Source organism: Coptis chinensis, chromosome 2 (genome assembly GCF_015680905.1).
Source record: "Coptis chinensis isolate HL-2020 chromosome 2, ASM1568090v1, whole genome shotgun sequence".
Classification (NCBI taxonomy): domain Eukaryota; kingdom Viridiplantae; phylum Streptophyta; class Magnoliopsida; order Ranunculales; family Ranunculaceae; genus Coptis; species Coptis chinensis.
Genome location: NC_141457.1, coordinates 106,764,958 through 106,832,707, shown reverse-complemented (window position 1 = coordinate 106,832,707; position 67,750 = coordinate 106,764,958). Strand labels below are relative to the sequence as shown.

Below are 67,750 nucleotides of genomic sequence, written 5' to 3'. Positions count from 1 at the left end.
GTCAATTATTCTATGAGGTTAGTTCAATGTAGTTGCATTTGGTTTTTTATTTCCTATTAATTATATTTTGAGATTAGTTGAATGCATTTGCATCCAGTTTATGATTCACCATTAATTATTATTTGAGGTTTATTTGATGCATTTTTGCATACCATTTTTTATTTCCCGTTAAATATTTTTCAAAGATTTGCATCCAATTTCTAATTTCCTGTTAGTTATTCTCTGACGTTAGTTTAATGCAGTTGTATCCAGTTTCTGATTTCTAGTTATTTTTTTTTTGCTAAAAGGTAATTGATTAAAAGAATAATTTGAAAAGATACAAAGGAAAATAATAAGTAGATAAAAGTTGTCTAGTGTGAGTAACATCATATGTGCACCCACCTATTACAGCCCAAAATCAATAAGAGAATCGAAAATAGGTAGTGAAATGGTTCTCCAGATTTCTCATGAAAAGAGGCCTTGTGTCCCACCATTTACTTTCCCCCCCTTGTAGTGCTGCTCCATGTCTCGAACAACTGTCCGCTCCTAAGTTAGTTTCTCGCCATGTTGCAGTTACATTTATCCATTTGGCTTTCTCCTTCAGCTGCCTCCATTTGGTTCTAACTTTCCAATGTACTGTGTCCTCTTGAAAGGCTTTAACCACTGAGGAAGAATCTGATTCAACCCATAAAGTTTAGTTTATGGGTTAAACTAAACTTTATGGGTTGCATAAAGTTTTTGAATTAATTAATTAATTAATTAATTAATTTCCAATTTCTAGTTAATTAATTTTTGAGTTTAGTTTATTGCGTTTGCATAAAGTTTTCGATTTTCCGTTAATTACTCTTTGAGCTCAGTTCAATGTATTTGAATCCAATATTCAATTTTCTTTTCATTATCCAATGTGGTGTGTAATACCATCTTTATACTTATCTATCTGTAGTGTCCTTGCAAACATGACATACAAATAAATTATGCTTTATTTACTATATGGGATCATCAAAGATTATCTAGTTCTTGATTTTCCATTAATTATTCTTTAAATTATACTTTACTCACTATATGAGATCTTCAAAGATTATCTACGAACGGGTCCTGTCATATTAATTATTTTGAAAAATATATGCAACTATATATACATAGCTATTATATATAAATATTATATTGATTGCTCATCTAAATTTTTTAGAATATGAAAACTTCACGTACTCTCTAATAAAAAAAAAAACTCACCATTCTCCTTCAACTTCATTTGTTGTTTAACAATATAAGTTTTGTGAGATTGTCTAATAAGACGAAGTTCATATTGAAGCTACTCGAATAGCAAAGTGTTCCCAATTATACGAAAAAAGACAAGACAAACACTGTTTTAAATGCAAAAATATACTTATCGAGACATTCCCACAACATATAACACTACTATATTTTGAGGTTAGTTTAATGCATTTGCATCCAGTTCCTGATTTTATGTTATTTATTTTTGGAGGTTAGTTCAATGCAGTTGCATCCAGTTTCTGATTTATTGTTAATTATTCTTTGCAGTTAGTTTAATGTATTTGCATCAAATTTCCAATTTCCTACTAATTGTTTTTCGAGCTCAGTTCAATGTATTTGCATCTAGTTTTCGATTTTTCATTAATCATTTTTTGAGATTAGTTTAATACATTTGCATCCAATTTATGACTTCTCGTTTATAATTCGATAAGGTTGCATTTGCATCTAGTTTCTGATTTATCGTTAATTATTGTTTAAGATTAGTTCAATGAATTTGTATCTAGTTTCCGATTTTTTGTTAATTATTTTTTTAGGTTAGTTCAATGCATTTGCATCCAATTTATTTTTTGAAATTAGTTCAGTGTAGTTGCATCCGGTTTCCGATTTCCCCGTTAATTATTTTTAAAGATTAGTTTCACGAATTTGCATTTTGTTTCCAATTTATAGTTAATTTTTTAGGTTAATTCAATACAGTTGCATCCAGTTTTCGATTTCCCGTTAATTTAATCTCTGAATTGAAAGTTAGTTTAATGCATTTGCATCCAGTTTCTGATTTCCCGATAATTATTTTTTGGTGTTAATTCGATGTATTTGCATCCAAGTTTTGATTTTCCGTTAATTATTATTTGAGTTTAGTTTAATGCAGTTGTATCAATATTCCGATTGCCCATTAATTAATTTTTAAGATTAGTTTAATGCTTGCAAGTGCATCCAATTTCCGATTTTCCGATAAATATTATTTGAGGTTAGTTCGATATTTTGCATCTAGTTTTATGTTTCTCATTAATTGTTATTTGACAATAGTTTCATGCAGTATTATATATATTATTAAAATATTTGTCATTATTGGTTTTTTTTTTCTTCCATTTGCTATTATATATTTTGTGATGTTATTTTTTGTATAATTTAATTTTCCACATGTAATTTGTTTTGGTTTGGTTTGATATATAATTTATTTAAGCCCAACATCCACTTTAACTAAATCAATAGTTATAAAATTTATTTAAGCCAACGTCCGTTTTAACTGAATCTCGTTATTCCGCTAAAATTGGAAATTATAAAATTCATAAATTTAATTAGAATATGTCGTAATTATTGTGGCATGTGGTTTTTGAAATCCTTAACTATGACTAAATGTCTAAATCCCACCGTGGATGACACCCCAAATTGATCAAACTTTATTTTTTATGCTCATATATATAGTGCATACAATACAATTTTATTTATTTTGAATGTACACTATTACTCATATATATAATCCTTAACTATTACTTATTTTATGAGTAGTTTACTTTTTTTCCTTTGAGTTAATGACTATTTAGTACCACGAACTTTCACATTTTTTTCTAAATGGTACTCGAATTTTGTTTCTCGCCCTTATTCGTACCACGAAGTTTCAATTTGTTTCACCTCGGTTAATTTTCCATCCAATTCCGTCAAATTTCACTAATGGCGTTAGCACTATTATTCATACATACTATTCACATAAACAGTGAAAACACTATTCACGTGAACAGTATTTTTTAAAAGAATCTTTAAACAATCTTAAAAATTAATTTTTAATGAAAAATATTAAAAACACTATTCATGTGAACATTGTTTTTTACTATTCACGCGAACAATGTTTTATTTTATTTTTGTAATAATGGTGTAATAATCTAATTTTTAAGATTATTACAAAACACACACACACTGTTCACGCGAATAGTAACAACACCGTTAACGTGAATAGTGTTTTTTAAAATTATTTTTCATTAAAGAATTAATTTTTAAGATTGAGTACAAAAAAAACTGTTCACGTGAATAGTGTTTTTTGTTTATCAAAATCTGAATTTTTAAGAAAACAATATTCATGTGAATAGTGAAAACTATTTCAAATAAATATTGTTGTGTGAATAGTGCTAATGTCATTAGTGAAATTGAACGGAATTGGATGAAAAATTAACAAATGTACTAAATTAAAACTTCATGGTACGAATAGGCGAGAAGCAAAGTTCGGGTACCATTTAGGAAAAAAAACGAAAGTTCGTGGTACTAAATAGTTATAAACTCTTTTCCTTTTTTCCCAATCATATGTGTGGATAACAAATGGATAAAGTAAATGTTCAAGCACCTCAATTCATTTTTTCCTTTGTTCTTTCATAGTTTTATTATCATTTTCTAGAAAAAAAATTTGTTATGTTAAACTTCACCTGAGATTAGTGTAAAACTATTCTTTGTGGCGTAAGGGTTGTAAGAAAATTGTTTTTGGTTGAAAATATTGTTTTTTGCATTTTTTTTTGTAATTAGTTATATTTTTAAGGAAAAGTTGGAGACTCTATGAAACTCTAGATATGATTGTTTCTTTATTTATATCATACTTTTTCATAATTAGTAATAGAGTTTAGAAAAAACTGGAGTCTTTGTGAGTGCTCCAAAAAATAGATTGGTAATGGTATAACTATAATAAATATCTAAAGATTTGGAATTCATTTTTTTTTCGTAATTAGTATTAGAGTTTACAAAAAGTTGGAGACTCTGTAAAGCCTTGAAAAATAGAGCCAAGAGGGTACAGCTATAATATATACTAGTTATCAATTATATTAAATTATTCTAAAAAATATTATCAATTATACATAGCTATGAGATATACATGATAATTATATTAATCACTCATTCAAATTTCTTGTACTACTCTCAATAAAAAGAAAACACCAAACTTTGATAAAACCTATTGACTTCTTTTAGCTGTTAGGTTTAACAATTGAAATTTGATTGAAGTTTTATGAGAATGTTCAATGTGGGAAGATGATATTGAAACTACTTGAATAGTAAGACACTCTCAATCATAATAAAAGAATTATGATAAACACTATTTAAAATGCAAAACTATACTTGTTGAGACATTATATTCCCCCTACAAATAATATAATTATGTTTTGAGATTAGTTCAATGCATTTGTATCAAGTTTCCGATTTTCTGTTAATTATTCATTGAGGTTAGTTCAATGTAGTTATTGCATATAGTTTCCAATTTCCCATCAATTATTCTTTGAGGTTAGTTCAATGCAGTTGCATTAAGTTTTCGATTTTCCGTTAATTATTCTTTGAGGTTAATTTAGTGCAGTTGCATCAAGTTTATGATTTCTCGTTAGTTATTCATTAAGGTTAATTTAGTACAGTTGCTTATAGTTTTTTATGTTTCTTTAATTAGTTTTTTAGATTAGTTTATTGCATTTCCATCCAGGTTCAAATTTCTAATTAATTACTCTTTCAGATTAGTTCAATACATCTGTATCCAGTTTCTGATTTCCAGTTAATTATTTTTAGAGATTAGTTCTATGTTCAATGCATTTGCATCTAGTTTCAAATTTCTTGTTATTTATGCTTTGAAGTTAGTTCGACCAATTACATCCGATTTCTGATTTCTAGTTAACTATTCTTTGAGGTCATTTCAATGCATTTGTATCGAGTTTTTTATTTCTAGTTAAATATTCCTCAAGATATTGCATCCAATTTATGATTTACCATTAGTTAATCTCTGATTTTAGTTTTATGCAATTGCATCCAGTTTTTGATTTTATGTTAATTATTCTTTGAGGTTAGCTAAATGTAGTTGCATCCAATTTTTTTTATTTCTTGTTAATTGTTATTTGAGGTTAGTTCAATATCAAGTTTATGATTTCCCGTTAATTATTTTTTGAGGTTAGTTCAATGTAGTTGCATCAAATTTATGCTTTCGTGTTAATTATTTATTGAGATTAGTTCAGTGCAGTTGCATCCATTTTTCAATGTTTCGTTAATTAGTCTTTGAGATTAGTTAATTGTATTTGCATACAGTTTCTGACTTCCCGTTAATAACTCTTTGAGGTTAATTCAATATATATATATAGTTTTTGATTATTTATGTTTTGAGGTTAGTTCAATACAATTACATCCAGTTTATGATTTTTTGTTAACTATTATTTGAGGTTATTTCAATGCATTTGCATCTAGTTTTTGATTTTCCGTCAATTATTCTATGATGTTAGTTCAACACAGTTGCATTCGATTTTTGATTTTTGATTAATTATTTTTTTAGATTAGTTAAATGTATTTGCATCCAGTTTTCGATTTCCCGTTAATTATTATTTGAAGTTTGTTTGATGTATTTGCATACCATTTCCAATTTCTGATTAAATATTTTTTAAGGATTTGCATCCAATTTCTAATTTATCGTTAGTTTAATGTAGTTACATCCAGTTTCTGATTTTTAGTTAATTACTTTTTGAGTCTGGTTTATTGTATTTACATAAAGTTTTCCGATTTTATTTTAATTACTCTTTGAGCGCAGTTCAATGTATTTGAATCCACTTTTTGATTTCCTTTTAATTATCCAATATGGTGTGTAATATCAACTTCAAACAGGACATAAAAATAAATTATGTTTGATTTACTATGTGGGATCATAAAAAATTATCTAGTTCCCGATTTCCAGTTAATTATTCTTTAAATTATACATGACTCACTATGTGGGATCTTCAAAGATTATCTACGAATGTGTGATGTTATATTAATTATTCTGAAAAATATTTGCAACAATATATATGCAGAACTATTATATATGAATATTATATTGATCACTCATCCAAATTTCTTATAACGTGAAAACCCCACTATCCATTAAAAAAAAAGAACTCACCCTTGATAAAACCCTTCAACTTCATTTTGTTATTTAATAATAGAAGTTTGATTAAAGTTTTGTGAGATTGCCTAATAAGGCGAAGTTCATGTTGAAGCTACTTGAATAGCAAGGCGTTTCCAATCATACGAAAAGAGATAAGATAAACACTATTTTAAATACAAAACTATACTTATCGAGACATTCCTACAACATATAATACAACTATGTTTTGAGGTTAGTTTAATGATTCCTTCAATTGGTGATCAAATTAAGGTCAACATAGATGGGGCTTCTAGAGGGAACCCAGGTCCAGCTAGGTTGGGTGGATCCTTTAGAAATGTTCATGGTGATTTTGTCTTACTCTTGAGCAAGGAGTATCGAAATTGCATACAACTTTACAGCCGAGTGCATGGTTATATTGGATAGTGTGGAGCTTGCCCTTTCAAAAGGATGAAGCAATCTTTTGGTGGAATCAGATTTGGCAACAGCTATCACAGCTTTTAACTCATGGGGCATCCCTTGGCAACTCCTATGTAGATGGAAAATTTGCACGACGAAGGTGCAAAGCTTGAATGTGTAGCACAACTGGAGGGAGGCTAACCTAGTCTCAGACCAGGCGGCAAAATTTGGATATTTCTTAGCTGAGAATGAGGCTTTTGTATCAAATGGCAAACCCCCATGGCTATATGAATGGGAGGTTCCATATGGTTGCTATTTTAGAATATCTTGAACCTACATCGTATAGCATGTAGGTTCTACCACTCCTGTACAGTTCTTTTATTTCATTTCTTTCTTTAATTCAATTTATACTTACCGAGCAAAAAAAAAAGGTTAGTTTAATGCATTTGTATCCAGTTTCTAATTTTCAATTCCATTATTTATTTTTTGATGTTAGTTCAATGCATTTGCATCAAATTTCCTATTAATTGTTCTTTGAGGTCAGTTTAATGAATTTGCATACAATTTCCGACTTCTCGTTAATTATTTTTTTAGATTATTTTAATGCATTTGCATCCATTTTTTGATTTCTCGTTTATTATTCGATAAGGTTGCATTTGCATTTAGTTTCTGATTTCCCGTTAATTATTGTTTGAGGTTAGTTCAATGAATTTACATTCAGTTTTCGATTTTCCGTTAATAATTTATTGAGGTTAGTTCAATGCATTTGCATCAATTTTATTTTTTGAGATTAGTTCAATGCAGTTGCATCCGGTTTCCAATTTCCCATTAATTATTATTTAAAATTAGTTCTACGCATTTGCATATTGTTCCCAATTTATAGTTAATTTTTCTTTGATGTTAGTTCAATGCAGTTGCATCCAATTTTTGATTTCCCATTAATTTAATCATTGAGGGTTAGTTCAATGCATTTCCAACCAGTTTTCGATTTCCCGACAATTATTTTTTAATGTTAATTCGATGTATTTGCATCAAAGTTTTGATTTCCCGTTAATTATTCTTTGAGTTTAGTTTAATGCAGTTGTATCCATAGTTCGATTTCCCATTAATTACTTTTTAAGATTAATTTAATGTTTTCATTTGCATCAAATTTCTAATTTTACGTTAAATATTATTTGAGGTTAGTTCGATGCATTTGCATCCAGTTTTCGGTTTTTCATTAATTGTTCTTTGAGCTTAGTTTCATGTAGTATTATATATATTTTAAAATATTTGTTATTATTGGTTTGTCGTTATTTTTTTTTTAATTTTTTTTATTCATGTGAGCTTGCATTAAAATGAATGCAAAATTTTCTATTATATGTTTTGTGATGTTATTTTTTATATAATTTATTTTTCCACTGTAATTTGTTTTGGTTTAGTATGTATATTATAAAATTAGAAATTACATTATAGTGTTGAAAAAAAATTTATAAATTCAAAAATTTAATTAGAATATGTCATAATTACTGTGGTTTTTGAAATTCTTAACAATGACTAAATGTCTAAATCCCAAAGTGGATGATGCATTAAATCTATCCAACTTTATTTGTTTAGGCCCATATAGACATATAGTGCATACAATACAATTTTATTTGTTGTCCGCTTAGTTTTGAGTGTACACTATTATTTATTTTATGATTAGTTGACTTTTATTTTTCCTTTTTGTCCCAGTCACATGTGTGGATAACAAGTGTAGAAAGTAAATGTTCAGGCAACTCAATTTATTTTTTCCTTCGTTATTTCATTGTCTTTTTAAAAAAAAAAAAACTTTGTTACGTTAAACTTTACTTAAGATTAGTGTGTAAACTATTCTTCATTATATTTTTTAGCAATTTAGTTTTTTCTCATATTTTTTTCATAATTAGATATAGTGTTTAAAAAAATTGGAGAATCTTAAAATCTAGATGGGATTATTTATGTAATATCATATTTTTTACTAATTAGTAATAGAGTTTAGAAAAATCAATTGTTGATTTTTTTATTAGTTTCCTATTTTTTTTAGTTTTAATCAAATATTTTTCAAATATTGGCTATAGTGTTTGTGAATGCTTTCGAAAAATAGAGAAGATACAACTATCCTATATATCTAAAAAATCTTTATATCCTTATATCATATTTTTTTGCTAATTAGTAATTAAGAGTTTAGAAAAAATTTGAGTTTAGTCAAGCTCCAATTGTCTGATTTTTAAATATTAGTTTCCTATTTTTTTTAGTAATTAGTCGAAAGAAGCCCAAATATTTTACACTATAAATAATATTTGAACTAAACGAGCCGAGCTTCATCAAGCTCATTTGTTAAAAATAATAGAGCAAGAGTACAACTATCCTATATATCTAAAAATCTCGAGGATATCCTATATATCCCAAGCCGAAGTTCAGAAGCCCTTTGCTAAAATTCCACCCTTAAGAGTAATAGGCAATAGCAGCACACATCGGAATATACGCACTTTCAATAGTTTCACCTTCCCACAATTCCATCTGTACTATGAGTAAATAAAGCTTTCCTTTTCTTTCCCACTCACTACTTCCATTTCTAGTCATTCTACAGCTAACCAAAAAAACTTGTTATCATTTTTCTCTTCTTAAACCTTAAACCTCAAACCTCTAACAATAGAAGCCACTAGCTAGTGGTCCATCAAATGGGAAATACCATAGCTCCATTATTATCTCTTCAATCCCAAACCACTTCCTCTTCCTCTTTTTCTTTTCTTTTTGCAAACAGAAACTTTACGCTTTCACCTAAGGGTCAACTTGAACTAGTCTCATTTCGAACCATGTCGTACACTAGTTTAAGAGATTTGATCCATTTATCCACTCCAGAAAATCAGAATTCTTATGAGATTCCAATTAAAAATAAGTTGGTTAAACATGCTGCTTGGGCTTACTTGCAACCATTGTCAGCGACACTTGAACGTCGTGACCGGGTTTGTTTTGGTTTGTTGGACATAAGAATTTCTGGTCAGTGTCTGAGAAATAAGTTTGAGGGGTGCTTTGAGTTTATTGATCAGAATGTGTTGCCAACTATTAAACGGGTGTTTGCTGCAACGTTTGAAGCGTTTTTGGGTCAGCGGATTAAACGGGTGTTTGCTGCAAGTTGATGGTATCAAGAAGCGTGGATTGTTAAACCTTTTAGAGCATTCCCAATACAGGTAAAAAACGAGGGGTGAAAGTGATGTGAAAATTTTCACTTCTTTTTGGTTTAAAACCAGTGTCCAATGAAGAGGTGAAAAAAATGGTGATTATTTTCTCTCGTTTCCAGGATTAAATTTTCAATCGAGATAGTGACTGACTTGTGAACTTCGGTAAAATTCCATCTCGTGTATTTTTTTTATTTTAAAATGGGTCTCGTGTATTTTTTTTTATTTTAAAATGGGTTTGTTTCGTCTCACGTGATTTTTCGAATTTTTTTCAGTTTTTTTTATAATTTCAGACGGGATGTTTCATTCCATCTGGAGTGTTTTTTTGATTTTTATGTCCAGACAGAATCTAATATCTCATCCGAAATTAATATTCACCATTTGCATTGGACAGTTTCACTTTGCTTTTGACCAAAGATGGAGAAATATTGTCTTGGAGGTGATAAAGGTGGAGGTGATAAAAGGAGGAAATACTGCCTTGTATTGGGAATGCTCTTATAGGTACATTTTCTTTTATGTATAGATTGTTTGTGCACTTTTAATTTTGGGGTTTCTGTTGTAAATAGTTTTTGTTCCATTTTTTCTTTTTTCTTTTTTTCCGATTTTAGTTAGTATAGTCTTCTTGTACTTTCAGTTTTAGTTGATCTTACTTTATTTTGACCGGTTAATCAAGTTAGACAAACTTATAAACTTTCGAACTGGAATGAATCAAAGATAACCAATTAATTTAAATAATTGGTTGATTATCCCTAATGCTATCCTTAAGCTAATCAAAGCTTGCACGTTGTCGACCCTTTATTTTGTTTTAATTTTTTTATTGTTCCTTTTGCCATGAATCAGTATCTGTAAACTGTATAGAGTAAACTAATCCATCAGGTATTGTAAGTTGTAACATGCTTTTGAAGCCTCCTTGGTTCAATCAATTCAAATCCTGCAGCTGCAGGTTGCAAACTTGCAATGTGTGTGAGACATTTGTTTTTTTTAGGGTCTAAACAATAAACATCCAATGCCCTTGTGGTCGGTTGCATTAATTTAGGCAAAGAAAAATATAAGTTACATTTGACATATCCTTGTTGTCACTAGCAATCAAATTCTGTGTACGTAATGTATGAATAATGTGGCCGATTATAGTGCAACTTTATCTTTTAGACGGTGAAAGTGAGGATGCATTTCAAAGAAATTTTTTTATAGGAATTATTTGTTCAAGATGGGCAGTTCGATTTAGACGACACATGCATTGGAATGTTGTGGCGAACTACCAATATTTAAAGACCAACACAATTCTAATGTAGATGGGTCAAATTAAACCAGTTCAATTACACATGTCATCAGCCAATAGAGACAGTATGAACAAAGTAATGGCAACTGCTTTTATATGATTGATTATCAATCCAATCTGTTATTATCCAACGAATGCGACATTGTAACCGACTATTATCAATTATGTAGGATCAGCACGAAAAGAGATAGGGTGAAAAACATAACTCGGTTCCTCACACGAAACATATACACGAAAAGTTGATTTTATTTCCACAGCAAAGGGTAGGCGTAGTTTCACGGTGCTATATATATTTCAAGATTATACTGATCATTTTACCAGAGGGGTGGTTGCTTTTCTATACGATGAGTCGATGACTATGAGCCCTGTTCAATGTACTCATTCATAATGCATTATGCATAGTAATAGGCAAAAAATCTGCAATTATCGGCAAACATGAAATGTACCATGCACCTCGATTAATTATTGCACATTAGATGGCTGTTACAAACTGATAATCCCTACTTAGCTAACCATACACATAATTTGTGGAACTAGTAGACAAGAAATTCACGTTGCTCGTGTAAAGTTTCAGAAGAAAAATGCCGATAGTGGAACAAGTAGTTTCATCTAGAATACCCTGAAGAAAGAAGGACGCGATGGAGGATGATTATATAAACATGAGTGGGGAATGTAAGTACACGTTTTTGTTGATCCGATTGCTGGTTGGTTCAGATAAGCATACTTGCTCTTCGTCCACCTGCAAAAACTTTGCAAGATGTATACTTTCCAACTAACATAAAAGCAACAAAGTAAAAAATTTATAAAGCAAAGTCTGGTGTGGACAATGAAGCCACTCATCTAATAGCATATTTAGGTGAGATACTATCTTAGCATCAAACACTAAATTTTCAATAATTTGGTGTTTTTTCATTTTCAGGAGAGACACATGTTGATGAAAACACCAAAAAAACACTAAACCAAATACCAAATTGGTCCAAATTTGGTTCCAGCTTTGGTATTGTATCAAATATTCAAATCTCTCCAGTGCGGTTTTTTGAACACCGTATGGGCTTGGGCTAGAGTGTGGGCTTCAATCACGAGGTTTTGCGAAAACCGGTCCGACATATCGCACGGTTTTTGGAAAACCGCATGGGCTTGGGCTTTTAAGATGGGCTTCAGTGGCGCGGTTTTGAAAAAACTGCCTGGGCTATATAACGTGGTTTATCCAAAACCATGTAATTTGATGTTTATTTGATGTTTCTCTTGAAGTTGGTTGGTGTTTTTTTGATTGGGTGTTTGGTTTGGTTCGGTTCAAAATTTTTGTGTTTTATTGGTTTCTCTCCTAAAAATGCTCCTAGGGGTATATCTAGCTTTCCTAAAAATGCTCTGAGGGGTATATCTAGCTTACCAGTCCATCATTCCTATGCGTATTTCTTTGTTGTTTTCATCCTTGTCCTTGCTGTTCTTCATATCCCCCTTGTTCTTTTCTTCCCTATTTTCATCCTCCAGTGACTCTTCAAATTGCTTGTAGTCTTGCTCCTATACAGAACAAATTAACACTAGGCATTTTAGTTAATTTGCATGGCGCTTTATGCCAATTTACACATTACATGAAGTGTTTGATATAATTTATTGGAAATTTGAGATGGCAAGTAGGAAAGTTACCGAAAGATTACGTGCTCTGATACGAGCTGCTGCCTTGATTGCAGCAAGTAGATGGTCTTCCTCGTCCATCTTCTTCTTTCTCCAAAACTTTGCAATCTCCTCATTCGTCACACTCCTAGCTGAGATACTATTTATGCCTTGCTTCATCCAGTACCTCGGAAATAATTGCAATGGTAGTGGAGGTGGTGGACTTGCCCTTTTCTTTTCCGCATTGCTACCTACTTGTACTTGCTTCATCTTCAGATTATCTCGTCCTACTAGTTTTCTCGAGTAGAAAGCCGATGTTGAGAAGATAAAATTAAGAGCCACTGGCAATATTTTTGGACATTTCTCCAAATCTACTAATCCAACCTAAGGTTCAAACATTGACTGCCACACCAAATCGTGGTTGTTCATGCACGCACTCTTACTACAGCTACGCTTCTTACTTCTAGGCTATAGAATAATGAGATTCTGGATTTCATTTGAGTCCTGGACATTTCAATTTTTTTACATGAACAACACACCAAACATTGGCTAACGATCGAATTTGGTTTTCAATTTAGTTTCGGGAATTCTGGATGATTTTTTTCATATTTTGTTTTCCTTTCTAAGACCAGTTAACAAATTATAAGGGTGTTTGCAAAATGCCGATGCGTGATTGCTAAGACAATGTAGCTTCAAATACCTATTAGGTAGAACCTGGCCTCATAGCACGTCCAGTAGAAGGTATAAAATTGACCAGCTAGTCATCACTCATCACTTCATCAGTCCATTGACAACCAACTAGAGTTCACTTCTCTCTCTGAATTAAAAACACTCGTGGTTGTTGATTTTCCATATTTTCCCAAAAAATAAGAAAAAGAGTGTGAAAGCGAAGCTGTAGTTCATAGTTGAGACAATGGTTACTATGGTAATAGAAGAAGACATTATAGAAGAGACTCTTCTTCATCTTTCTGTCAAATCACACATCAGATGTAAATGCATGTAAAAGAAATGGCACAACCTCATCTCTCACGAAACCAGTTTTCGTCGAAGTTACTTACCAAGGAAAAAACAGAACCTTCTCTCATGCTGGGTTTTTTCTATAACATGCATCCTCTATATGAGTTCCAGGATCAAGTTCCATTCTTTCCATCTTCTACTGAAGGAAGAAAACTCCAGGATGGAGAGGAGACTTGGGGCACTGTTGCTGATCTTACTTTGGATGAATCCCTAACTTAGCCTCTTCCAACGGATTCATACCATGTAGTCAAGAACAAATGTATCCTGTGCATTATTTCATCTGCAGCCCAATAACTAAGCAATTCCCAAAAGCAAACAATACTGGCCATGGCGTCACTCACGGATTTGTCGTCCCCGGAACATATCCTAGTTATGATTTGGTTCCCTATTACAAAGTGGTTCTAGGCATATGGCCTGACCCAGAAGCTTTTTCTGACACATTAAAAATCGAAATCTTCTCTTCAGAGCCGCCTCAATGGAAGCTATTGGATCTGACACACCGGTCTTTTTTTTCAGTCTAACTTGTACAGCCGTCCGACGAATCATTGGTGAAGGAATGATTTATTGGTTAGCATACAAACAGACGCATTGGTCCACTTGTCTCATTGTTTTCAATCAAATAAAAAAAAGCTTGGAAATGATAGAAATACCGACAATGAATAATCAATATCCTGTTGGTTGCTTTAGTCAGTCACTCAGTCGAATGGGTTTATTCTATATGCACGACGTGATTACAACAATCTTGAAGTATAGGTGCTCACTGGCGAGGATGACTGCAAAAGCAGGTGGGTTTAAGGGAAAAAACATAAAGGTGGACAGACTGATAGCACAATATCGACGTATTACTAAACAAATGGAGTACCCCTGTCATATGATATGTTGAATCCAAAAGTTCTATTCCTTTCTATTGATGAAAATACTGTCTTAATTGATCTGGAAAATTCTATGTTGGAGGGTATTTATAATTTTATGAAACTAAGGAGTTTTAGTTACTTCCTGTATGGACAAATATGTTCATTCAACTATCATAAAAAACCTAGAGAATTAAGTTAGGCATACAGAACTAAGAGGAAATATAATCTAATGAATCTTGCTAGGAGTGGAAACACTTGTATAAACTTTCCATGAAAATAGTATGTCCTTTTTCGATATGTAAACCACACTGCCACAGAATAGCCTTAAAGATAAATCAGAGTAAATCTATTAACAATACCAAAGGACCATATACACAAACAAAACAACAACAAAAAGCACATGAAATACATGGGTATCACTCTATTACAAAAACAATCAAAACCTCAAATTTTGAAAAAAAAAAAAAACAACTAAGTTTCTGTAGTAATCTTGAGAGCTTTGGTCTTAAATCTATACCTGGGAGCTCTTGGAATAACTTGACTAGGACCCAGACCAAATTGACCTGGACTATTAGTAAGAGGAGGACCGTCATCATAAACATAGCCAACAACATGTCCACATTCTTTACACTTAATCTTAGTTCTCTTCCTTTGAATTCCCCAGTAGTTCAGTGTTTCAAAGAACGGTTTGATCTTGTCTTCTTTCTCGAATCTAAACTTGCTTTCGTCGATGGAGGCGAATGAAAGGGTGCCTTTGTTTCCAGCCTCGAAGTAGAAATCAGGTGGGTAGAGATTGATCGTGTGTAGATTTAAGTTTGTTTCGCATTCCGTGCAATTGTAGATTGATGCCATGGATTAATTTTTCAGGATTGGTGCGTGCAAGAAGATAATTTAGGTGTATTTTATGTATAAAAGGAGAAAGAAGAGAAATTTCAATGCAGCGTTGTGATGGAGGAAATTAGGCATACAGTTTTTCTAGAAGTTGAGCTGTTGAATGTTCAAGTCAATTATTTACGGCATAACGGCATGTGGTTTTTCTAGCAGAAGTTGGTCAATGTGGACGAGAAACCCAAACATACGGGCCTCCAAGCCTGTGGGCCGGCTCAAGCTTTGAATAGTTTTTAGGGCCTTTTTGGTCAAGGTGTGCTCGCGCTTAGAGTAAGTCCAATGGAAGACTGCTAAACCCTTGCCACATAGGATATTTAGGGTGTGTTTGTTTACTGGCAAATCTGTAGTGGGAAAATATTAGATTTTTGCTGTTTTTTTCCCAGGCTGCTAATTTATAGTGGGAAAATTTCAATTTGCCGATTTTGCGTGTTTGTTTTACAACCCATGACAAATAATATTTCAACTTTTGGGTATATATTTTTTAGTTTTCAAACTCAATGAAATATAAAAAAAACAAAAAATAAAATACAAAATACAAAATACAAAATACAAAATAAATAAAATTAAAGACAATACAATCCAACATTAATAGTACTCATAGTATTTCTTCTCAAACTTGGTCCAAATGCCGTTACAAATACTAGTAAGAACATAGAAAAGTTAATGTGATTAAAAAGTTACAAATAAAAAATAAAAAATGTAGCGTGCAAGTCAACAGATATTACAAGTGTTATGTAGGTACAAACAATCACATATCAATCCAATCCACAAACTATCACACACATATCAAGCAACAACACAGTGGCGAGATCAACAACAACAACAACATCGAAGATACATACACCACTAGTCCAGCGAAAAGACCACCACCACAAATTCTACGGTTTAATTTGAGATATTAGCGAATATAAACAAAAAAGGATGCATTGGTGCTAGCAAGAATTCTAGCAAGGATAGTTTTCAAAGATGTCTTATAGGAAGTGTTTAGGTGCGGAAATACTCAAAGCTACTAGAAAAAGTAGTGCAATAAAAATTGGTGTTTAATCCAAATGAAAATGGTAAGCGTAAACAATTTTCTTTTTTAATGAAGTCCCCACAAATCCAAGGTGCATACGATGTATTTAGGCGGTTAATAAACTCTCGGTTTTGAAATCGGCTTCTACCACTTGAGGTGCCCATATTATGGTTCTTGATATTGATTGCTTTTTCTCCAACATTAGATCCCCGCTTTTGGTATTCGTGACTTAAATAATTGTGTGCTCCCTCATCCATTGCAATATTCATCTAGAGTTCCAGAGGGATGGGCAAGTTTCCATCTTAACAATCTTTGCTGTTTCCATTCCTTTACTTGCTTCCCACCCGTGCTTAAGCTGCAGAATGCAAATGACTACAGTTTTTCATTAAAGATACAAAATGTTGGACTGTCAGCATTATCCATAGTTCCATAGTTCAAGCGTTTAATGTTAGGTGATTATAATAAATTCACAATGCTTATAGTTGCACTGTTCATATGGTGCACACATAGATGGCTTCATTGGTGAGCCTAAAGTTGCTAAGCCTGATTCCAAATGCATAATTATTGCAGGGTTGCGTACTAAGAGATGACACTAGCATTGCACTTTTACTAATATTGTAGGTCCTAATACTGTAGAATTCAAATATTTGAAATGGTTTTCAGCTCTTAAAAGGGGATTTGGAGTGAATATAGGCCAAGTGCTTACAACTCTAAATAACAATCTGAAGGCAAAGAATGAAGCAGGACCATGAATATGTAATGATGCATACAACTTACTTACCATTGGTGATGCATTGTTATCATTGTTACCATACAATATCCATCAACGAAATAGTTCAACAAAATCTATAAGCCTTGTTCAACATACACTATTTTCAGTAAAATCAAAATCAAAATTAAAACCAAACCAAACCAAACCAAATAATACCAATTACAGTGAGAACGAAATCAAAATCAAAAACGAAATCAAAACCCCAAAAAAGAAATCAAACCCAAAATCATACCTGATGGCAGCGAGCTGGCGAGAGCTAGAGAGAGATTACAGTGAGAATGAATCCAAATCTGAGAAAGAGAAAAAAAACAGTAAGAAAATGAGAGATCTGAAATGTTAAATTTACAACAAAACATGTCAAATTTTAAATTGTTGGTCGATTCAAAAATTGAATTGATTAAAGAGATTGTTGTTTGAGTTATTTGAGTGAGAAATTGAAGCGAATTGAGAGATGAGAGAGAGATTACTTGTCGAAAAAGATCTGTGAGAGAAGAGAGATCGAGTGGGAAAGTTATTTCTATTTGCAGTGAGAAAGAGATGAGAGATCGAGAGGGAGAGTTGTTTCTATTTTCCTATCATAGTGGGAAAATACCGGGTGACTAATTCAACTTTGGGGGGAAGTGTTTTCTATTTTCCCACTTCTAGTGGGATAATTTGATTTGCCGGTTAATTCCAAATAGTAATTGCCAGGGCCCTTAAATACACCCAAACACTGGCAAATGGTGCTTCTAGTGGGAAAATACAATTAGCCACCCCCATTTGCCAGTTAACAAACACACCCTTAGGGTTTTATTTTGCCCGGTCAAATATGGCAAACCAAAACTTGAATTTCATTCCAATCGCTTTTTTGTGTTTTGAAGTGCTAAATGGATACGGATGACACAGTTTCTGTCATCTGTCTATTAGTTTACAACTTAAGTTGAAATTGTTTTAGACGGACGACATAGTTTTTGCAGTATGTCGAAATTAACACACAAATGGAAGAAATTGTGTCGTTCATCTCCCAAAATTTATTATGACAGCTACTAAACAAAACCACAAATTTAGCTAGGTTTATCACACCAGCCAAATTTAAGAGTCTTCTAGCAGTCCCATTATAATGACATTTTGATTTTTGGGGTGTTATATAGGCCTTTAGGAACTTTCTACCAGCCCATATAGGACTTGCTCTTAGTGAAGGGTCAACACTAGTCCACACCCAACCTGGGCTCGTATTCTCACAAGAGCCTTTCTTGTGCCACTCAATTGTAGAGCATCTGAAGAAGGGCACTTTCCTATACGGCTATACCCTTGCTTATTCTGGAGTCCAAACTAGGGCTGAAAATGGAGCGGGTTCGGGTCGGATTCTCACTCAAAACTCTTTACTATATTTTGATCCATCTGGATTCGGGTCAGATTTCGGATATCCATATCCATTAAAAAACACAAAAAAATACACTATTTTAATGATTTTCATATATAAATGTAAGATATAAATTAATGGTTAAGCATCAAAATATAAATCTTATTAAAATGATTAGGGTTTTCAGATATTCGGATCGGATTCTAGTCACAAACATAGAAACCATATCACAAACATAGAAACCATATCCGTTAAAATGGATTTGGATATGTTCGGTTCGGGTCGCATCCCGTACCATTTCCAGCCATAGTCCAAACACACCCTCCTCTTTAACAAACTCTCTCTTCACTTCGCCCAGCATCATGGCATTTCTGACTTCCAAGCTCCGCTTACGCTTCACTTCACACACACGGTCACCTCTCTCCAAATCCTTATATTCATCTTCTCCTTCCTCATTATCTTCAGAAGACGAAAATGACACAAACAATACCAAACTATCCCCAACAGAAACCCTACTCGCAGAAAAATTCCACACCCTCATTAAAGACCACCACCGCAAAAACCCTAACCCAAACCCTAATCCATCTCCTAAAACCCCAAACTCCACAATTACCACTCTCTCCCTCGACTTCTCCAAAACCACAACCATCAATTCCATCACTCCCCAAATCGTAAAACACGTCATCGAAAAATGCGGCTCTATTCGCCACGGGATCCCATTTATCCAAGCACTTTCTTTCTTTAATTGGGTCACTAACCAAACTCAATTCCATCACTGTCCTCAACCTTATAATGAGATGATTGATCTTGCTGGAAAAGTTCGACATTTCGATATCGCTTGGTATTTTATCGATTTAATGAAAACTCGAAATGTCCAAATACCTGTCGAAACTTTTTCCATATTGGTTAGAAGGTATGTGAGGGCTGGTTTAGTTGCTGAAGGTGTTCATGCTTTTAATAGAATGGAAGATTATGGGTGTAAGCCTGATAAGATTGCGTTTTCCATAGTTATTAGTATACTTTGTAAGAAAAGAAGAGCAGAAGAAGCCCAGTCGTTTTTCGATGGCTTGAAAGACAAGTTTGAACCAGATGTGATTATATATACTAGTTTGGTTAATGGGTGGTGTCGGGCCGGAAATATTGATCAAGCTGAGAGAGTGTTTCGGGAAATGAAGGAGGTTGGGATACAACCTAATGTGTATACTTATAGTATTGTGATTGACGCGTTGTGTCGGTGTGGGCAGATATCGCGTGCTCATGATGTTTTTGCGGAGATGATTGATGTTGGGTGTTCTCCGAATTCGATTACTTTTAATAATTTGATGAGGGTTCATGTTAAGGCGGGGAGGACTGAGAAAGTTTTGCAGGTTTATAACCAGATGAAGAGGCTTGATTGCCCGGCGGATACTATTACTTATAACTTTCTTATAGAGAGTCATTGTAGAGATGACAATCTTGAGGAAGCTACAAAGGTTTTGAATCAGATGGTTAAGAAAGGGTGTAGTGGGAATGCGTCGACATTTAATCCAATATTTAGGTGTATTATGAAGTTAAAAGATGTGAATGCAGCTCATAGAATGTATACTAAGATGAAGGAGATGAATTGCACGCCCAATACAGTGACATACAATGTATTGATGAAGATGTTTGCAGAATTTAAGTCAGCAGACATGGTTTTCAAGCTGAAGCAGGAAATGGATGAGAATGAGGTTGAACCAAATGTGAACACTTATCGAGTTTTGATCTCGTTGTTTTGTCGAATTGGGCATTGGGTTCGAGCGCATAAGTTCTTTAATCGAAATGCTTGAAGAAAAGTGTTTGAGACCAACTTTGCCAATGTATGAGTCCGTTTTGCTACATCTGAGAAAGGCAAAGCAGATAAAGAAGCACGAGGAGTTGGTAGAAAAGATGGTTGATAGGGGATTTGTAACGCGCCCGTTGTAGGCTGTAGCTAGGACTTGGGAGTCGGTTATTTATTGATCAACCACAAGCGTTGTTTTTCCAGTTGATTATTACTGATATTTCACTAAACTGGAAATTTTGTAGACCAGATTCAACTTTTGTATCTTGAGAAACTTATCACAGATAGTTATTTTGTGACGTAATTTATCTTGATATCACCAGGCTTCTATTCGTTTATCGGTGATTATCCTCTTATGCGTTGCACAAACAATGTAATTTCATGTGCTGATGGAGTATGGCGATATGGCTCCATTGCTATGTTGTTACTCGTTGACAAATGACAATATCAGTAGTGATGCTTGTCAGGCGAAGTTTGTGTAATGTTGCTGGTTACTGACTAACTTATTATCTGTCAGGAAAAAAAAATGCTAATTTACTCATCTACACTTCCAGGAGTAAGAAGGTGACTAAACGTGGCTCTTAAAAATTCAAACGGAAAACATACGGGAATAAACTGACTAGAGCAACCTCGAGTGATAGCTTGTAGAGAGGACTGAGGATGCATTTTCCATATAGTGAATTAGTCAATCAGAAATGAGAAGTTTTTATCTAAATGTCAGAATAATATTACCTTTGCGCAGCCCAATGCATCTAAAAACCTCTAGTGATTGAAACTTGCAACCCTGTCCCTAAAATTTTACAAGACTAAAACCGAGACATTGCGAACTCTTAAAGAGTGCCGAAGGCAATAATGCTTGGTATGAAAAATGGTTGAGAATGACACCTGTATATTCAAGTAGTATTACCAAGTACACATTTTACAATGGCAAAAATTGCTATGATCCTCGACAAAATGCCGGATCAACGGGTGAACAAGTGACTCTGGTTTTTACAATTTTCTTTGCTACTTGAGAATGAATAACAAAACAGCTTAACCCATACTTCTTACATCTCAAAGCTCCAAAGGAGGTATTTTCAGGTTTGGTGAGGTGTCGTAAACTGGCAGCACTTATCAGTATTATGTCATTCAGGAAGAGTTGACCTCGTGCTCTTGTAGGGTAAGAGGCACAGTTGGTCTCCAAAATGTTCCTTTAGGACCATCCATTAGCGCAACACCAACTTCAGCTAACTCCTTTCTGATAGCATCTGATCTTTCGTATTCCTTATTTTTTTCTTGCAGATGTCCTTTGTTCAATTTTCTGCGATACCTCATCTTCTTGGAGTCCTGCTCTTTTCAATGCCTTTTCTCTTAATTGTTGCCGAACCTGAATGAATGAAATAGAAATTTGTGAGGAAACTATACAAACATCTGGGCATCTTTTGGGAGGAGCTTTCCGTAATCAGTATCACGGTATCACCTACCTCACGCATAACTTGTGGGCATCAGTCCAAGAACCGAGAGAACACTCTTAATTTCTTCTTCAAGAGCTGAAAGTGATTGAATACGTAGTTCCTGTTTCTTCCCCATTGAATTTGAATGATGACAAATATCAAACACCCCTCGACCCAAAAGTTTTGAGCAAAATATTGGTAGAGGTTAGAGAAGGGTACCTGACGAGTATGCAAAAGATCGTTGATGGTCTTCAGTGGATCAGACATAGCAGCCAAAACGACAGAAGTATGGAGATCATCCAGCATAGATATCTCAAAATCATTATGAAATTTATCAATGCAAGTTTGAGTAGCAGGAGGAATGTTGTCCTTGCAATCCGCTTTGTGATGCTGGCTCAACACCTCTTCACAATCACGTAATGTCTGCACAAATTTCACGAGAACAGCTTCATGAAGATATCCAAGAATCCTATCAGCTTTTATTTTATCAGAACAGCAGGCTTTTTATAGACAAAAAAAAATGAAGGGTAAAATACCATGCTTGTCAAAGGAAGCCATCATCCATTCCGCCCCAACCCCCATCCCCACCATGGATGGGAAGTTGGAGACACCTGTCGAATGGAAACCCCACTAGCAAGAGGGATGTCCACAAAACAAGTTTTACAATGACCAAACTATAACGAGGTACAAGGAGTATCCCGACTAAACATCAATATAAATGATATCAAAAGTCACATTCACAAAAAAGAACAGATCTACACATTTTAGTGAACGACCTCACAGAAAAGATCAAATACACCTTTTTATTGAATGAAGGCATACTCAACCTTGAGCATTTAAATCACACTCTCAGAGACTGAAGTCTACAATAGAAAATATATTGACCAGAGTCACTTGCCTATACTTGTAAGTTGGAAGAAACTTAAGATGCGCAGATCAGTTCATTGCGTGTTTGGTAAGCTCTACAGTTATCTTTTACAATGTCAGGTATGAAACTTCCAGTGGATTTAACCAGCTAGATGCGAATAATTTTAGGGTTAATAGAATGTAAGGTCTACTTCTTATAGGCGAAGGCCTTCAATGTGTTCCAACTTCCAACTGCCTCGGCTTGGGAGAAAAGATGTATGAGTTGTATGTCTTAACAATGCACCTCACGGTATTGAAAGAAATAATGGTACCTGATATATGTAAAAAACACGGTCAGATGCACTTTCAAGCTGTGTATTTGAGTAGTTAATAGGAGATCGATAGTGTGTTCCCATCAGAAATAGCCTCACAGCAAGTGGATGGTAAAGGTCTATAACCTGCAGAATTGTAGGGAACCATCCATCAAGATATCTTATATTCATTGTAAAATGCTCAAACATGAAAGCAAACATAAGTTGCACAGAATGATTGATATCCTAAGCAGAGTACTTGATTACAATTACCTGCCGGATTGTGAAGAAATTACCCAGTGACTTCGACATCTTCTCATTATCAATATTGACAAATCCATTGTGTATCCAGTAGCTTATGTTACTCTTGTTACAAGCATCACAGCTCTGAGCAATTTCATTTTCATGATGAGGAAACACAAGGTCCACCCCTCCACCATGTATATCAAAAGAGTAACCCAAGTAAGCTGTACTCATTGCACTGCACTCAATATGCCATCCTGGTCTTCCAGATCCCCAAGGACTTTCCCAAAAAGGTTCTCCTTCCTTCGTAGACTGCAGATGGTAAATGGAGTTTGTCAGATGAACTTTGGAATTTGAGAAATTAAAATTTATACAGTATCACTAACAGAACCGCTTTGCGTCCTGATATATTGTTATCTATCTGGCTTGTGCAATATGTCTGACATTTATGTGGATATTGCATCTGTAGGCTGAAATATTTTACCATCATAGCATAAGAGAACCTTTGACTAATTTTAAAACCTTCTAACTTCCAAGTTAAGATCTGCAACTCTGTTTCAGTCCAGAAAAAGAAATCGTCCCCACAAATGAAACCTACTTGAAAGTTCTGAGCAACAGAAATTTCATGGTGAAATAATGAACCAAATATTTCAATGTGCAATCCAGTAGTGAGTTTTGACAAGGCAAGAAGTTTCAGATAGGCTGGCAGGTTAAGTCTGGAAATGATCTCTTTATCACATATATCATCCATACTTCAGGCAAAACGTTTGCATCAAACTTTCAATGCAAAACCTCATACATACAGAAGTTTTTGCTGATCAACTCACTTTTCATAATGCAAAATCAGCAGGATTTCGCTTCCTTGAATCAACAGTCACCCTTTCACCTGCTCTATTATCTTCCAACTTCCGTCCAGATAGTTGTCCATATTCAGGAAATTTGTCTACAGAAAAATAAACATCGCCATCAACTCTATAGGCACAACCATTACCAAGAATCTGTCAAGAAAGCAAGCCAACAAAGTTAAAGTTCTATGTAAAATTGACTAGTCATGTTTCTGTTTAAGTTTGCAAAGGAAAATGAAAAGGATAATTGTTTACAAGAAAAGAAACGAAAATGCAGCTTCTAATGCCACAGATATACTTAGTTGACATTGACAAGATATATAGAGCAAGGCCAGGTTCTGTAACAGGGTTTCTGTTATTACTTTAATGAAATTCATGAGAAGTGTCTAGTGGTCTATAAAAAAAAATTCACCCGCAGGTCAAATAACATAACCGGTGGATAACAGCAACATGGAGAACAGCAGAGACAACTTTCTATATCATAAAAACTAGAATAACAAAAGGTCTTATGACTACAGTTCCATCTGTAAAATTATGAAACTGAAGAAGCATGCTTGTCGGTTTTACAAACAAGTACATAAAGATCAAGGTGAGCACCTGTTTGATCATATCAATGATCTGGGGCATATGATCAGATACATGCGGTTCAACCGAAGGAGAAATGCAGTGAAGATATGACATATCACAACGGAATTCATCGAAGTAGTGTCTGCTTAAACTCAAAGGGTCCTCTCCCAACTCATTTGCTCTAGCAATTATCTACATGTATGGAAAAGTGCAGAAGTAAGTCTAATGACATGTTCAACACAAAAAGTATGGCAACTAGCAATTTTTTAAAAAAACATCCCATAAATGAATCGCAGCAAGAAGTATAATACTGACCTTGTCATCAACATCGGTGGCATTGCGTACATAATAAACTTCATATTCCAAATGCTTCAAGTATCTGCCTGGTTTTCAAACAAGGTCCAAAAAACATGTCCACTTAGTTAGTCGGAAGCGAAATTAATTACAATACACAACTAGAAGAATTGGAGTATACATACCTGAAGAGGACATCAAAAGAAATATAAACACGAGCATGACCAATGTGACTGAGGTCATAAGCTGTGACGCCGCAAACGTACATGCCGACTTTACCAGGGTTTTTGGGCTCGAACACTTGCTTCTGTCTGCCCAATGTGTTGTATAACCACAGCTGTTTCTTCTTCTGCTGCTGCTCCGAAGGTGATTCAGGAGATTGGGAGGTGAAGCAGCATATTTTGTTTTTGAAGAAAAATCTCTTTGAACAAAAAATAGGTAGCGAAAATGGTCGAATGGAGGACTTTAGGAGTATATTTGCCATTACTAGATACGGAAATTAGTTTTCAAAATCAGATTTCTTTAGAAAAACAACCTCTTTTCCAATGGCAGACTGGACTTTAGAGTGGGTGTTATTTATCTTAGCCCATTGGAATCCTCATGCGTGCTCAATAAGTCAGGTTGCTCAACTAAAAGCTACAAAGCCATATGTAGCCAAATCCACGAATCGACCAAAACCCAGCATGACAGGTTCTCGGTGGAAGCATAGCTCGGCAACTTTCTCAGTTTATCTGAATTCCATCTTAATCACTCAATTCAATTTTACTCGGCCCAATTATTTTACATATAAGTTCGTATAAGCTGGCAAGAAAGAATAATAAGAAGAAAGAACTGTGATAGCAGTGCAATGAACATGTAGCTACAACTTAGAAAGAAGTTAATGAATCTAAGAAATAACTTCACAGCAGGAGTATATTAGAATCAAACAATAATAATGGATTCCAACTGCATCAATGCTTATTTAAGTAATCACAAATTCTTAGCGAAAAACTCGGAATCTATTCAGGTGTACAATAATGTCAACCTCCAAGTATGACACGAGCGGTGGTTCAGATCATGCTAGCACAATTTCGGGTTGCTTGGGACTTGCTTTTAAGTTTTTAATACTTCAGCTAACTCCAAACTTCCAATAATAGTTGTCTCGCCGGCTACAACCGATATCAAGACGCAATGAGCTTGAACATAAATACATAATGCAAGTAGACCACGAGATACCATTTAATGGACCACACCTGATAACAAGCAAGCAACACAATTATAGGCATGAAAAATCACAAACCTGAACGTGATTATTCTGTGCAATCAATCCAACTCAGTTCAGACAACCTAGGTGCAATACTATGCAACACAAATTAATTTATATTAATATGATGGCATCCGCAAACACTACCTCCAATAGAACCCTTTCATTTTCATTTATGTGAGGGCTTACTGCAATGCTCTCTGTTTTTTCCAAAGTTCCAATACAAGAGAGTGAAGTACTGCCGTACTGGCCTAAAAGGTTGTACCACCTATGCAGAGGAAGATCAGCAAAAGGAGAACTTTGAGGAAGGCAGAAACATATGGCGCTTCTACGAAAAAGTTAGGACAAATGGCCAGTCAAGACCCATTTCTCGTTAAACAAATAAAAAAAAGTGGCAATTAAGTACATTTAACCTTGTCATCAACAGAAAAGAGGAACCCCCTTGAATGTGTAGGAACCTGGTTGCTAAGAATAGTGCCCTTTGTTCAAACTTTGATAGGCTTGTTGTATATTTCTATTGTGTGCCCTTAGAGAACGTAATCAGGCAGCTGATTACTTGTCCAAAATTTGTGTAAGCAAAAATGATCATGTTTGGATTTTTCCATCCTCCACGAGACTGTAAACTTGATGCTATAGTAAAGGAGGATAAAGATGATCAAATGTACTTGAACATTTTTTCAGTAATGAAAGGTTGAGGCATCCTTAACCCCTAGTCCGCTACCATCTTCTTCAGGAAAATATAAAAATAAAAAATTATCATGCAACTTCTCATAGTGAAACGGAAAATAAACAGATACATTTTTTATGAAATTTCTAAAAATCACTTAAGTACTGCAACTATAAATGGAATACGTAACATCAAATATGGCAACACAAGCTCTGTATCACACCAAAACCAATATTACTAGCAAATCCAGTAAAACAAGTGACGAGATTCATGCCAAACCAATTACATATCAATTTTGATGTTCTTCCAGGTATGAAGCATCAGGGTGGTATTTAAATTAAATTCGTTAACATGAAAATGTAAAACAAAGGAAGGAAATAAGGTACGTATACAAAACCATAAACGAGAAAACAAAGTCCAAGATCTCATGTTATTTTTTCCTTTCCTCAGAAACAAAATGTGAATTATACCTCTTGCACCCGAATTAGGGAAAGATCATGAAACATCTGTAATACAACTATGCAAGCCAATTCTGCTAAGCTCTTCGACATCCATCATTTTTGTTTTTCTGCTGCCTGTTAAACCAATGTGATAAGACCAATTAGAATGAGCAATAAGAGAATGAGCATTTCCAATAAAAGTAAGAGATTGGGCAATGATGACAAACATAGATTGTGTAATACAGAAAGGAAAACAAAACCATTCTCTTTGTTGTAATGTTCAAGAAGCAAGTATGCAAGTGGCATACAGGTGGGTTAGTTTCTTAGTGAGGATCTCCAGTCTAAAATTAAGACTTGGATGCTACCTGGGAAATTCACTTTCTGAAAGTTATACAATGAACAAAACCCAATATAAACCTTCACCCCTCATATACATGAATTACGAATGTCATATTTAATATCAAGTATCATAGGCAAGAAATAACATACAAAAACGTTGCTACACAAATCATCTCTTGGAATTCCCACTTCCTGCCATCCCTAAATCTTATCTATATTTCTACTTTCTAGATGTCGGACACACTTTGATGCACTTCATCGCCACTTCTTCCGAAACTAACCAGTAACCATGTCATCTCCGGAATTGTATGATAACATATTCATCAAAATGTGAAATATTTTCTGTAACTAATTTGTAAATTACTGGGTTGCAAAACCTAAGAAACCATTTTATCTTAAACAAATTCAATTTTCAATTTAAATCAATTTCTTTTCAAATATAATTTAACTAGATATTAGTAAGTATAAAGGTACACGAATTGCCATGTACAAAAATTTGGAATTGCTCGTTGTATTCGAAATATGGGTGATATGTGGCAACTCATTTACTTTGAACCAGCAACATTTGGTGTATCAACAAAAGGGTGAAAGATGGATATGCCAGAGCAGCAGGGAAAAAATCATTTTCTGTAATGACCATTAGTTCCTAGTAGTATATGATACTGCAACCACACAGTTCATAAAATTGCTCAATAACAACTTTGTATTTCAAGAGGAAACCTATTATTTTGTCGCTTTCTATTTTACTAAAGTAACACTTACACTTCCTATATCACATAACAAGGCACTACAAATATAAGGATATTGAAATTCCAAAGAGCATTATAATGTTACAATCATTCCTAAGTATCATATTCATACCTTCATAAGCTTATCCAGAATTGAAGCTTCTTTAGCCTGATATGATGCACCAACAAGATTGTTTGCCACCGGAATATAAGGTTCAGGTTCCACATGCCTTGGAGGAAAAACAGATGAACCCTCAACCGGTGCAGCTTTATTGAGAGGCATAACAAGCAAAGGATTCTTAAGATCCCCACATACACTCCCCATAGCAAATACCTAACAAATATCACAACATCAACAGAAGAACCATCATTTAACACTGTGACTAATAGCACATAAACTAGATTAAAAATAAAAAATATCAAGACTGAGATAAAAAAACCTTACCGCTGAATCCTTATTTGCCATAACAACAAGCGCAGACCTCGTTCTCCTTTTCTTATTAGATCGAATAACAACATCTTCAACTTCACCAAACTCCTTAAACAACTCCTTCAATCTCTCAGCACTATAAGCATCCTCATTCCCTTCCCAAGAAACTTTCAAAACCTTCTCACCATCCAAACCATTATTCCCATTTCCACCTCTCTTCTCCCCCTCCGGCTCGCTTCTCTTCCTCCCCGCCATTCCACTCTTCTTCGCATGCATAGCCCGAATTCTCTCAACCTCTTCTCTAAACCTCCTCGCAATTCTCTCTTCCTCTTCTCTAGCTTTCCCCACCGGATCCACCGCAAACGAAGCCCGCTCTCGTTCTTCAAGATCATTCATCATGGTCCGCCTTTTCACACCATATGTAGCTTCACGTTGTTGTTTCTCGCGTTCGTATTGAACCTGACGTTGTCTTTTTCCGCGCCTAACGCGTAGAAGATCGTCGTATAGCTTCCTAGCTGCTTCATCTTTGAGAATCTTGTATGAAGCACTTAGAGTTTTGAACTCGGTGGCTGCATTTGGATTGTTGAGATTCTTGTCTGGATGTATTTTTAGGGATTTCTTCTTGTATGCTGTTTTGATTTCGTCTAGGGTTAGTTTTGAACCCTCTTCTCCTGATGGTAATCCTAGAATTTCATAGTGATCTATTTCTATCTCCATCCTCGGTTTTTTTCTCTTTGAATTGGCGTTTCTAGTTTCTACTAAAAACTAAAAAGGAAAACTCAGTAATGGTATCGAATTAATAGAGACAAGTAGAATTATGAATCCAACACTAGAAGGAAAGAAAGATATAAAACAAACTAAAACCCTAATATTAACAGATGCAAATAAACATATAAATGTTTAGAGAGAGAGAGAGAGAGAGAATATATAAGAAAAAGAGAACTGACCAGTGATGGTGCCACGAACAAAATCACACAACCGACATACGAAGTTTACTGATAACTTTCTAACTCAACTGGCCTATCGCGATATTTTGCTAAACTTTCCGAAATATTACGTAAATTAACGCATTTTACGAAAAATATGAGCAGCGGAATTCTCGGCAGTGGGACTAGGGGTGTCAAGTTTGTCAACGTCGGGTTCTGGTCCGGTTTATAGTGTTGTAAGAACCAAGAACTATTTAATTTTACAGTTCTGATTCTTGTTACAGTTCTTTACGGTTCTTAAAATTGTGAAACCAATACCCATAACTATCGGTTCTCAGTAGGTATTTCCGGTTCTGGTTCTTAAGATATTTACTATTTACACTATTTTTTATTAATTTTATTAAAAAATGTGTACTAAAAACACAAAAATACCGTAGGAACGAATCATTTTTTAAATATTCATATAAGTAATTATGTCATTCAATAATAAGTTAAATAAAATTATATATTTAAGATTGTAAATTATTTTTTTATATTATTTATAACATTAAATACTATAAAAACTATATATTACACTAATAAATAAAATTTAGTAATATATAAATGAACGTTTTGAGTTTTTATATTCTTTATTTCGATATTTTTTATGTTAAAAATACGATAACATTTGATTCCGACATTCAGTTCCGATTCTATATGGTCTGGTTTTTTTAGTACACATTTTTTTCTAAAATAGAAACCGAAACCATAATTTTTTCTACAGTTCCAGTTTCAATTCCGGTTAAACAGGTAACCATTGACAGTTTTGACACCCTGTTGGGCGTGTAAGTGGTACAACTGTTGGGCTTGTTGCACAGTTTACACCCCAACTCACGAATGCTATCCTTCTTCTCCTCACTATTTCATTATTTTGCGTAAGTGGAACATATAAAGTTTACTCACTGAATGGATCTGACAGTGAGGAACAAGTCCAACTTCTTAAATTAAATAACTACACACTCCTTCCACGAGCAGAAGTCTGTCTCCTCTCTTCACAGAAGCAGTGTGGAGTGAATAAACTTATCCATAACATGAAGTACTAGCAAACTCCCACTTCACCAGACTCTTGCCCATGAATAGAGCTAGTTTGTTGCTTTAAAGCTATCAGGTAGGTGATGGTATCAAAACTGAAGAAGACATAGAAGACACATAGAACATGTAAACCTCAAACCCAAGACACTTGTTGCCAAATCTCACTTTATCCGTGCTTAAGATAGCAATGGCACTTTTTTGGGGACAGAAAAGCTGATGTGTCACAATTTTTTTTGGCAATGCATTGATGATGCTCTATGTAAACTCTTAGTAAGTTGGACATGTCTTACCCAAGTCGAAAAATCTTTCCCAGGTTTCTACGGTTAGTTGGACGACACAGTATATCCCAGTGCATCCATCGAAGGGTCAAGCATCAGGGTTGAAACCAAGGTTTGATAAAGAACCCAAATTGGGAATTAAACGCCAGTAATAAAGAAAATAAGAATAAATAAAAATAATAAATGCTTGTCATTGTAAAGAAGCTCGGTTTAAATATAATACTTGTTGATAGCTTTCGCTTACAGAATGTGGTATTTCTACAGAATGTTAGTATCTGGATATCTTAATACATGCATAAACTGCTAAAAAGAAACAAAGGTATCACAGGACATTGCGAACCAATCACAATGTCTAAGCTGTTGCTGGTGAGATTTAGAAGTTAGTCTATCAAAACTGAAGGCGTGAAGGAACCCGGACCATCAGTGTCAAATATAAACCTGACTTTTGCAAACCAAGCGAAGCTCTAGTTGGTATTGGAACGGCCGAACGGTAGTTCGCACACCAAAATGGTAGCCCGCATGATATGACCGTTTAATGTAAACTGGCAAAAGAAAAAAGTTTATCATCAAGAGGAAGAACAGTAATGGCGCATTTAAGTGATGGAAACTGTTGCTGCACAACCTATTCTTTACAAAATGTATTTCTTCAATAATATTGCCAGTGACTATATGATATATCACATGCCCTGGTACATCAGAGTATATGCAACTCGATGTCTTGCTTGCGTAACTCGTATAATTTACCAAAAACACCATAAAAGATAGCGGGCTGTCAGAAATTACAGGGTGCAGTCAGAAAAAATTCATACTTGTAGGTTTATTAGAAAACAACAATCATATTGTGTTAGTTAATTAGACGTATACACATTTTTTAAAGCCGGCACCTTGAGTTTAGACCATTAAACCTTGTACTCGTCGACACGAATCCACTTTGTAGATGACCACTTGTTGCCCTTAATCACAGGGCATCCACCTGGAATTTAGCCATAACACAAATGCAGGTACATAGTGGATAATTAGGAGAGAGGAAACTCATTTCACAACATGATAGAAAGCTTGAAGACTACTTCACATAACAGAAATGCAAGGAGACGGTTATTATAAATTCTACGTGAAGGACACAAATAATGATGGATGATGAGCTTCTATTTCAAAGAAGGGTCCTAAGAGAATGCATGATTACAGTTGTACACTGAACCTTAAGACTTTTATTTGCAATGGAACAAAAAAAAAATACCATGCAAACTTGAAGGATCTAGAGTAGCATCAGGCCACATGCTCCAGAACAGTAAAGCATCTCCCATCTTTGGCTTTACAGAAAGGCCTTTCTTCCCACATTCAGATAATTCATTCCACCAAGGAACAGAACTGAAGTTCCCTTTGGCAGCAGGAAACACTGTCTCTCCTCCTTCTTCAACGTCCGAGCTGTTTCAATAGGGAAATACAAAGAAACATGAGGGAGGACTACTTAGCCTGTTGGGCTGCTTTACTTTTAATGTTCTGGTGTTTGTAGGCCTTTTCATCCTGCTTTCTTATGATATTTCTTTTACCCAGCAATAAAAAAAAAAAAAAAAGGGGTGTTCAACTGAATGGTAAGTTTTGCAAGTTAAGTGGGAATTATTCTTACAGATACATCAATATTGTAGCTATCCGCTGGCCTCCATTCCTAGTGTTAAATTCATCATTGAAGTAATCAAAGTGAGGTTCATATTTCTGTCCAACTTCATAGTGAAGAATTTGAAGCCCTTCCCCATGCTCTGTGAATCATTAAGAGACAAATAGAAGATCACGCAAACTTAACAATAAATAAAGAGTGACTATGAAATAACACTACAAGAGAAAGCAAAGATACAGACATTCAGTAACTCTTACAGAGAAGTGTATAAGATTTAAGACCATAAAAGAATAAATATTATGACGAGCAATCAAAATATAACCAGCTGTCTTTACAATGGTGAGTTTGTTTTAAAACATCAAAACTCGAACACTTTGTACAAAAATATCATAGCACCACCAGCTATTATTTCCCACATGTAGAAGTTATCAAAATATCTAAAGGTTGGCATAATAATTCTCTGACCACATACCGACAGGCAAGAAGGTGAAATCTGATATCCTTTTCTCAATGTTTCTGATGATTTTATCCCGGCCCCTCTTTAGAAACGTTCCAGAACTAGTCCGCACCCTACAAAACAAAACTAAAATAATAAGTATCTTAATAAAAGCTATGAAATCTAAACCATTTTCACTTAAGTAAAGAGGAAGAAAAGGTAGTAAATTCAAACCTGCTGTCTTTACTCTGACCAGTTGCGCTATCAACAACCGTTGACTTCTCCATGTGAGGCTTGGCCAGATTTATTAAGTACTCACATTCATCTTTAGACTGCTCAGAAAGTAGCAGAAGTAAAAAAAAAAATTGTGGGCAAGCACATAATATGAGCACAACATACTTGCAGAACGCCAGAAACTATCATATATGAACCTTAGACTTGAAAGGAAAAAAAAAACACATATAACAAGTATATACACTATACTATAAGATAATATATTAGTTACATGATATCATTAATGATGTAAGATTTTTCCTAGAAAATCTATGTTTTTCATGTTGGATTGTCTGAGGCCTTAAGATATTCATCCACTATTGGTAACAATAAATCATCCAACCTGAAATTAAGCTCACCAAGAAATTATGATAAATAAAAGCTCTAGGCTCCCAAGAAATAATCTCAGTCCAATGATCTTCTCTCCCATCAATCTCAGCACTTCTGTTACAAAACAAAGGAGATCAATAACAAGACATTTCATTTGAAGTGAGATAAGATTTGGAAATTATATTACACCTGTCTGAAGTCTTACGCATAAAGGAACTTAGATCATTAGCTTTAGACGAAGCATCTGATGTAGTTGGAAGAGAAAGAATGCCCAGAGAAAGAAGCATTAAAAGAACGAGAGAGAGTGTTAGAAGTAAAGCGAATGCAAGTGTGCACGTAGATAATTTCTTGTTTTGCATTCGTGAATATCTACTATTGCTTCTTGCCATTGTTTGATTTTTTTTTTTTTTTTTTTTTTTTAGATCTGGTTAGGTGGTGTGTGTCTGTGGTAGAAAAAATAGAGGAAGTAACGTTTACATTTCATTTCTCATAGAAATATATAAAATGCGACATTTCAAGAAGACTGTTATGTTTCTTTGGAGTCAGCAGTAGTAGTACAAAATGGCTTGGGCAAGGATGCGGCGAAGTATGTGGGAATTCACTTTACGTGAACGGTTGCACAGACGAATAAAACACTCGATTTGAACTTTCAAGGAGGGGAGGGTTTCTAGAGATATATTTTATGGTAAACAAATTTAAAATTTTAGGCTATTTATAAATTTCGGATTAGACTAATATTTGTAAATATGATTTTCTAACTATTCTAAATATTGTCACGAATAATAAAAAAATTATAAATTTCTAAACTTGTCCAATATAGTATCAAAAATAGAGATATATTTTATGGTAAACAAATTTAAAATCTGATGCCATTTATAAGTTTCGAATTAGACTAATATTTGTAGATATGATTTTCTAACTATTCTAAATATTGTCACAAAAATTATAAATTTCTAAATTTGTCCAATATAGCATCAAAAACAGTGAAATTGAATTGTCTACAATTAGCCCAATTTTGTAAATTGTTAACTACATTTGGAAGTTTAGAATTTTTTTATTTTTTTGATTATTTGTGACAATGTTTAGAATAATCAGGAGATCATATTTACAAAAAATTAGCCTAATTTGAAACTTATAAATTCCTTAACGATTTTGAGTTTGTTTATGTGTGTTAAGATAAAATATGTCTCTAGAACCCCTCCCTTCACATATATCGCGAGATTTTAGAAATTTGCACCATACTCTGCTGTGTCGGTATAATCAATATGGTTACTAGTTAGTTGGTTCGAGTAGCTCAGATTTTAGGGCGTTAGGTCTTGATGAGTTGATTAATGCACTTTTATATAGGCTAAACCTTTTAGCATGTGGTGTGTTCTCTCGTTTTTTTATGTTAAGGCATTCATCCCAATCGAAGTGCTAATTGACAAGATGTGCTCCTCGTTGTAGAAAGCAGAAACCGTGACACGAATCTTTTCTGCATTATCAATCAATATTAAATGAATAAATCTATCCCCGCCGATTATGCTGAGTTTCATTAAAAAAACAAAAGTCGCAAGCATAGCAACAATCTTCTACTGTCTGTTTATTGCCGACTAATGATGTCTTTTTATTGAAAAATGAAAAGAAAAAAAGGCTACTCTGTCTACTCCAAGAGTCCATGTTGCGTAATCAATTTTGAAGTCTATTCCTGTTTTTCAGCCAATTAAACCTGGTTAAAATGGAACAACAAATGATGGTAAACAAAATTTACAACATTTACAGGTTATTTGATAAATGTAGCCTCTCCATGTCTAGCAGTTCTACAACCACCTTTTATTTTCTTCCTCACATTCCAAATTAATAGTCCAATAATACCCCACAACAGGATCAAACCGATCAACAGAAAAGCAAATGAAAATTCAGAAGCTACACACACATCTACTATACCATTACACAGAACAGACTAATACCATTACACAGAACAGACTAATCTTAATTATTTGCTTTGATCAAATTCCTGATCACGTATTGAAGAATACCCCCTTGGTCAAAGTACGTCAGTTCTACCTGTTTCAAGATTAGAATCAGGATAGAATAAGTGGAAGAAACTTTGGGTATTACCATAATAAGACTAAAAGCCGTTAATTGAGTTGCTCTTACCTCAGTATCAAATCGGACAGTACAAGTGAATGACTTGCCATTATCTGTAACAACAGTCACATCCTGACCAGGTCTTATTTCACTTACACTGCTTGGTAGGTCAATGGTGTAGCGTTCATAGCCAGTCAAACCAAGAGTCTCTGCATCTTCGCCAGCCTTAAAACAAAGTGGGATAATATTCATACCCACTAGGTTACTTCGATGAATTCGCTCAAAACTCTTTGCAATCACTGCTTTCACACCCTGGATACCAGTATAAAGTTATTTCATGAATGGGGAGTAAATGAGTCATTAAGTAAATTTGAGAACAAGGGAATCAATAGATTGAGACAAGGAGTACCTGCAACATTGGACCCTTGGCAGCCCAATCACGAGAGCTTCCACTTCCATACTCAGCACCAGCTAAGATGATGGTATCATGTCCTTCACTCTTGTACCTCTGTTCAAAACACATAGTGCAACATTTTAACATATGCAGTGTGCTATAAGTTTAAAATAGTGTTAGGTTAAACACCACAAGCCAGCATGGCAACATTGACTGAGCCACAAACTTAAAAACAGGCCCCATCTCCCATACTGAGAAGGGGGCAAAATATAGGCCTAGGATGACCAGTCAAACAACAAGCCCTCTCTGCATGCCCAGTGGTAGTAGTAGGCTGTTTTACAGTATACACACCAGACATCACATATGCACCCAATAAGCATTTTTCAATGAAAGGTACCACGTTCCAAGAAACAAGTAAAATCCTAAAGGAGGAGCAGAGGATATTCTTACCATGGCTGCATCAAATACATACAGTTTCTCCCCAGTGGGAATATGAATTGTTTTGGGGCCAACTTCTCCCTTCAAGAACTTATTCACAAGGCGAATGTTGGCAAAAGTACCCCTTACCATCACCTCATCATTACCACGGCGACTTCCGTAGGAATTGAAGTCTCTCCTATCAACCCCACGTTCCATGAGGTACTTCGCTGCTGGACTATCTCTGTGGATGCTACCAGCAGGAGAAATGTGATCAGTTGTAATACTATCCCCAAAGTTAAGCAAGCAGTAGGCATCCTTCACTCCATGTGGGCCAGGAGGAGACATGGACATGTCCTTGAAATAAGGAGGCTCGTGTATATAAGTAGACGTTGGATCCCAGGAATAGAGTTTGCCTGATGGAACAGACAGTTGATTCCACATTGAATTGCCTTTGGTGATTGCTTCATACGTACCCTTAAACATGTCTGGCAGCACGCTGGATTGCACAACCTGCAAAACCCCAAAAATGGAATTAAGAAAGAAAACTAAAATGCTTGAATCGGGATCTTAAGATTTCTTATGCCCTGCTAGGTTAGTGTGAAAAACTGCAGAGGCAAAATCTTGGTTTGTTATAATGGGATAATGGGTCTGGGTGTGTCTTTCCAAAACATATCCTACAAAATGAGAGCACGGTAACAACAGAATTCCGTCAAAAACTTTGCAGAGGCAAGAATCAAATTTGTTAGGGGCTTCTGCCTACTAAATTCTATTATTTTCTGATGGAAACCATGTACAATAACACAAGCAGACCATTCCTTTGGCAAAACCATTTCAGAATTTAATCTGCAATCTTTTGCATCTCACCAAGCAAGCCTAAAAAGTAGAAACAGTGGAATATCTTACATCTGCCACTTCTTCATTCGATGGCCATATATCCCTGAAAAATATCTCTTTGCCATCTTTGCTTGTCCCTATTGGTTCTTTAGCAAAGTCAATGTCAACCTGCAAAATATTGCATGCGTAAGCATAGAATGAACTCATAAAAAATGAACATCAGACTTTATGCTACAAAGAGGCGCAACATTCTAATCGGCCGTCAGATGCACTTCAGAAACAGCTCATTGATATAAAAGTAAAATTTGATTCAACTAACAAAGCACCTACCGTGCCCGCAAGGGCATATGCAACCACGAGAGGAGGAGAAGCAAGATAATTCGCCCTAGTTAAAGGATGTACACGACCTTCAAAATTCCTATTTCCAGACAAGACAGCTGCAGCCACTATGTCTGAAAGTGGAATATATTTATTAATAAAAAATAGAAAAGGAAAAAATCATAATAAGAGACGGAGCGAGAGGCATAATAGAAAAAATATTAGCACCATGCTAACAATTCCATCAGTTACAAAATGCAAAATGCAGATAAAGTGGCGCTAACCATTCTCAGTAATTGCTGAAGCCACAGATTCGTCTAGATCTCCAGAATTCCCAATGCATGTTGTACACCCATACCCAACAATGTGAAAGCCTAGCTTATTCAAGTACTTCTGCAAACCACTGCAATACAAAATACACAATCAAGATTGCCTCACCAGAAAGGAAATTCTAAAACTAAAAAAATAAGTGCTTATTGAATTTATTAGCACCTCTTGTCCATATACTTCTTAACAACTCCAGAACCTGGAGCAAGACTTGTCTTAATCCACGGCTTAACCTGATATAAGATGTATTAAGCATTGTAACCAAGACTTAACAAGGCAATTTACAACATACGCTGCAAGCAAGTGAAAGCTTTTTGACAAGTTTTCTATTCATCTCTGTCAACCCAATTTTGTGAGACGTGTCACTTCATACCTACTTGTGAATGTTACGTAGATAATATCTCTACTCGGTATTAGACAATAGCTCAGATAACACATCTCATTATTATCAATTTTCGTATGTGAAAATTTGTAACACTTTGTCGATTTTCATATATATAGAAGCTTTAGGTCTGCGTTTTCTTTCTTTCTTTTTCTCTCTGTTTGGGGTTTTCTTTTTCTTATTTGTTCCTTGGGTTGCTGACGGGTTTAAGTGGTAGTCACCTTTGTGCAAGCTGCTCTTGGATTGATGTAATTGGTCCCACTAATTACATTCATAAAATAACTAAAAAAACTAAAACATTTTTTAATAGGTATGAGCGTATGACATATTTATCTCTATCCAAACAACATCAAATTGCATACATGTGATGACATAAATTGATGCCTAAACAAAAACAGAGAGACGAACTCTAACCTCCAGACCCAGTTCACAAGCCTTCTTTGCAACCAAAGCAGCTCCAAGCATGACACTAGGATTAGAGGTATTCGTACAGCTAGTAATAGCAGCTATAACAACATCGCCGTGTCTAATCTTTGTTGGCGTCCCGTGGAATGAAAATTCCGCTACTTTACTTTGAGCTTCTTTTGGTACACCAAATCCCTGTAGTGTCAGAAAACATGTAAGCACTAGGGTATAGTGGCAAAGAAGCCAGCAAAAATCTGTATGATACCATGCTACTACTATATGAAGCTACCCTGTAAGTTGTTTTTAGAAAGTAACATATAATTATGTGAAACCGTAGCAAAATTATGAAATTAATTTACCTTGAACCCAACTTTGCTGTCCAAGCAAGCATGCCAGTCGGTTTTCATTTCACTTAACACAACTCGGTCATGGGGCCTGCCAAGAGTCATAGGGCCAAGAGAAGAGATTGCTGATGAAACTAACCAAAAGTGGTCACTAAAAAACAATGCAACTATAAACAATTTTTTTTCACCTCTTAGGACCTGATACACATGGCTCTACATCCACAAGATTCAATTCTAGATAAGAGGAGTACACCCTCTGAATCTGAGGCTGTGTACATGCAAGAAACCATATGTTAAGAACCTTCATCCATGATCATGCTAGAAAAAATAAATAAATAAATAAAAATTGTAAGAAGACCAAGCAGTATCAAATAAGTGTACCTCATTGTAATCCACAAACATTTTATTCGCCCGTAGATAGGCCTCTATCATAGAGACCTAAATTTTGAACAAAAAAAAAAGTTGGTCAATATGGGATAAAATCATAATACAGATCATCTAGCAATAATAAAGGACTCACAGTATCATCACTTCTTCCAGTTAACTTCAAGTATTGAAGAGTAACATGATCAACAGGGAAAAATCCCATGGTTGCTCCATACTCAGGAGACATATTTGCAATTGTAGCACGATCAGCCAATGAAAGCTTACTCATGCCTTCCCCTGTGTACAAGTTGTGCCCAATTATATAAATTAGACAGAGATAAATATAGTACCAGACATCAAAAAGAATCAACATGGACAAAAGCACTTAAATAGGACTAAAACATAAATTGAACGTAAACACGTAACTTACCATAGAACTCCACAAATTTTCCTACAACACCATGCTTTCGAAGCATCTGGGTGACTGTCAAAACCAAATCTGTGGCTGTTACACCATCCTTCAGATTACCTGTCAATTTAAATCCAACAACTCCAGGAAGAACCATGCTCATTGGCTGCAAGGAAAATAAATGTTAACTAAGAAACATGAATGATACATTGATACCAAGTAGGTAGTTTCTTTCGCTTGGATATACATAAATATAAAGCTCAGAGCAATGTAATAGTACCTGGCCGAGCATTGTAGCTTCTGCTTCTATTCCACCAACTCCCCAACCAGCAACGCCCAACCCATCTATCATAGTTGTGTGTGAATCAGTTCCTACTACACTGTCAGGGTAAAGCATGCCGCCTGAGTTGAACACTACGCGGCCAAGGTATTCTAAGTTCACCTGAAAAAAATTCATAATAATAATAAATAAAAGAATAAGTGAAACAAATAAAAAATTGCAGAGTTAAGAAAACTAGTGAAAATGCTACTCTCATGCTCATCAGAACTTTAAACAATAATATATAAACCTGATGGACAATCCCAGAGCCTGGAGGAACAACAAGCATGTTATGGAATGCTTGAGACCCCCACTTCAGAAAACCAAATCTTTCTTTGTTACGTTGGAATTCAAGCTCCATATTCAACTGTACTGCATTTTCTGATCTAGCCACATCAACCTGCACCGAGTGATCAATAACCAAATCTACAGGTACCTGCAAACACGCCAATTATTCATCTTAGATTCCAATTGTAACAACATTTAACTAAACACATGACTGCTGCTTACCAACGGGTTAATCTTGTCAGAATCGCTGCCAAGTTTGTTCATGGCATCTCGCATACACGCTAAATCAACTACGGCTGGAACACCGGTGAAATCCTAAACCCAGAATCACAATACGATAATATTAAACGACAAACATTTGACTAATTCTTTAGAGAAAACCAATTAATGTAACCCTTTCTAATTACCTGTAGAAGTACTCGAGCAGGCTTAAACGGAATTTCTACTTGTTTAGGAGAAGTATTCTCCCAATCAATAATCTTCTCCACGTCATTCGACTTGACTTGAAATTCATCACAATTACGAATCGCAGATTCTAGAAGAATCTTGATCGAATAAGGCAGCTTATCTGCGAAAAACTCAGTACATATTAAACCAGATCAAAAAAAAAATCTACACGTAAACTCATCAAGTCAACAGCTCAAAATTAAAAATCAACTTAGCTACTCACCAACTCTGGGATCATCAAGTGCAGGTAAACTATAATACTTCCCAAACTCACCGCCTCCAGGTTTCTCAAGTGTCCTCAATATACTCTCGTAAGCTAAAAACAAAAACAAGTCAGATCAAAACAAGTCAGATCAAAACAAATGATTAGAGATAAAAGTATATTACCCATAGTAGTAAATCGACGTTGAAATCGTTGGATACCAAGTGATGAAGATCGAAGAATAATGAAAGTTTAAAAAAAATGGCGCGAGAATGATCTAGAGTTAGTAGAGTTGTTTGGAGAGGTGTGGGGTGGGTGAGATTGGGATTGAATTGATAATGATGAAGGAGGGAAGAGAGAGAAAAATAGTTTGAAGAAAGAGACGAAGTTCTAATATAGTGGGTTGTTGTTTTTGCTGATGACAATGGGATTAATATTGTTTTTTGTTTTATTTATTCTTGGAGAATTAATAGAGTCGTTTGTCTAGGTGGTCAGCGACACTGTTGCCACCTTTCACTCTTTGAGCCCTTTTTTTTTTTTTTTTACGGCTAAACCAGAGTTCCGGGAACGTGTGGTAATACATATACCGAGACTACCAGCTTTAGGGCCAGCTTTTTTGTGTCGAACTAATGGGAAGTGTGATTACTCGTACGTTATTCGTTGACTAGCATTAGTGCAAGTGGTCTGCACGTGGAAAAAAGACTTTCTAAAAAAATGTGATAATATATAGTTGAGTATTTAAAACTTAAGAAGACTTTTTTTTTTTTATGACTAGTATACTGCGTGGCAGTGGAGAGTGAGCAGTGGGGAGAGAGAGAGTTGAGTGATGTGGGGGGAGAGAAAGAGATGGGTGAAAGAGAAAGGTATTTGGGCAAAAAAATAAAATAAAAGAGAAGATGAGGACAGACATTGTCTCGCATCCTCCCTTCTCCCAAAAATCGTTCGCTCCGCTCACTCGATTACAAATGCTTTTGATTCCTGATAGGACTAATACTTACTTACACGTGTCTCATTAATGCATTTAATATGGAAATTGTAAAAAAGGGTTTTACAAAAGCTAGGTAGAGTTAGTTAGATAAAAGCCCTCTGTATATGCACGTAACTTATACTAAACCATAGGCTATAAATGGAAAGTAAAAAATAAATTACAATGTTGTCCCCTTGTTTGCCAACGTTTTTTGTTTTGTCTCAACATGTAGTAAGGGTTTTTTTATAAATTTTTATTTATTATAAAATTGATCAGACAATTGGATTATCATATTTTGCAGTGTAATAAACAATTACATTCTAACACTACTTCAAAGCTGATTTTTTTTTTTTTTTTTTTTTTTAACAAACATCTACTCGGTAAAAAAAAATGATGGAAGATCACTAAGATATTGGTGTAGCTCAATAAAACTAACTACACCATTTTTTTCATATGATTTTATGGTATTTCTAGATAACCCAAACAAATTGTTTAGCTATATGTGTTCAAATAGTATGTAATAATATATAGATATGGGTACTATCACTATCTTAAATAGTATCTTTGTATAACTCCGAACAACAATCCATTTACCCAATGCCGTCAGATGAGTCTCAAGTTTTCTTCCTACCACAATCCGTTTTCTAAAGGGAATGTGATTATATATAACGTTCATTATTTAAAAGTTAATAAAACCTTTTTTTTTGAGGATGCATTTTTTGGATTTACTGATAGTAGTAATAATTACTGACATATGTTGCATTAATGTATTTAAAATGGAAATTACGAGCAGTGTCTTCTGAGGAAAAGAAGTAAGTATTTCAATAACAAAACATATTGGCTAAAAAATATAATGACATGGTTTAATATCTTTACTGAATTTAAAACAGTGATATGTTAAACATTAAACATACATTTGTTTAGGTCTAGACACCTAAAGCCACTTTCCATAAAAGGAGTAAAATACAAATAATTACTGTTAACAGTAAAACTTTTACTGCATCTCCAATCTCGTTTTCCTCAACATCAAATCTGTTGGACATGGTTGTTACTGTTGTTAAAGGAAAAAATAACAAAAGTTAAATAAATTAATCATACGTTAGTTTGATGCCAATTCCAACAATTATGAAGTATAACGAAATAGTATCTTTAAAAAAAAAACGCAATAGTATTGTAAAGAATGTATAGAAAATCAAACTTAGTTAAATATATATTTAAAAATGATATATATTGTGTGGGAAAATGGCTCAACATGGTCAAGATAACGACTGAGACAAATAAGTCATCTGATTTGTTATTGTTATAATAATTATATAGTTAGTATTATTATGGTTATTATGAAAATTCTTATTTTCTAACTTACAATGTTTGTTTGTTTGTTTTTTTTTTTTTTTTTTTTTTTTTTTTTTTTGATCTTTTAAATTAGTTAACTATTAAGTAAAAAAAAATTCGAAGGTTATGATGATCTGAAATGGAAATCGTATGAAGAAGACAGTATAACAGACGAATAATATATTTAAGGTAGAAACGGCATAAAATAAGCCAAAAAATTTTAAGAGAAGAATTACCTGAGGGGGGTTGGTGGTTGGAATCCACGAGATGCGAGAGGTATGAATACTGTAGTTGAGTCGTGTTCTTAAGAAATTAGAGAAGAAAGAGATAAGGTTAATATGTCAAAGTTAGTCCGTGAGTTGGAGAAAGAGGGGCCCGTACTTTTTTTTGTAAGTCCGTTGGAAATTTTTAATATATCGTGGGCAAAATGAATTTAAATATTTGAAAGGAAACGCTTTAGATTAACGTGACTTATGTAAATCTGATGGGATGTTGGATAGTAAGGGTGGTCAACCTAATGTATGCTATATATCGACATAGTATAATAATATAATTGGATTGTTCATATTCAACTATATTTAATGCGACGTGTCAAAAATCTTCATTTTCATCCAATGAGCAAAAAAAAAATGTTTTTTTTTAAACAAATGTATTATAAAAGGCTACCCATAACTTTTCATAGCAGTTATTTCTTTATATGGTTTTTTTGTGTTAAACTCTTTCTCTTAGGTTGATAAGTTTAACATAAATGGGTGGAGTTGCTTTTCGAACATTTGTAGCAACGGAGGTATTTTAGATAACTTAATTTAAAACTTCATTTGTACAATTCTTTTGTTATTAAATTAGGCACAAAGCTTAATTTAGCTAACAGCACGAGTAAGTACATCAATAAAGACCACATCATGACATGAGTTAAATTATGATATTTGTTTTTGGTTAATTTTTTTTAGATTTGTCAACTTTGTGAGCAAGAAGGCCACACAGTTCAAATCTGTCCTTACCTTAATCGAAGATGCAGGGAAGCAAGCTGCAGAGGTATTATGTATTTGGTTAAGTGTTGGGATCGGTCAAGTAAAGTTGTTGAAATGTGGCTTAAATGTGACTGGGTTGGATGTTTTAGTAAGGATATGCAATTTACTGCTTCAAACCAACCAATGTTGCCAAATGAAAAGAAAATCACCCATGTTGTCAATTGTGATGTTTGTGGTAATGAGTGTTGTTGTCAGATTGATTATACTATTTAAGTTTTTTTGCGTGTCAGGTGTGATGTTAGTGCTATATATATTTTTTGAAGGGCAACGTAAACGTTTATTAAAAGTGTTTATTTGCTTCTGATATAATAATAGATATTACACACAGTATGCAAAGACATAAATTCACACAACAAAAATGTGCCATAACTTCAATATTACACAACTGATACGAATCTTAGAGAAGACAGTTGAGGACCTTTAATTTGCAGCATAATTAGATTACACTGGCCCAGGCGGACGATTATAACGGGGAGGATGTGAAAGAAACGTTGTGACAATAGTGTGAAGTTGTTCTATATGTTGGAGAATTTGTTGTTGAAGGTCTCCTTGGTGCTCGAAAATTTGTCTTTGACTCTCCAAAATTTGTGAGTGGTTTTCTAAGAACTGCGAGTAGCTTTCCATAAATTGTTCCCTGTTCTTCATCAAAGACTATAATACGCCGCTGTAAATCTGTTAATTGTTCATGCATAAATCCTTGACGTGCATACATTGCCTTGATACACCGTGAAGAATATGGATCCCTTCCATGGGATCAACTGTGTATCTTGAGGGGCATTTTCAGCCGGCAATCTATTTGGATCGGAGGTGAGGGAGGGATTCTCGACGGTTTGGAGTCATTGAGAAGTTAGGTTTATGATGAGGAGGACTAATGAGATTGGATGAGGAATATAATTATTGTATGAATCAAAATATAAAAGCGTCGTGCTTTATAGTGGCAAAAAAATAATTAAATATTAAGACATAATTAAAAATGTGGGGACTCTGTAATAATTTTAAGTTGATATCTAGAAGCGTAGGTGGGCTCTAAAGAAAAAGTTGAAGTGTCAAGTAGGTAGAGAAGGTTACTTTCATAATATAGTTTTAAGCCACGTCAAATGTGCAGAACAGATACTAATTTCTGCAGTAACTGTAAGTTATCTCAATCAAGCAATGTGCACATTTTTTTTAATTTAATTCTAATGTATGTATTTGCATGTTCTAGATTGAGGAAATAACATGTAGATGTCTGCCCATAAATAAAAAAAATAACATTATAGAAAGCTTTAAAAACTTAATAGAACGATGCCACATATTTTGCTTAAATTACAAAACAAATTTGGATGGATGGATAAAAAAGTTTGGCCACTATCGATTTGAGCAATTGGTCATCCAAAGCCCATGAGAATCGAATAGTTAACAAAACTAACTTTGCAAAATTGACAATAAGGCAAAGGTTTTGCAGCCTTTGGAAGCCATCAACGTTATACAAAAGCGCACGCCGCCATAGAAAATCTTGTTAAAAGCCCTGTCATCGACAATGTTGGAACTATATATTGTGTAGCAATTCCTGGCAGTAAGTTAATTAAAAAAAAACAAAATGCAATTAAAAAAAAACAGAACTAACTGTAAGTGCATTCTTCGTTTTATGTAAATATAATGCATGTGACATGTATCAAGCAATTTGAGAGCACCATGAGTTACATGTTTGAAGACGCAAAAAAACAAATGCAAGGGTCTATTGACTGACCTTCTTTTTAAAGCAGGGGACTGTTATAGAAGAAGTGCTTGCAATAGTCTCATTGAGGTTGATTTATTTGTTTTCATTTCTGCATCAAAACAAACACAACGTATTATACGTTATTGATACGTTATACAAAGATTAGCTTATTTTGAAGTAGTAAACAATCCATTATGAGAGTAACCTAACTTTAACTAAAGTGTACGACACGATATAAAATTTTAAGAAATGTTAAAAAATTAAAAAAAAACAAAAAACAAAGACCAAGTGAAGTTTAAAACTGTTATTGAATAAGGAGAAAAAGGGTGTTTATAAAAAAAACAATAAAACATAGAAGGAGTTAAATCATGATAAGTTTGACAATACTAAAATAAAATTTAAGTATAAAGTGTTTACATCAAGCTAAGTACAATTAAGACGGTTGTTAACATCCAATAATATATGATTTTCGAATGACTCAGTCGTAAATGTTTTCTTAATCGGTAAACTATAAAAAAAAAAAAAAAAAAAAAACTTATGGAGTTAATGGTTAGGGTGGGATTTTTTTTTGGAAAAAATTACATATCAAATAACTTTTTGATTGATTTGCAATATTTAGTATTGAAAAGTTTTTAAAAAAATATATACAACAAATAGACAAAATCAAAAAGTTTTCGTTTATTTTTTTGAGTAATAGAGATCAACATAGTAGGTTAAATATTCATGTTGCAACTGCAATAAGAGGTGTAAGGGTAGGTGTTAATGTTGTTTCACCTTTTGCTTTTGTTATTATATAGCCACACTTTGAAAACATTTATCTCAATGCCATTTTTCAAACAAAATTGGCTAATGGCAACATCATCACTTTTTTTTTTATTTTCCAAGCTAATATGTTAGCAAACACGACCATCTACTTCTGCTGAACTTCTGTAAATTTTGTTCTAAATCTCTTACTCTTGACACTCCTAGAACCACCACTGATGCGAACTTCTTTGCTCATATGATTACCAGGTTCATCTAACAATCGTTTTTTATCAACCTTACCCAGACTCAAGAACTTCTGCTGATGAAAATTTTGATGACACCCACAGGCGGCACATTTAAGTGATAAATCTCCATTGACAACAGTGGTACTAAGTGAAGGCATATGCATATATTGGCAACAACCATCATTAGCATATCCACCAATTGAAGCAGCATGGTTTTTCATACACTCTTTATAACTCACAGCAGTATGCTTTGGATTTATGGAATTGTTTTTTTTGTTGGACTCGGTTTTTGTTTGCATAAATGAAAGAACTTTAAACTTATCAAATCCTTATTTCATCTTTTATAAAGGAAAAAAAAAACTTGTTTTAGTACAGCGAAAAGCTCGTATGATAATGAAATGATATATGGCAAATTTTATAGTTTAGTTTGTATAGTATTTTAAAAGTTATCACATGTTCATACTTGTATGTCTCAATACATGTTTGATATTTTTAAAAGTACAATACTGATGAAATGCGTGATATGTTAGAATGAATTGTTATTGAGGGGCACATGTGTAATGTTTTCACTTATAATTAAAGTAGTTTTTATTGACTATTTTGTAAACAATGCTCCCTTTGCCAATGATGTAATCCTTGAGCCTATTGCCATGACTTTTGTATGGGTTTTTTGTTAAATGTGGCGCAGACAACATTGGAATCTTGGGTTTGAAAATGTGTCGATGATAATTTAGCTAACAGAGGTGGGCCTTATATCATTAAATGTTTTGGTAGTTGGGCCTTATTCAATATTCAAAGTTACTGTAGTTCGTTTATTGTACTCATTGGATTGAGTCACTTGGTTTGTAAAGGCAAACTACTTAACTCAATCATAGGCGTTTTAGTATATAAAGTTGATTTGTAGATTTTTATTTAATTTATTTAAAACATTATGGTTTGCTTTGTTTTTTTTTTTTTTTTTTAGTTTAAAAAAATATAGATTCTTTAAGAAACGTCCGAGTTTCCTTGGACATACATAAATTCGCTTCTTGTTCTTTAACAGTTTGTGATAGTTTTAATTTTAATTTTATTTTTTTTTTTATATATATATATATATATATATATATATATATATATATATATATATATATATATATATATATATATATATATATATATATTTGTCCGAACATCCGTAAAATTTTATATGATGAAATACTATTTTCAAGAATGATGAGTAAGGAGGAGCCAACAAAGAAGGGTCAAAGGAAAAATATAATGGGCCCGATTTTAACACCAAGGTAATGGAAGGATATATACGAAAAAATAAGTTGTTAAAGAGTGCTGTTTGTGATCATAATATCAGAAAGAGAGAAAGGGGTTGAGTTGAAGGAGGTGTAAAAGGCTAGGAGCAGGAGGTATGGCAAAACTATAGTTTAAAGCGTTATTTTTTTTTATTGCTTTTTTGTTAAATATGTTATATTGGGCTATTTTAAGTTAGTCATGGTAATTGTCTCGTGTAAGAGTTATGCAAGGCTTTGTATACATATGATTTTTAAAAGACGTTTGAAATAACCCTCAAGAGAAAAACGCTTAAAAAAAAAGTAGTAAGAGACAAAGAGAGAGAGAGAGAGATGTAAAACAGCTATATAATGGTTTGATGCATTTGTTTTTTTTTTTTTTTTGTTAGGAAAAAGGCAAGGGTGAAGCTGCCGAGGAGCATATGAAGCGCAAGGCTATGGAAGAGTCTTCAACACGCCGCGTTGAACGTGTACATGCCTCTTCGGGCGGGATTGTCTAAGCATTTCAAGTGTCTCCGAACTAAAACAGAAGTCGAACGCCGGTCACTTAGTTTTATAGATGGGGTTGTTTGGGATGGGAACAATGATGATGTCGGTTGGCTAAATTACTAATGCTCAAAAAATGGATTGACCTCTGTAAGTTTTTTTTTTTTTTATTGACTTTTCTTGTTAGATTTATAAAGTAAAATGTTTTGTATAGGTTCAATTGCTGCTTGATGATGTCGCACGTCAGTATCAAGAAAATTTAGACATACAGAATGATCAGACTGTTAGTTTAGTGGCTGACGATGAATGGCTGGATTTTGGAACCTATGTTGTGAGGAGTGTTAAGAAAGAAACTGACGGAGCAGCCACAAAGAAGGTTGCAACCGGTGGTTTGCCAGAGAGAAATCGTCATATAGTTCAGATAGAGAGAGCTCTAAATAAGTATCATCAACGTGTTGAAGAGTTAGAAGAAAATCAGATGACGCTGAAAGGTCTGGTAGAGGCCCAAGAGTTTGATCTCGATGGTCCGATGGAAATCGCCATGGTGAAGCCTGATTGACATGTTGGAGACAACGATATGTAGTTTAAAGGAGGAAATTGTACGGCTGCAGTTGAACGCGAAGGATACGGGGAAGGCGTAATTACAGATGGTGTGTCGAATAAATCTAAAATTCGGAATTTCCTTGTAATATAATGGAATAAGTTGGGTAATTATGCTTTCTAAAATGCGTAGACTTAGGAAGCTTTTGAAATCTTTGAGTATGGTTGGTAGTAAGAATTTGGAACAAAAAAAAGATCAAATGGAGGCATAATGTAGATAAGCTATATGTTTAATAATATTTAAATTAGTATATTTTATTGATATGAAGCTCATGTACAAAGGTTGCTAGAGTTGATCACAGCAAAAAGTAAGTTAAAAATAAACATATGTACATAAATATTATTATAACACGCCGAGCTACATGACTTGAACAGAGTAAAATCAGTAGCATTTATTAGATGGACCTAGCGGCGGATGGAGGTAGGCGTAGTAGCATTTCGTTCTCCATTTTACAGGCGAGTTGTGAGGAATTAAAGATAAAGACATAACACAGGTGACTCTTCATACATGGGTGTGGGCTGCAAAGGATACCAAAAAAAGTAGATGTAGTTAAATCTTCTTGGTAACAAACAGAGGAAATAAATATTCAAATAATGTCACACAAATGTGTTTGTTGTTTATTTACCGAGTATTATGTGCTTTTCAATTTTTTTTTGCTACTTGTATTTCAGAGTTGTCCTTGTCGACTGAAGCATCTTTTCGAACCATTTCAGAAGTTGCGAGCTTATAACCCTATGTTTGTTAAAAATGTAGCATGGTTAAAGTATTGACAACAATTACTGTTTAAGAAAAGAAATAATTAATAAATAAAAGCATAACCTCACCGTCTCAACAACATGACTATCTAAGTCAGTTTCTTCAGGGTAAACTTTGTCGATGGTAAATGATTCAAAAGTGTCCTTAGCACTGAAGCCATTGATTTTAACTTGGAACATGAAAGATCTTCCTTCAATTTTTTGGAGTTCTTTGGAAGCTGCATTGGGACCATTTTGCTGTATTTTGTATAAGACATGTTTCAACTTATAGTCAAAAGATGTATTAATAAATTGTGAATTAACTTGCCTTTTGTATTATGTCCAACTCTTCAACCGACTTCATTAGCAAGGTTTCATCATGCTTGTTGAAAGCGACAAAAGTGGTGATATCGGAGAAATCATTCACACACATTCGAAGTTTATACCTACTTTGAAATAAGAATGTGTTGAAGGATGTTGTCGGATACTTAAAGGGAAAACAGTTCACAGACGTTAGTTTAATTTCACCCACCTTTTTTCTGTCTCCATTTTACATTTGGAACATGGTTTATCAGAGTCACTTTGTGAGATAGTTATCTTACAACGTTTGCAGCAATTGTAGAACCAAATAACACTGTATACCTTGTCTACTATGGCAGTACAAGTACAGCTTGATCCGTTTTGTGATTCATCTCTTCCAAGCTCCTTTAATTTAGCTATGATAACTCTTCTATTTCTAAGTAGTTCTTCTTCAGATAGATTTTCAAGGGGACTCTCAACTTCAATGGAAATATATGTACCTCGGAAGCTAGTTTGTACCCAAGAAAGAAAAGCGCAGATCATAATGGGAATAGAAAAAAAACGTAAATGAATTGCATTTGCATAAATATGCATAGTAATTGAAGTTAAAAAAATTGCACCCAATGTAACACATATATTAATAGTTCTAACGAATATAGTGTATGTTATTATTTTTTTTCTAATATATATATATATATATATATATATATATATATATATTCACCTGTGCATGTATTCCGTAACAACGTCAATTTCCAGGTTGATATAGATTTTTGTTCCGCTAAGAGATGAAAGTGTAATTTTGCCTACAAAAAATGTAGTAAAACACCTTTTATTGGATGGAATTCAGTGTAAAATAAATTTGATATTAACTGATATTTGATACCAGCATAAATTGTCAACAATATAAATGTATATTTACCTTGATAATCTTTTGCATTCAGCGAAGTGGCTATAGTGATCACATTATGCTTTGTAATAATGTCTTCTGGAATTGATTAACCGATATCACCCCACAAAGCAATTGTTATTTCGGTGCCACTAAAAATTTGGAAGAATTCATTAAGTTACAACAATACATTTGATTTGTTAACTAAAGATATCAATGTTTAACTCACTTCTTATCCATGATCACGATCTCTTGTAAATTTGTTCCTGATTTTTCTTTTTGCTTGCCAACTTTTTTTAATACACCAATAACATCTACGTGTTGACGTCAAAGGAACATTAGAACTTCTGGCATTTAATTTCTCTTGTGAAAAAAATGTTTAATCTAATGTGAAAATATAAATTAGAAAAAATATTTAAGTTTAAAGCTGTAATATATAACCTGATAAAAGAGTTTTTCATTTAGACCTTTCTTGAATGTTTTTGAAGTCAGTGAAATTGAACTTGTGCCTTGCAATTTCAGTCACTTCTTCATCAACTGCTTCTATTAATGTTTCTGGTTTAAAATGAATCACAAATGGATGAACTACCGGACGATAGGTTGTTGCTAACATCACATCAAAGCGTTGAATGAGGTAGATTTTGCCTTCTTCTATCACTTTTCTTTTTGCAAATTTATCAAAGGCTTTAAAGTTTTCCAATGCCAATTTTGCATGTACATGAGTTCCCTATGGATAAAGAAAAAAAAAATTATTTCTTTAAAAATTATCTTAAATCTAATGTGATCGATTACCGGGCATCTAATAGTAAAAGTCTTGGCTTAAAACGTCGTTGTTATTCCGATGAATTGACTCCCACATTCTTGTTACGCCGAAGTTTAACTTCCCACTTGTATGTACATGTATGGAGATTAGCAAGAAATTGACATGCTTGGGATGCCATTTGATAATGGTTGGTTGGGGAATAAGTTTTCTGAAGTGGTTTTAACGGGTTTTCCCTCTAAGCGAAGGTATAACTTTAATGAACTGATAAGAACTTTAAAAATAGGGTTGACAGATTATATAAGTTTGCTTGAAGCAACAAAGTAAGTTAATATTGTTTATATGTCAATGTAATACAACTTAGAGGATTATTAATTCTTAAAAAGACAAAGGACATGTTTTTTGTATAATGAATTTGTTGGCTACTTACGTTAAGCTTTAAATAAGTGTTGTAGATATGCAAATTTAAGGGCTGGTGGTGATAAGAATGTGTGGTACAGAAATGTTTGATCCCACCATTACTATGCAACCAACTAATTTGTTTTTTCCAGGTTTTTTTTTCTCATCGATACTATTATTGTTGGCTGTTACCATGAATGAGTGGGGGGTTGTTGTGTAACTTGTGCATGATAGATTTGATTGACACTAATTTTGTTTGATACAGGCAAGCATTATGTAATGTGTGATTGACAGGGATGATGTCCCACAATGTGGCAACTTTTTAACAATTCTTTTGATGGTGACTGGAAAATTAAGACATTAACTTCATGTATGTAAAATTTACTCCCGCCCGTGATAAGAATCTGTGGCTCAGAGTTGCTTGAGCAAGTGCTTACGATGAAATCAACCTAGTTTTTTTTTTTTTTTTTTTTTTTTTTTTTTTTTTTTTTTTTTTTTTTTTTTTTTTTTTTTTTCGTTATCCTCCTAGTCAATGACTCTAATCATAGCTTCGTGGGGGTGGTTAGCTATCAACTGATGATGTTTTTTTAATAATAAATTTGTTCTCAGGTAACGTCAACATCTACATATGGGCTGTTGTAAATTTAGGTGTCGTCCGTAATAACAATAGTGCGCGCTAAGAGTTGAATGATCCCACTGTCACTATACAACCAACCAATTTGGTTTATGCAAAGTTTTTTTTTTTCTCCCATACAATCTTTTCGTTGTCTTTTGGCATGATTTAGCGGGGTTGGTTTGTATCAACTGTGGATGATATATATGGTCCACAATAATTGTGTTTGATATAAAATAACATTATTTAATGTGTTACACACACTGATGTCTATTTACATTGTAGCTATTTTTTTTTATAGTAAGTTGTTTGTAGTTGTCATCAAAATTCAACTATTGTACATTATTGTTGTTATTTAATTTAAGTCTAATTTAATCAATCTGTAAAGGTCAGGCCAATTATCGAACTAATATTTTTTAAGTGACATTAAAAAAAAAATTTAATAACTAACGGATATTTGTATCTCTTGATGCTTTTAATAATTAGTCAATTCTAATTTGGTGATGTTAAATTGTGAACATGTACAAAAAAAACCTACATTTGAATCACATTGACAATAATAACATCCACGTAAGAACTATATTAGACTTCGACTAGTATTTCAACTTCATGAAGCCGTTACTATTATTAAGGCAAATATATAGTCAATATACATTATTGATTTTTTCTTACTTTAAGTCTAATTTAGTATACCAGTCAAGTGGAGCTCAAATGTCTTAATAAAAAATTAATCTTAAATAAAGAAAACAATTAAATGTATAACGGATCTATGTATTTTTCTACCTCGTGTAAACTATTAGTCAATGCTCATTTTACGATGACAAAAGTTGAACAACATGAAAAGGAACCCAAATGTGCTCCCCCATTAGCAAGCTACTTATGTTAAGATTTAAGTAAGTGTGGCAGATATGCAAGTTTAAAAGCGATGCCGTTCTAATAAGGTGTTGTCCCGAGCTGTTCGATCCAACGATTACTATGCAACAAACCAATTTATTTTTTTCAGTGTTGTTTTGCTCATCTATACTATTATTGTTGGTTGTTACCATGAATGACGGGGGAGCTGCTGTGTAACTTGTGCATGATAGATTTGATTGACACTAATTTTGTTTGATACAGGCAAGCATTATGTAATGTGTTATTGACAGGGGATAATGCCTTACAATGTGGCAACTTATTAACAACTTTTTGTTGTCGAAAGTGGAAAAGTAAGAAATTTACTTCATATATGTAAAATTGACTCCTGCCCGTCAGGAAGAATATGTGGCTCGAGAGCTGCTTGGGCTGTTCTTCGATGCAATCAACTAATTTTTTATTTTAATTTTTTTAGTTATCCCGCTAGTCAATGACTCTAATCATAGCTGATTGGGGTGGTTAGCTATCAACTGATAATATTTTTTAATAATAAATTTATTCTCATGTGATGTCGACATCTACATATGGGCTGATGTAAATTTAGGTCTCATCCGTTACTAATCTCTTGTGTATGGAAGAGTTGAGTGAACCCACTTGTCACTATACAACCAACCAATTTGGTTTATTCTATTTTTTCTCCCCCAATATTTTCGTTGTCTTTTTGGAATGAGTTAGCGAGGTTGGTTTGTATAAATTGTGTATGATATATATGGTCGACAATAATTTCATTTAATATAAAATAGCATTATTTAATGTATTCACGCATTTTTTGTCCTGTTTACGTTGTAGCGACTTTTATAGTAAGTTTTTGTAGTTGGTGTCAAAATTCAACTATTGCACATTATTGTAGTTATTTAATTTAAGTCTAATTTAGTCAATCTATAAAGGTCAAACGAATTATCGAGCTACTAATTTTAAGTGATACTAACAAAAAAATATTAATAACTAACGGACTTTGTATCTTTTTAGGCATTTTAACTATTAGTAAATTCTAATTTGGTGATGTTAAGTTGTGAACATGTAGGAAATAAATCTACATTTGAATCACATTAACAATAATAACATCCACGTAAGAGCTATACTATACTTTCATTTGTATTTTAACAACATAAAGCCGTACTATTTTTAAAACAAATATATAGTCAATATACATTATTATTTTTTAAAAAAAATAAGTCTAATTTGGTATACCCGTCAAAGGAGCTTAAATGTCTTAATAAAAAGTAACCTTGAATAAAAAAACAATTAAATGTATAACGGATCTATGTATTTTTCTAACTTCGTGTAAACTATTAGTCAATGCTCATTTGGCGATGTCAAAATTTGAACACGTCTGAAAAGAAACCAAAATGTAAGCCCCATAAGCAATAGTAAGGTCTTGGCGTAAAAGAGTATAATTCAACGTGTCTCACGTGAAATACGGTTTAATATTTTAACAAAAACATTACCTATAACACAATTACTATGTGGCCTCATAGAATGGTGGAGTTGGTTTGGGGCTTCGGGCTAAAATGAGCATATATCATAATTGTTGACATTTTACATACTGACATTGATTTACTTGCGTGGAAGCCAGTTTGGGTAATCATTTTGACAACCCGATCCCTCAATCGAGTTTAATTTAATTTCTTAAGGACTATGATGTTTATGGATGATGTGTCTCCGATAGTTAAGCTTCAAAAGTTGAGAAATTGTCCAAGTTAAAAATAGCAATATATCTTATGAAATAAAGTTTTACAATCTCCTTTTTAGAATGTAGTTTGTTAATTAGTCTAAGTTGCTCATCATGAAGAACATCATATGGATCAAACAAAAACAAACCAACTTGTTTTTTTTCAGTGTTTTTGCTCATCTATACTATTATTGTTGGTTGTTACCATGAATGAGTGGGGGAGCTCTTGTGTAACTTGTGCATGATAGAATTGATTGACACTAATTTTGTTTGATATATGCAAGCATTATGTAATGTGTTATTGACAAAGGATGATGCCTTACAATGTGGCAACTTTTTAACAATTTTTGTTGTCAAGTGGAAAATTAAGAAATTTACTTCATGTATGTAAAATTGATTCTTACTGTCAGGAAGAATATGTGGCTCAATTGCTTGGGCCTGTTCTTACGATGCAATCAACTAATTTTTATTTTTTAATTTTTTCGTTATCCTGCTAGTCAATGACTCTAATCATAGCTGAGTGGGGTGGTTAGCTATCAACTGATGATGTTTTTTAATAATAATTTTATTCTCATGTGATGTTCCATCTACATATGGGCTGATGTAAATTTAGGTCTCATCTGTACTAAAACTGTATAGGGAAAAGTTAGGTGACCCCATTGTCACTATACCCAACCAATTTGGTTTATTCAACTTTTTTTCTCCCCTACAATCTTTTCATTGTCTTTTGGCATGATTTATTAGGGTTGGTTTGTACCAATTGTGTATGATATATATGGTTAGACAATAATTTCATTTAATATAAAATAACATTATTTAATGTGTTATGCACACCATGTCATGTTTTCACGTTGTAGCGACTTTTTTTGGTAAGTTTTTGTAGCTGGTGTCAAAATTCAACTATTGTACATTATTGTAGTTATTTAATTTAAGTCTAATTTAGTCATTACGTAAAGATCCCGCCAGATTATCGAGCTAATAATTTTAAGTGGTACTAAAGAAAATTTAATAACTAACTTGAGCTTTGTATCTTTTCAGGGCTTTTAACTATTAGTAAATTCTAATTTAGTGATGTTAAGTTGTAAACATGTACCTAAATAAATCTACATTTGAATCACATTCACAATAATAACATCCACGTAGGAGCTATACTATACTGATGAAGGTATTTTAACTTCACGCCAAAGCCGTTACTTTTTTAAAACAAATATATAGTCAATATACATTATTATTTTTTCTTTTAATTTAAGTCTAATTTAGTATACTGTCAAGACTTAAATGTCTTAATAAAAAGTAACCTTGAATAAAAAAACAATTAAATGTATAACGGATCTATGTATTTTTCTTCTAACTTCGTGTAAACTATTAGTCAATGCTCATTTGGCGATGTCAACATTTGTACACCTATGAAAAGAAACCCAAATGTGCCCATAAGCAATAAGAAGGTCTTGTGAAAAATATAATTCCACGTTGTCCCACGTGACCTGACTGTTTAATATTTTTTAAAAATTAACTTATCGCACAATTCTTGTGTGGCATAATAATAGGTTTGGTGGAGTTGGTTTGGGCTAAGATGAGCATATATCGAATTGTTGACATTTTACATCTTGACATTGATTTTGTTTATGAGGCTTCAGTTTGGGTAATCATTTTGACAACCCCATCCCTCAATCGGTTTAATTTAATTTATTAAGACCGTGTTGTTTATGAATGATGTCTCTCCGATAGTTAAACTTGAAAAGTTAAGAAATTGTCCAACTTAAAAATAGCAAGATATCTTATGAAAGCAAGTTTTTTACAAACTCCTTTTTAGAATGTAGATGGTTAATTAGTTTAAGTTGCTCACTCATGAAGAACATCATATGAATCATACAAAGTATCATTCTAGGCCATTTCCAATTGTTGATAAGTTCTGAAAAGTAACTTAATTTTTTAGAATCACTTTCAAAATATACTGCAAGGATAAAAAGCGTTGTGGTAAATATAAAAAGTTTCAAATCATATCTAGAGCGGGGAAAAAATGTTTAATGTCAGAAAAATGAGAAAAATCGTTAAACTTGGTCATTTGGATTTTTGATACTCTCACACGCATACACAAGCAAAATAAAGTGATGTTTGGTAAAGGATGGTTCTTCTTTGGGTTTATATTATATAATAATGAGACTTGGTAAGCCATATAAATTAAACAATATACATAAAATTAATATATGTGTATAAAAAAGTAATATTTAAGTTGACAATAGTAAAAGCGACTTGTTACTAAACACCTAGGTTAAGCTAGGATGTCGCTTGTAGACGACATTTCGAAAAAGTTCCAGGGAAGACCCTTTGATTGTCCCTTTTTAACTAAAACTTTTCGTTTATTAGATGCGGATACTCCTCTTGATAAAAGCAACATAGAGTCAACCGTCGCGCGGAAAACATGATCGGACAAATAGACCCCAACATTTGGAATGGTTTGACCCAATGATTTGTTTATTGTCGAGAGCAAAACTTGAAGCTTAATAGGAAATTGTTTCCTAGTCATTTCGAATGGCAACTTTGCATCCCCGAGATGGGCACAGGTGGAATCGCGGCAGGAAAAATCATCAAAACGGAATTTCCAAAGACAATTTCTGCATCAATTACATGTGTGTCAAATCCTCTGCATATTAGTCTTGTTCCATTACATAGGCCATTTTAGGATTCAAATTTCTCGGCCAAGATAATGGGATCCCCAACTTTAGCTTCAATTTGTGAGGAGGTATACCACTTGGACATTGAATTCAAGTATTCTTGCCGGTATAGACCACGAGAGTCATTATGAAACTGAATCAAAAGAGTAATATGTGACTTTCACCGGAAATAGGTCAATTATTTCATCATTCAACGGTTGACAAGATATCATTCTTAGGAGTTACTATCGCCTCTTTTGAATCATGTAGTCTTTGTTACCAGCATTTCTAATCTAACTCGAAAGATTTCATTTATAAGCTTAAGGCGTGAATGCTCATTCTCCCACGGAATGACAATATCTTTGGGCGGTTGAATGATGTCGATCACAAATAATTGGTCAATCCCACGCCGATGGCCATGAGTAACTCTTGCAAAGCCTCGGGTCATTTTAGCACGATATTTTCCAGGGACGAATACACGAACTTGCTCCCAAAGTGGAGAACTTGTTATGCATGCATCAATAGTCTGTTCCCTTGTAATACGAGGAACAATCGCAACACCGACGGTAATGCATACCCATTACAAAAAACTTTCCTCCAAATGGTAAATCACATCAGAATATCTCTTAAAGTTTTCTCTACGCTTCAAATGCATAACGATGTGCCATCCTAGCCTCATCCCATATCGGTATGCTCGGCCTTTGTAACAAACCCTAAATTGCTAGCTTTGCTTATTTTGCAAGTGGAAGTGGATGTAATTGAATTGGGATTTTGAACCTAGAAGTGGGTTATGCGACCTCCAGCATCATGATAGCAACAATTCGAGGTAGTTGCAATAGCAATTTGTCCGCTATACGAGTCTTGCTAAAATTGACTTATATAAGTATGTTTTATATGTTCGCGGAGACCATCAACAAAGTATAGACCACCATTCTTCTCACGATAACGTAACTAAGAATGCGGTCAAAAGCAATCTTTTGTTCTAGGTTAAGTCGACTTATAGAAGAAAGATCTTCCTCAAGTAACGGGAATAGAAAGTTCCTCCGTGACCAAACTTGATATATCATCTTGGACAACCTGATCAACGATCCGGGGCAAATCATAATCTAAAATTGATTGTCCATATTGTTCCAACAACAACTTAAGCTCGCTAGCAAACGATTTGTCACATAGGTTGTGTTAAAACCCCCTAACGTAATCTTCAGCCATACAGCTATTAAATTCATTCCACAAATCCGTTACTCGATAGGATTACAATAAATCAAATTGTAACAAATAATTGCCAGAGAACATGGCATCCGCAGTCCTAGATATGACAGCAAACATTGACAAACGTCAAACATCTCTTTCTAGCATTCCAATTCCCTCGATATTTCTTTGAATGTAGGTTTATAAATTAGATCCAAATGTGCGCCAAATGTTCATATGATGTTGGGCCTTTGACATGGTTCGCCAGGAAGATCTTCCAAGTAAAATCTTTCACCTTCCCTTCAAACCGCAAATAGCCTTCCAATGACATGATTTTGGCCTCTTGGTTGCCAATGCTTAGTTGACTTATCCCACACATAATGCTCGAATTTCATGATAAAGATATTGTCTAGCAGCAACGTCCACGCTATTGATTGAAAAAATCGGGTTAACATAAATGCGAGTTTCTATCATTGCCCAAAACATCCTCAATCACCGGGTTACCTTGATAGGTTATTTCATGCATATTTTCCATGTGGACTTGCAAAAGAATATCTTGGGACGGGTATATTTGACTTAGTGGAAATTCAAGATTCTCCAAAGGGCTTCTTAAGGGCAAATCCAACGGCCATCGCAAACCGCTTTATTTCATCTTGTTCATCTCTATTTGTCGACATAACTTCCATCGCTACTCGGCCCTTGTAAATATACTTGTACAAATACTTGACACTTTTATATCGAGCATATTTTGACATTGATATGACAGTTGTACTTTTCAATAACCATGGATTATAAGAAACAACCCAACGATTATCTACACAATAATAATGTGACCATGATTCTTAACAATAGCAAAAGCGTTGTTGTCCATACCTCATATATGTAGCATAAGAATCAATGTGCCTTGATTAGTTGCTTGAATGAATTGTTTTTGGGAAATTTTTGAACACTTTCGATTTCTCATGGGACACAATTAGGATTAACATTACCGAGACGGGACCATGCATCATGTGTTTAACAACAATCTCATATAGTTACCGACCGAGCGGATGCGGAATTTCTGCTCTAACAATCTTATTATAAGCATCTGCGGTTAACTTATCGACCTCATCAAAAGGATTAGAAGGATGTGTGCATCGCAACCCTCTTTTTGGAATTGACTACATGAACATGTATTTGCCACTTTTCAAGGATTCCTTTAACCAACGGATCATTTTTCAACTCTCTAGCTTGGCAACGAAAGTTCTGACTATCAAATCTGGTCTATCATTTTGGAACATGGCCTTCTAACAAACTCGATCTCCACCGGTGGATGGATTGTTATTGTGATAAACAAATCGGTCTCCCGTGCTTTTGAACCAATGCCATAGCATCATGATATCGACGATGCATGTCACGGGGGACAGCCCACAAAAGTGGCAGGCAAAATTGTTGTCGGCGACCGACATTGCCTTCAATTTTAAAATAAAAATGAATGTAAGGTTTTCCATTTGACTAAGTTTTAATAAGTTTTTAAATTCAAAGTGTACCTGAATGAAGTTCCGAACTTAAAGAGTCTTGCAATCCTTGATAAAGTTCAGCCCCTATTTCTTCGGTGATCACGCATCCACCTCAATCTTAAAGTTGATATTTTAACATAGTTGTAGGCGAGCTATGTATTGTTGTAACACGACCACCACCACCAAGAGAAGAAGGATCATCTAGGGGAATCTAATAAGGAATTAAATTAGTGGCATCTATGGTGGGTCAAAAATATGTATATATAACATAATATTATAAAATATTAGTAAGAGACTTAGCGTAGCAAGTAACAATAAAATTGTTATTTGACATGTAAATTCGGACCCTATTAGACGAGCATATATAAATTCATCTGGGTACCATGAGGGTAGAAGAGATCTTGAATCAAAATATAATATTAGTATTTCTCTAGACAAAACACACTAAATAAAGTGTCTAGAGCCCAATTTCTAGATAAACAAAATGAACTTGTTGAAAAATATTATAACAATATATCAACACTGCATGAAATATCAAATTTAATCAACATGAAGCATCAAAAGTAATTCACAATTCCCCAACTGACATATCGAACCTCTCTTAAAGTGAAACAGAAAACCAGAAAAGCAATACAAAATTTGCAATTTTGCACGCTTGTAAAATCAAAAATGCTTTGACCCCGTGCATCAAAAGTAACTATAGTTTACAGCTAAAGGATTTCGTAATATCAATTTTCACTGTCACTTGAAAACCACATACTAAATCGTTTTTCTTTATCGTTCTCAGCAACCATTAAAGTATTAACCGATTTGGGCATATTCAATTGAGATTTCAATTTAATGGTAGTTAGTAAAATTGTTGTTGATATCAAGATTAATTGATATGGATGTTGGTTTCATCCCATTACATGTATAAAAAGAATTTAAATATGTGGTGACATAACGAACAATGTTGAAAGTTGAAACACATCTATATGGTCGCGAATACAAGTGTGGGTTTTAATGGAAATTCAATGGAATGAAGACCGAAAGAAGAATGTTTTGTGCCATGCAATCTCATCTAAAAACATCTCCTTATGTCAGATCAGAAACTTACTCATAGTCGTATCTCATAAAAGTGCTAAACCAAATTTTAGGAATAGCTCATAACTACTCAAAATGCCTAAGAAAAGTAGAAAACTGTTGTTTGGTACGTGGTTAAAACTTAAAACACAAACTTGTCGTGGGTAGTTTTTCTCTTTACCTTGTATTTGTAGTTGAAAGCTGAAGATCTCCTCATTTGTTGTAAAAAAACGAAAACGAAGCATGGAAAGCCATGGAAAAAAATCCTGTAATATAGTTATCTCCTACATTTCCTGGCCGAGATTGGAAACCAAGAGCCATTTCCTGAATAACAACACGGCGAAGAAGTAAGCAGTGAAGTTTTGAAGGGACAACATGAGCTTTAGCGTTTAGCTGACGTGACGTGTCTATATATGGGTCTTAAAACCACACAATCTGCGTATAGCCGTCGTAATAACGTCACGTTCTTTTGTCTCTTTGTCTTGAAATGTCAAACCAACGTAGGCTTTTAAGCTTTTGACTCAATTGGTGTTAGAATATGGACTGCAAACCCAATATCTGCCGTGCTTTATGCTTTATGTTTTATGCTTTATTGGGTCTGAAGGGTTCGAGATCTCTGTAACCGGTTACAGAATTATCTCACCGTTCATTTCAAATCGAGATGTGTGTGCCTCGATATCTGTGTGTGTAATCCGAGAGATGTGTGTGTGTGCGTCGAGATACGAGACGCTAATAGTGTGTGTGGTACAGAGATCAATCTCTGTACCCGGTTATAGAGGAACCGACTCGGTCTGAATTCAGTATATGGGCGTGTCAGAATATTGCAGTCTTCAGCCTAAGAAATTTCTAAGTTATAGGGTGAGTAGCGCAGGGTCAGGTTGGACTTGAACCCAAATAAGTTGGATTTGGGTTGGTTTTAGAGTGATAAAAGAGTTGGGTTGGACTAGCCCGCCCTCAAATCATAAAAAGCCCCTCGTGGTTGAGAGTCCGGGTCATTTTGTTTCTATTTTGTATCGAGAGCCTGCAGAGAAGTGGGTCAAGTATAAAACTCAAATTCTTAATCTGGTTCCTTCGACTCTCATTTTGGAGGGTCAAACGAGAGGCCGGCCCGCCAAATCTAATTATATTGGAAATTTTATTGATACTAATAAGGATTTTACAAATAATTGGACAAACGCCAAACAAGTCAAGGCACAAGAACTCTTTTCCGAAATAGAAATCCTATTCTTCTAAAACAAACTCGTTAACCACCGTTATAACGCTATCGGCCCATAACCTTCTCAAGTCTCTCGGTAGTTCTCAACCGATCGTTGTTCCAAGAAACCAAAAGTTGGTCAAAACTAAACGGAATGAAACAACGCCGGGTTAGCCGCAAGCAAGCTTCCTCATGCTTCTCCATCTTTCCTACCGCCGCTTTTTTAGTCGCTTCTCCCACCTCAAAGACTCCATTTCCAAGCCCTACCAACGGGTTAGGCTCCAGCTATATCAACACACGCGATATCTCCCTCGCACTAATCAATCAGAGATCAATACATCCGCAGCCAAAGTGTGATCTTCCCTCATTTGGATCGCTGAGAAAATTAATAGGAGCTTCCCCTTTTTACTTGTACCCCAAACCGCAATGCAATCATCACATAAAATATCTCCGGGACATGATCATGTCGGTATTTGAAACCCGAAAAATGTCATACAATGTTTGATGGTCCCCGAAAAGCATCTAGTCTACTCTTTTGCAAACAGGCATGGACCACCATCGTAATACAAAGGAATCATGAGACGGTACCGAGAATAGAACGATACTCCACCGCGACATAATTGTCCAAGTCCCTCCATCTAATAGCAAGTAGAAAATCTTTATGCGTTCTGACCGCAAACATCCAATGATCGCCGACGAAAGCGCATAATACAAACTCCCTCAAGACCAGAACAATCTTATCGCAGAACGCTCACAAAACTTTTGTGATTTTGAGGGGACGACAAAGATTCACAACCTATAAAACTGAGGTCAAAATCGCGCATTACATACTCAATACACCGCTAGCAACATCAAGAATCTCATCTAAAGACACCGCCCACAACTCCTAAAAATGTAGTTCTAAAGCTCGTAAGTCCGACAACGAGAGGCCACAAAAGCAAAAGTAGAGACATCGCTGACAAAATAAATACCTAACCCACCAAGACGCATCGGGGGTGTTGATAAACGCCATTGCAAATCACCAAAGTTAGACCATCGTAAATCACAATACCCTAGAGAGCAAATCGCGGAGATGCCGATCAAAAGTTTTGTTGCCTCTAAAAAGGGATGGTGGACAAGCGCGAATCACAAAGACCAACTTAGAGAGCCCAAAGATAAGCACGTAAGAAAGCTAACTCACACTCGTGGATCTTTCAATATAGCTAAACGGTCCATCAAAGTCACAACCTTTTCAACACACTTGCATGAAGCAAGGCCCATGACAAAGGATGAATCGTTGTTGACCGCACTTCCAAATAATCACTCCCGGTGAACGGATACACTACACCATAATAGAATATTTACAACACGACCTTTTTGATTTGCAACGGTTATTTAGTGTTAGTAAGTTTCCAACGCTAAATAAGCGCTTGTTAATGTTGTCAGAAGGCTGCTTTATTTGGGTGAATTTCCGTGATTAATTGCTAACGCTTTTAAAAAGCGTTGGAGAAGTGTTACAAACTTAAAAAAATTTCACAACAAAGGGAAACCAAAAATATCGAAATATAAAACATAATTTTTTTTTCTCCTCTCTCTCTCTCTCACCGCGATTATTTCAAGATCCCTAATTTTCGCGACTCTTCAAAATCAAATTCCATATTGACCGAAAGTAAATAATCAAATCAAAGAAAGAAGAAGAAATAAGCGTTAGTAAGTTTCCAACGTTAAATAAGCGTTAGTAATATTGTAAAGCCGCTGCTTTATTTGGGTGAATTTCCGCATTAATTGCTAACGCTTTAAAAAGCGTTGAGAAGTGTTACAAACTTAAAAATTTCGTGGAACGTAGGAAACCAAAAATATCGAAATATAAAACATATTTTTTTTCTCTCTCTCTCTCTCTCACCACCGCGATTATTTCAAGATCCCTAATTTTCGCGACTCTTCAAAATCAAATTCCATATTGACCGTAAAACAAATAATCAAAGAAAGAAGAAGAAGAAAAAAGAAAACAAGGAGTTTGGAAGTCCATTTTGGACAAATATTTTTTCTTGAAGTTTGAGGTAATAATCTTTCATTTTCTTCTAGTTACTAACTTAATTAACTAGTCCTAATTATCGACATTGCAAGAAATGGATGAATTCCGTTTTTTCATTCCTTTCTTAGCTTATATTTTGCAAGAAATGGGTTGTTTAGTTAGTGTCTTAGAAATGGATGTTTAGCTAGTGGTTGTTTTTTAGTTAGTGTCCACAGCCCATATTTTGTCTCAAGTTGTAAGCGTCACTTGGTATCTAATTCCTCTTTTTGATCCGGTGGTTGGTGAACCACACCACCCAATTCATTTAATCGACACTTAGAGTTTTGTGGAATTTGATTGATGAAATGGAGAGTTTTAGCGAAAGATGTATCAACAATAGGTGGAATTGCAAACGGTTTTGTTTCTACATTCTTTTTATTCCGACACATTGGTTGCCTTTTTCCATTGTGGGTCGTGCTAAAAATGGACTCTTTCTAGAACTCTTTCGTTAGTAAGCATTTTCTCATATCTCAAAGGAGTTAGTTGTAGATCTATCTATGCTTTTCATTTTGAGGAATGATTTATAATCGGCCAATTTCTAATTCATGAATTTGTGCAGCTGCTTTTGGTGCTTTTTTGCATGTCATTTCAACTTCACTTCTTGGCATAGCAGCAATTACAATGGCAAACACCATTGTCGTGGCGAGGAAACAAAGGCATAAACTTGCTTTGTTATTGCTCATAATACTTGGGGTGGTTATGTTATACTATATTTGTTTGGTAAAGGTGGTCACAGCCATTCTCACAACCACCCTATGGAGAAAATGGCCCTCATCCTAGTTCCCTTTAGCGTGCCTCCTTGTGCAACAACGCTTCCAGATTTTTGTTTGTTGGAAACTCCTCCTCTATGATGGTTCTTGCAATTATAGTGCTCCTATTCAGGTAATTGTAGATCAAAAATTTTTTTTTTTGTTTATGTTTACTTTTGTATTTTTTATTTGACCCAAATTACTTTTTATCTAGTATAGTTCTGTCTTATTCTTTAAGATGTAAGAATAAATGAACCATCTTTCTAATTTGTGTCATATTGAAGCTTCAGAGGGTGTTATTTACTGTTCAAATGAAGTAGTGTCGACTTTGAGGCGCAAGCTTCTAAATTATAAGTACACACAAAATATCAAGTAACTTTTAATGGTCTAAGCTATGGAGTGCTCTGAAGGTCTTCTTTTATCCTTGGTTTATTAATTTGAAAGTCAATTATATTACGTTCGTTTTTATGACCGCTTTTCTTTAAATCATCGTATTTTATATTTTTAATTGATTCCTCTCATAACTTAGTTTCTAGAGAAACATTTAAAGGAAACACAAAAAGAATTGTAGCACAATATGTTGAACAGGTATGAATTCCATACCTTGGCCAGCCCTCGGTCTAAGTAATGTGCTTGGCAATCATACCTACTTCTAAGAAAAATCACGTTGTGGCAAAATATATCTTGTCTTTTTAACTCTTAAAGCTTTAAGTAGTAGAGAACATCTTTGAGTTTAGGATTCTTATGTAGATAATTATAATCAGCTTCGGTTGATGTCTTCTAAATAACCCCGCATCGACAATGATGTAAATATCTCAGTAGCACCATAACTGTGATGACATCACCGGTGGCTCTCTCATTCTAGCATGGAGCAAGCCAGCTCAAGTTTCATCATGGAGCTTAATGATAAACTTCCGGTAGGGTCAATCTTTGTGTCTTGTCGGAGTGTTGACACTTCTCTTTCACGATCATGACCATGATACCGACGTTTATTCTATTGCTGGTGTGGAGCATTTGAATAGGAAGCTGATTGGCCTGTGAGACCTTTACACTTTCTAGTCTTAATCCTTTGTAATAGAAGAATTTGTGAGTTTACAAGTCATCAAAAGTATGGTTCAAGTTTTAACTTTCCTCGTGTATTCTATTTTTTCAGGATTATAGTGAAATGGCCCTAGCCTATAGGCCATCTCATGCAGATGCAACCTATGTCTTCAAGTACGGTGTGAGAGCAAAGTCAGGTGACCTCTTTTTTCTAGTAGTCGACTCGTTGTAAATCTGATTTTGTGCACACTCTTTAACATTGCTGAAAATTGGAAATGTAGGGTGGTGGTAGGTCTTCTCATGAGAGGGAAACCATTGGTAGAGTTGCACCGGTGCTTTATTGCAAAGATTATTCTTAGAGCATATGCCGAAAGCAGGTAGGTTTCTTATGTTTTTTAATTGCACGCTAATGTTCATACACCAATATTTTTCCTTTTTGGAGGATTTCTAATTAAAATTTAGCTTGAATTAAGTCGAGGGCTATGGTAGCCGGGTCATTCAGGTTTATACTAGTAGTAGTTGTGGGAAAG

General features: G+C 34.3%; 6 protein-coding genes, 1 long non-coding RNA gene and 2 pseudogenes across 16 annotated transcripts in view; 3 read left to right on the top strand and 6 right to left on the bottom strand.

Moving 5' to 3' along the window:
- Positions 1-11,413: 11,413 nt before the first annotated feature.
- LOC147520178 (Big1) lies at positions 11,414-14,544 on the bottom strand. The gene is made up of 3 exons (XM_086591687.1): positions 12,620-14,544; positions 12,363-12,493; positions 11,414-11,711 (listed from the first exon to the last, which is right to left on the bottom strand). Exons 1-3 carry the CDS (start codon positions 12,854-12,856, stop codon positions 11,582-11,584), a joined length of 498 nt encoding a protein of 165 aa, XP_086447813.1. The 5' UTR covers positions 12,857-14,544; the 3' UTR covers positions 11,414-11,581.
- Positions 14,545-14,781: 237 nt separating this feature from the next.
- On the bottom strand, positions 14,782-15,465 carry LOC147520177 (methionine-S-oxide reductase). The gene has a single exon (XM_086591688.1). It carries the CDS (start codon positions 15,307-15,309, stop codon positions 14,929-14,931), a length of 381 nt encoding a protein of 126 aa, XP_086447814.1. The 5' UTR covers positions 15,310-15,465; the 3' UTR covers positions 14,782-14,928.
- A 3,329-nt stretch (positions 15,466-18,794) lies between these two features.
- On the top strand, positions 18,795-20,589 carry LOC147520176 (pentatricopeptide repeat-containing protein At1g20300, mitochondrial-like). The gene is given in 2 exon segments (XM_086591685.1): positions 18,795-20,270; positions 20,272-20,589. Coding segments are annotated over 2 exon segments (1,581 nt in total). The 5' UTR covers positions 18,795-18,836; the 3' UTR covers positions 20,419-20,589.
- A 516-nt stretch (positions 20,590-21,105) lies between these two features.
- LOC147520175 (cysteine--tRNA ligase, chloroplastic/mitochondrial-like) lies at positions 21,106-25,545 on the bottom strand (annotated as a pseudogene). Its single transcript, XR_015212512.1, has 9 exons — positions 25,000-25,545; positions 24,836-24,899; positions 24,551-24,712; positions 23,936-24,106; positions 23,139-23,420; positions 22,887-23,012; positions 21,928-22,131; positions 21,739-21,829; positions 21,106-21,641 (listed from the first exon to the last, which is right to left on the bottom strand). The product of XR_015212512.1 is annotated as a cysteine--tRNA ligase, chloroplastic/mitochondrial-like (transcript).
- Positions 25,546-25,670: 125 nt separating this feature from the next.
- On the bottom strand, positions 25,671-29,672 carry LOC147520174 (uncharacterized). Of its 3 annotated transcripts, XR_015212514.1 has the most exons (5): positions 28,677-29,651; positions 28,365-28,565; positions 27,195-27,299; positions 26,205-26,325; positions 25,671-26,046 (listed from the first exon to the last, which is right to left on the bottom strand). XR_015212514.1 is itself a non-coding variant. In XM_086591686.1 (3 exons), the coding sequence occupies exons 1-3, from the start codon at positions 29,376-29,378 to the stop codon at positions 27,279-27,281; spliced, it is 924 nt and encodes a 307-aa protein (XP_086447812.1). In that variant the 5' UTR covers positions 29,379-29,651; the 3' UTR covers positions 26,942-27,278. The 3 variants fall into 3 exon arrangements, 1 of the variants encoding a protein (XP_086447812.1); XR_015212513.1 differs by lacking the exon at positions 26,205-26,325 and having other exon boundaries at positions 28,677-29,672; XM_086591686.1 differs by lacking the exons at positions 25,671-26,046; positions 26,205-26,325 and having other exon boundaries at positions 26,942-27,299.
- A 1,457-nt stretch (positions 29,673-31,129) lies between these two features.
- P4H5 (2-oxoglutarate (2OG) and Fe(II)-dependent oxygenase superfamily protein) lies at positions 31,130-34,148 on the bottom strand. 5 transcript variants are annotated; one of them, XR_015212510.1, is made up of 9 exons: positions 33,780-34,087; positions 33,620-33,704; positions 33,222-33,319; positions 33,024-33,121; positions 32,564-32,693; positions 32,174-32,361; positions 31,821-31,909; positions 31,559-31,705; positions 31,130-31,478 (listed from the first exon to the last, which is right to left on the bottom strand). XR_015212510.1 is itself a non-coding variant. In XM_086591682.1 (8 exons), the coding sequence occupies exons 1-7, from the start codon at positions 33,977-33,979 to the stop codon at positions 31,836-31,838; spliced, it is 873 nt and encodes a 290-aa protein (XP_086447808.1). In that variant the 5' UTR covers positions 33,980-34,148; the 3' UTR covers positions 31,130-31,705; positions 31,821-31,835. The 5 variants fall into 5 exon arrangements, 4 of the variants coding, with proteins under 4 accessions (XP_086447808.1, XP_086447810.1, XP_086447807.1 ...); XM_086591682.1 differs by having other exon boundaries at positions 31,130-31,705; positions 33,780-34,148; XM_086591684.1 differs by having other exon boundaries at positions 31,130-31,705; positions 33,620-33,701; positions 33,780-34,120.
- A 1,175-nt stretch (positions 34,149-35,323) lies between these two features.
- Positions 35,324-41,712, bottom strand: LOC147520172 (aconitate hydratase 1). Its single transcript, XM_086591680.1, has 20 exons — positions 41,301-41,712; positions 41,137-41,229; positions 40,874-41,034; positions 40,689-40,781; positions 40,429-40,614; positions 40,140-40,301; positions 39,881-40,025; positions 39,605-39,747; positions 39,466-39,522; positions 39,273-39,352; positions 39,100-39,175; positions 38,750-38,935; positions 38,119-38,186; positions 37,911-38,029; positions 37,639-37,760; positions 37,378-37,476; positions 36,505-36,984; positions 36,070-36,168; positions 35,730-35,972; positions 35,324-35,636 (listed from the first exon to the last, which is right to left on the bottom strand). Exons 1-20 carry the CDS (start codon positions 41,302-41,304, stop codon positions 35,562-35,564), a joined length of 2,691 nt encoding a protein of 896 aa, XP_086447806.1. The 5' UTR covers positions 41,305-41,712; the 3' UTR covers positions 35,324-35,561.
- Positions 41,713-65,730: 24,018 nt separating this feature from the next.
- Positions 65,731-67,410, top strand: LOC147520171 (uncharacterized; annotated as a pseudogene).
- Positions 67,411-67,730: 320 nt separating this feature from the next.
- The window catches only part of LOC147520170 (uncharacterized), a 3,098-nt gene continuing 3,078 nt past the window's right edge, over positions 67,731-67,750 (top strand). For all 3 annotated transcript variants that reach the window (XR_015214385.1, XR_015214384.1, XR_015214386.1), the window contains exon 1: positions 67,731-67,750. This exon is cut by the window's right edge and continues 213 nt beyond it. This is a non-coding gene — a long non-coding RNA (uncharacterized LOC147520170).

What these genes read in the sequence shown, in the direction of transcription:
- LOC147520172 (XM_086591680.1), bottom strand. An exon ending in GCTCTGGGATTGTCCATCAG is followed by an intron (nt 40,302 to 40,428) that starts GTTTATATATTA and finishes AATTTTTTTCAG; the next exon opens with GTGAACTTAGAATACCTTGG. An exon ending in CCAAGGGTCCAATGTTGCAG is followed by an intron (nt 35,973 to 36,069) that starts GTACTCCTTGTC and finishes ACTGGTATCCAG; the next exon opens with GGTGTGAAAGCAGTGATTGC.
- LOC147520177 (XM_086591688.1), bottom strand. Translation starts at nt 15,309, where the DNA reads ATGGCATCAATCTACAATTGCACGGAATGCGAAACAAACTTAAATCTA.
- LOC147520174 (XM_086591686.1), bottom strand. Translation starts at nt 29,378, where the DNA reads ATGGAGATAGAAATAGATCACTATGAAATTCTAGGATTACCATCAGGA. An exon ending in TGGCAAATAAGGATTCAGCG is followed by an intron (nt 28,566 to 28,676) that starts GTAAGGTTTTTT and finishes GATATTTGTTAG; the next exon opens with GTATTTGCTATGGGGAGTGT. An exon ending in TTCTGGATAAGCTTATGAAG is followed by an intron (nt 27,300 to 28,364) that starts GTATGAATATGA and finishes TTGGTTTAACAG; the next exon opens with GCAGCAGAAAAACAAAAATG.
- LOC147520178 (XM_086591687.1), bottom strand. Translation starts at nt 12,856, where the DNA reads ATGAAGCAAGTACAAGTAGGTAGCAATGCGGAAAAGAAAAGGGCAAGT. An exon ending in TCAGAGCACGTAATCTTTCG is followed by an intron (nt 12,494 to 12,619) that starts GTAACTTTCCTA and finishes TGTTCTGTATAG; the next exon opens with GAGCAAGACTACAAGCAATT. An exon ending in CGCATAGGAATGATGGACTG is followed by an intron (nt 11,712 to 12,362) that starts GTAAGCTAGATA and finishes AAGTTTTTGCAG; the next exon opens with GTGGACGAAGAGCAAGTATG.
- P4H5 (XM_086591682.1), bottom strand. Translation starts at nt 33,979, where the DNA reads ATGGCAAGAAGCAATAGTAGATATTCACGAATGCAAAACAAGAAATTA. An exon ending in GCTACAATATTGATGTATCT is followed by an intron (nt 32,362 to 32,563) that starts GTAAGAATAATT and finishes CTATTGAAACAG; the next exon opens with CTCGGACGTTGAAGAAGGAG. An exon ending in AGATCCTTCAAGTTTGCATG is followed by an intron (nt 31,910 to 32,173) that starts GTATTTTTTTTT and finishes GCTAAATTCCAG; the next exon opens with GTGGATGCCCTGTGATTAAG.